This window comes from Malania oleifera, chromosome 6 (assembly GCF_029873635.1).
Source record: "Malania oleifera isolate guangnan ecotype guangnan chromosome 6, ASM2987363v1, whole genome shotgun sequence".
Classification (NCBI taxonomy): domain Eukaryota; kingdom Viridiplantae; phylum Streptophyta; class Magnoliopsida; order Santalales; family Ximeniaceae; genus Malania; species Malania oleifera.
In genome coordinates, this window is record NC_080422.1 from 37,812,123 (window position 1) to 37,884,211 (window position 72,089).

Genomic DNA, 72,089 nt, shown 5'->3' on the forward strand with positions numbered 1-72,089 from the left:
TGCCTTTTTCATTTTCTAGTTCTTTAGCTAAGTGTTTTAATATTTTTGATGATATATGCTTGGCTTTGGATAAATAGGCTTAGAGGACCAAACAGTCACAATAGATATTTCTTTAAGTGAGCTAAGCCAATGTTGCCTCTTTTGATACGAATTTCGATATGTGTGAGAGGCACAAGTTAGAATGATTTTCAATTTAAAAGTACACATGCATAGGTCTACTTGAATTTTATGCATTCGTCTATATTAAGACCTAGGCAATCAAGTTAGTCATTCAACTTATCTTTAAGTATATAAAGCTCTAAAAGACATGACTTAATAATTTGAGAGCTTGTGAAGTGAAAATGAGTAAATACTCCTGACAATCAAATTATCATTTAGTTCATAAGAGTATTTAGAATGAGTGGACATTTTCAAAAATGTTTTCGTGCTTAGTAATCATGTCCATGCTTGGGCAAAGAGCATATAGGATATGTGAATGTTGTGAACAATGCTCTTCGGAGAATGGAAAGTATCCTATAAATATAATTACAATCTAAAGCAAGGATACAAGTAGATAGGTGAAACCTTACCGAATATGATCATGGTTTGGTAAGGATTTATTATAGATGAGATAAACAAAAATTAGAGGATTTTTGTATTTTTGGTTCAAACGGAGTATTTTGATTTTATCAATAAAATGTGAATCTCTAAGTGGTTGCCTCTAATCTTGATTGAGAATGATGACTTTTAATAAGAACACAATAAATATGGAATTTTAATGAACAGTTCTTATACCTAGGGTGATGACTAGAGTTTGGTTGATGAGATTATAGTTAAAGATATATAGAATAGGATGAGACCCTAAAGTTCATTTTTGTGCAATGGACAATAGTTGCTTAACTTAAGATGTTTTGTTTAAAAGTATGAGTTAAGCATTTTGGAAATATTTGCCTAGCAATGATGCCCAGTCCATTTGGAAGTGGATAAAGATTCTTAGTATGACTGGATAGTGTTTAGTGAGTGCGTATACTAAGATTTTCATTTTAAGCAACAACCACTTCCCAAACCTACAGTCGTCACAACCCCCTAAATCTAGAAACTAAGGAGAAATTGACTAGAAGATAAATTCAATTTGAATCCATTTTTCCTTGAGCCCTACGGGGTTTGCTTTGCTAATTATCCATTTCATTTTTTTGTTTATACTTCTAGCATTTCTAAGTCGGATACGCCCTTTCATTTTACAAGATAAGCGAAATTTATATGCATGTGACAAATTATACTTACTTGTTTTATTTTTATTTGACGACGTATGACTGTGAGACTTATAATATGAACCCTTTTTGAAAAATTTATTTCTTTTGGCTCTTAAGGGTTCATTATGATTATTCTTTTTATATTCTACTTTGGGTGCAACTATAGAATAATCATCTATTTCCTTTTCTAAGCAGATAACTTTCAATATCTTCTTAATCTTTCTCTTCTCGAGGATAGCATGATAATCTTTTAATTCTCTTAATTGTATAGCTATCCCCTTATTCTCAATTTTAAAAAATGATTTCTGCTTAGATATCTTAACTAGAAATTTATTCATTTTCAATAAAGTCTTTTCTAGTTTTTCAAATAACAACATGCTTTTATTAATTAATTCAGCACATGATTCAGCAAAAGAATTGACACAATAATTTCCACATGAATCAATGCATGCAATGTTAACAATAAAATCATAACTTTCAATAGATGATTTGATGCATAATATATTCTTGTATTCTACATGAGAATCATCAAGTGCATCAATAGTAGAATTTTCACAATATTCAATAGATGATTCAGTGCAAGCTATATCCCAAAATTCTTCACAAGAATCATTGCATGCATCAACAATAGAACTAGCACTATTTTCAATAAATGATTCAACATAAGAATCATTGCAACATTCAACACAAGAATCATCAATAGATGCAGAGATAGAGTCATATACCTCCTATTCTGTTAATGCATTAATCCCATCATTTACCACTTCCTGAGTGATGGTCTCATTCTCCTGGGACTCTTCATATTTTCTTTCAAGTTCATCCTAGATATCCTTTACAGTCCGATATGCCACAAACTCAACAAAGATATTAGAATCTAATGCAAGATATAACATGTCCATGACATATGAATTTGCATGGATCAAATTAATATCATTTTCTACTAGCATACAAACTCCTTTGATAATCACCTGCCAAGCCCTCCAACTCATAGATTTTAAAAATACACTCATTCTAATTTTCCAGGTGGTGTAATCCACACCACAAAATAATGGAGGACTGGTAGGTGAATGTCCTTCTCTGAATGGGGATACACCAAATTAAGCCATTGCGATCTTTTTGAGGCTCTAATACCAATTGTTAGAATTCGTGTATTCCCAAGAGGGGGGGGGGTGAATTGGAATTTAAAACTTTTTCTCCTTAGTTAATCTATCGAATAACAGTATATACACAACCTAAGGTCTGCCTATGCAATTTCCAAATGCGTAGATAAATATAATGTGGAAATTAAGTCATACGCATTATTCACCCCATAACATACATGTGCGGTAAATATAAAGTGCGAAAATATAAACAAACACATGATATGTTATCGGGGTTCGGTCAACTGTGCCTACGTCCCCGCCTCAAGCTCACAAGCCCGAGGATTCCACTAATCGCTCACTTAAGGGTGGAACAGCACCGATTACAACCAGGTTAATTGCCACAGGGCTGACCTCAACCTTAACCAGGTCAATTAATGGGGCTGACCTCAACCTACACGCCTTACCAAGATGGCATACCTAGCTTTCTTAACCAGGTCTAAGCCAGTCCGAGACTATTTCAAAGGGCTAGTCTCCCTCTTCAGGCCCGTGCCTGGTAATATAACAGTATTTGCAATCAAATAATATCGGTACAGTGATTGTACTTTCTTGTAAAGCAGATATGTACCCAGATGTGCGCAATTACATACACAACAATATGATTTAATATGTAAGCTCAGTGTGGTCCAGTATTTCAACTCTCAGATATATATATATTTATTATCAGTGTAATGAGTGCGTGAGAGTATCAACCACTATGATCTTTGTATCACAATATGTACTCAATCTAATAGCTCACACAAAGATACTAGCCAGACAATATATATGTATATTTCAATCAGCAGATTTTCTCAATTGTATGATGCTCAAGTAATATATATATGTTTTGTTTGCAAAAAAAGTTTAATAAATCAATGAATAATGCAACAAAAATTTTTGTCACACAAACAAATATCTCTTCAAAGATTTATCAAGACGAAGCACACTAGATATTTGAAAGTGATTTGAAAAAGAATTTTTGCAACCAAAATCAAATATAAACTTCTTAAGATATTGCAATGATGATGCAATACTCAGAAGCTCCAACGAAGTCTTCTTAGGAAAGACTTATTGATAAAGTCCCCTAAGAACACTTGAGGATGTGCTCTCAAATAAATTAATTTCACACAAACACGATCTTGAGAAAGCAATCCTTAAAGAACAACAACACTTAAATCACACTTACAAAAGTATTTAAGAAGTAAGATCTAGTAAGAATAAGTATTAAAGGCTCAAAGATGAGTATTATGAATTTTGGGATTTTCAGAGAATTTCTCCCTAATCAAATCAGCTAATCTCTTGCTAATAATCCCAAATGAAGGGATATATATAGACACCCCGTGAAATATAACAGTTGGGGACAAGTCTGGTATTATTAGAAAAGATTAATGACCTTTCAATTATTTTTACCCTGTTTTAAAAAATTAACCACGGTAAAAAAATCAGGGCAACCCAAGAGGTCTGGTCGACCAGAACACTTTCGGTCGACCGAAGTTCATATGGTTCGGTCGACCAGGACACTTTTGAACTGGAGATTTGGTCAACCGAAATGTACATGCTCAAGGCGATTTTTCATTTTATTGAGGTTCGGTCGACTAAGCCATTTTGAACTGAATGGTTTGGTCGATCAGGAAGTTGGGATTTCTTTCGAGGACCCTCGGTCGACCAGGTGGGCAAATTGTTGACCTTAGGAGGTTTTGGTCGACCAAGGGATTTGAATTAATGGTTCAGTTGACCGGGGCATTGGTCAACCATTGACCTGGACTTGGGTTCGATCGACCGGGGCAGAAGGAACGTCCAAGGCCGGTCGATGAAAAGTGCACAAAGTGTGCATTTCGGTCCTATTATGATTCACACAAACCCTATTTAAGTGCCTAACATTCATAGGTGCAATGGTGAGTGTCCAAGGGTCATTTTTGGGTCCTTTTGAAGACACCGAAAAATTCTGGTGTTCCCTAAGGTCTGTTTAAGGTCATGTTCATTTTGAACTTACGTAATAGACCATGCATGTGATGTGTGTGCTTATTACAAACCAAGGACCCTAATTACTATTACAGACCAATTATACAGCTGAATATATATTACAATTATACACATGAATTGGTCTTCAAGTTTCATTTGCTCCATGTGCATTATGATCTTGACAATTGAGGTTCCTGCACATAATCTCACATACCCGTTAGATACAATGAGTATTTTTCATAATCAAAACCAGGTGTGACCTATACGGTCAACACTTATAATAACAGCTATCAGGCTAGCATTGACATAGCACTATACGAGGCACTATATGGAAGAAGATGTCTTTCTCCTCTTTTCTGGAATGAAGTAGGCGAGAGGCGAGTTTTGGGCCCAGAGATTTTACAGTAGGCGTATAATAAGGTCCTACTAATTAAAGAAAGAATCAGTACCGCACAAAGTTGGCAGAAAAGTTATGCAGACACTCACCACCAAGAATTAGAGTTTGATGTGGGAGACCGGGTATTCCTGAAGGTAGCTCCTTTGAGAAGGGTTATGAGGTTTGGGAAGAAGGGAAAATTGAGCCCTAGGTTTATTGGCCCTTTTGAGATACTAGAGAAAGTAGGGTCAGTTGCCTATAGGCTAGCCCTGCCACCAGCTCTGGCTAAGATACACAACATATCTGACGTCTCCATGCTGAGGAAATATGTCCCAGACCCATCCCACATTATCAGTTATGCAGAAATCGAGCTTAAAGATTCATTAGCTTATAAAGAAGCACCAGTATAGATTTTAGACAAGAAGACACAAGTATTGTGCACCAAAGAAATTTAGCTAGTAAAAGTCTTGTGGAAAAACCATGTTATAGAGGAAGCTTCATGCGAACTTGAAAATGAAATTAGACAGAAATACCCGCAGTTATTCCAAAAGATTTAGTGGTAATTAGGTAAAGTATAAGTAGTTAGATAAAGTATCTTTTGCAGGTACATGTATGAATTTAATTAGTAGGTAGTCTTTTAATTTTATATATGTGTAATCTCCTAGGATTTAGAATGTAACCATGATATTCCTCCGCCACAAGTGAGGGTAAGTAATAAAATAAGTAGACCATTTTCCTTAATGGATGGGGTTCAACACAGATAGTAAATTTTGAGGATGAAATTTTATAAGGGAGGGAGAATGTAATAACCCAAGAAATTAAACAGAGCCTTGTTGACGAACCCAGGGGATTCGTCGATGAGGGTGTATGAGGATCTTGTCGACAAGAAGATACCGAGAGGGGGTTTGTGGCAGTCTAAATTCATCGACGAGGGGTGAAAGTTCATCAACGAACTTCTTCAGGGACTCGTTGACGAGATGACGTGTCTCGTTAACGAACCCGGGGCTATAAATAGCAAAAACCCAAATTTTCATATGAAAACTCGCGCAGGAAACTCTTTCTCTCTCTGTCTCTCCTAAACGTCTCTCTCTCCCTTTCTCTTCGATCTCAGCTCTGTTTCTCACCGGATTGACAATTTGAGACCACCATGACGCTCCTGGGAAAGTTCTCTATAAGTCTACCGGAACAGATCGTTGGTGGAACTAGTTTGAATTTCATCCCAATCTCAGGGTAAGACATTTTATTTAGTATTTGCCTTTCCCACAGTTATAAGAAAGGTAGTATACGAAGAAATACTGATGTTTTGTTTTGGGAGATGTAGTTTTCAGGGTGTTGAGTGGAAATTTTTAGAAACGAGGTTAGGGAAATATGCTATACTAGGAGTTTTTCATCATATTATTAGAGATTTTATGTATATACATGTATATCAGCTTATTATCCAGTTTTTACAGAATAAGAGTTTTAATATTGTGTGGCCTGAGTAGATATTTATCTGATATAGAACTTATACAGTTTTCTCCACTATATCATGTTATACAATATATACAGATATAGATTGATATACACAGATGTTTACCAAATCAGTATATTACAGTTTTTATATAGATCAGTATATTATAATATTTACAGAATGTCATGTTTCCTAATACCATAACACTCAGATTATACAGATATACAAATAGATTATACCATTAGATATACAGATATAGCATCAAGATGCTACAGTTATGATATTCAGATATTACAGTTTTTACAGTACAAAATTATAGTATTATGGTTATTTTGGAAACATGATGAAATCAGTAGAAAGATTATAGTATTAAGTATATATGGTATCAGATCCCTATGAAATATTACAGACAAATATAGATTATAGAGCATGGTACCATTGCTAATATAGATAGAGTGCAACCACATATCTCAGATAGTGTGTGGGTACCGTCATACCATGCTCGGAGTGGATGCAACTCCCCAGTTCGCTGGGTGGAGGGGGCCGGTAGGAAGAGGTAGCGGTCCAGTTCTGTGTCTAGGAGTGGATGCAGTTTGGTCGGACTGAGGTAATGTAGAGTATAGTAACTTACTTGGAGGGCCGACCAGCGTTAAGTCCCGCCTACGGGCCACACAACCCTGTCATGAGGGGTCAAATCATGACATAAAGAGTTCTAGGGATAAAAGCATAGTTATGTATATGTATACAGTTTTATAGTATTTGATAAATATAGTATGATATTAGCAGTATGGAAAGTAGAAAATTCAGATGATACAGTTATATTTTAAACTGCGAGAAATGTAAGATATATTTTAGAGATTTATCATTTTATACAGTTCAGATGTTATTGAAATAATATGCAACTTAGTCGCTACACACTTGTAATAACATATTTCCACTTACTGAGCGTCGACTCACCCCATTACTTTAACATTTTTCAGGTGAGCTAGTTAGGCGAGCAGATCAGGCTCACAGATAGCGTGACTATTTTATTACCCTGTTTATAGGGTAAGTTTGTACAGAGTATGGTATTTTGGGTAGATGAAACTGGAGAGAGATGTATTATATAACCATGGTTTGGAAATACTGAATTTTGGTATTATAAAGTATATATGGTTGTATGATTTATGTTTCCGCTGCATAGGTATGTTTATTGCATACATGAATACCTTGGTGGCCTTCTGAGGTATGAGATTTCATAGCAAGGGTATTAAAGTAGTTCATATGTATTTATTTAGAAAATAAAAAATGATTTAATTTTTTTTAGGCCATTACAGTTCCCCCCAACACTATCCAGAGTTCATGACGTGTTTCACGTATCAGTGCTAAGGTAGTATGTGCCAGATCCTTCGCATGTGCTAAGCTATGAACCTTTGGAGATCGGTGATGCATTAGCATACGAGGAGGTACCAGTTTAGATTCTGGATTAGAAGGTACAAAAGCTACGTACTAAGGAGATACCATTAGTGAAAGTATTGTGACGTAACCATGCGGTGGAGGAAGCGTCATGGGAGTTAGAGTCAGAGATACGTCAGAAGTATCCTTAGTTATTCAGAGATGCTAATAGTTAGACAGGAAAGAAAAATGGTAAGTAAGAACTTATGGTTTAGAGTATGTATGGTCTTTGGGGGGGGGGGGTTTGTGGATATTGTAATCTCCCGAGACATTATTGTTGTAACCACGGTATTCCTCCGCCATAATTGAGGGTATGTAATAAACTTGGGCCAGAGCTGTTATGTGGTGGCTGTCGACTCTTCTGTAGAGCCGAGTCGTGAGGTTAGAGTATGCTCAGTAACAGTTAGCATATTTTGAGGACGAAATTCTTATAAGGAGGGGAGATTCTAGGGACCCAACCCCGAAAATTAAATAATAAAGGAAAATTTCTAAATGGAATAGCAAGCTTCGTCGATGAAGCCAATGTTTTCGTTGACGAGGGCCCTTCAATGCTTCGTTGCCGAAATTCAGAGCCTCATCAACGAAGAAATCCAAAACCTCTTAAAAATATCAAGTATAGGGTTCGTCGATGAAACCCTTCATTCGTCGACGAACAACCTTCTGTGGTTCATCGACGAAGGCGCCATTTCGTCGTTGAATTTGACCGGGTCAAGGGGTCTATAAATAGGATATTTTATTTGCTTCTTCATTAAGAAACTTCATTTCTCTCTTTCTCTCTCTAGAACCAGTGCCCATACTCTCTCTCTCTCTCTCTCTCTCTCTTCGATCCTTTTCCATTCGTTGGTCGTTTTAACGATCGAAAGTTATCACGAGGATCAGAGAGCGAATATCTACAAGTCTAGCAAATTAGCTTCTTAATCTTGAGGAAAAGCGTTTGGGTGATTTATTAGGAATTAGGTAAGGGGATTTGTTTACATCAGTTACTTTCAAAATCTAAACCTGTAGAATTGTAGGTTGTTGGCCTTACAAGGCTTAAAACCTTGTTATCTTCTTTTGATGCTAACAAACAAGTGAAATTTAATGTATTTGTGTGAGTAATGATATTTCAGGGCTCATATATGAGAAAGCAAGGGTCAAAGTGCTTAAGAGGATCAAATGAATCTTAAAAGAGTCCAAGCATGGATTTAAAGATGATATATTAAACCTTGAAAAATATGAAGACATGAATGAGTTGTTGAAAGCCAAGGAATATTAAAAGATCCAAAGAAAGGCAAAGTGATAAAGCTCAAAGAATATGAAAGTTTGAAAAAAAATGGAAACTTGAAGAAATAAAACATGAAGACTTAAGAATGAGAAAAGTTTTAGAAGTTTTCATGTAAGTACTTTTAATGTTTAAAATATAGTTTGAAATATTTTGAAGCTCTTAGGTTAACTTAGAACTAAATACTTTTTAAAATACTTGAAAAATATTTTAAGATTAAAAATTATTTTAAAAGGGTTAGAATCATTTTTGGAATAAAAAGCACCAAAAAGGGTTTTTCAATTTGCTGTCAGTTTTTATATAGTCACATTAAGGTGCATTTTCACTATCAAAACCTCATTATTTTGAAAAGTGTTCAACATAAAAATTGTATAATTTTCTCTTATCTTTCATTTGACACAAAAAAACACCTAATTTGGAGTTATACAGAAAAATTTATAGCCAAAACATTGAAGAGGGGTCACTACTAACAGAAGAACAAAGACAGAATAGGCAGAGAGTTACAACAGTAAGTTCAGACGACTAAACTTGCAACTTCAGTCGACTGAACCTGCGACATCAGATGACTGAACCCCGATTTTAGTCAACTGACCCTATATCCAGTTCTATTTTTTTAAGGGGTTAATAAACTTCAGTTGACTGATCTCGACACTTCAGATGACTGAACACTGTTCAACGGGCAAAAATTTTAAAATTCTTGTTTTTAAATTGTAGCCATTTGAGCTCCAAACTTTCTAAAAACTTGGGAAACTCTCTAAGGAAACTTTTGCAACATGAAAACAAGTTTTAAAGCCTATAAATACGTGGTTTTGCAAATCAAAACTCATCCAAGAATTGAAAAATCTGCTTGTAAAGCTAAAAGTATTCTTGTTCTTCCAAAGCTCTCTTGTTCACTCATTGAAAAATTGTTTTGTTGAGAATTATGAAGTGTTGATCCTTCTTTCTCTGAATTCCTACTACTAATCCTCTTCTAAGAAGGATATTGGTGAATTCTACACTTGACCTTCATTGTATTTCATATTGATATTTTACATTCAAAGTGTATAGTGCTAAAATTGTACTAACTTGCTCTTTGAGAGAGTATACTTGTACGCAGATTATATCTTGTTTCTTGTAGTTCTTTGACGATTCCAAGGGTTGTTTGGATCGTTGGCTAAGCAAGGAAATATTGCTTAGAGAGGTGGGCTCTAGCCTATGTAAGGAGTGACCGAATGAGGGAATATCGTTTGGAGAAGGCAGACTCTAGCCTTAACCAAGGAGTGTTGTAATCGGTATTGTTCCACCCGTCAACGGAACTGAACTAGTGAATCCTTTGATGGTTTGCCAAAGGCGAGGACGTAGGCTGGGTATAAGCCGAACCTCGTAAAAATCTCCATCTCATTCTCTCTTTCCCTTACTCTATATTTTCAGCATATTTAAATTGCGTGGATGGTTTATTTGATAATCATATATACTACGTAATATTTGGAAACCAAACAAACTTAAGGTTTAAATTTGGTTTGCGGAAACTGAAAAGGAGTACGTTGGTTACACCATATCTTGCGGAAACCTTACGGGAGTACGTTACTTGGTTAACATCCCAAAGATAAATTTACCAAGAGTTTATTTGAGTTCTAAATATTTGGAAAAAGTGATTTGATTCATCTATACAGGGCTTTACATCAGCAAGCATAAATTCTCATTCACTACAGGGCTTGGTTCAAATTTGAAAAATATAAACAAACAACCATCTTGAGTTGTTATATTATTAAAGTGCTGGATATCTTATATCTTGGTGTGGTTGTTTGTTGTTTAACTTGTACTTGGCAAGTAAATTGATTGTTTGACTTGAAGATATTGTTTAATTAATTGGTTGTTTAATTGTGTTATTGATTGGATAAAAGAACTAAGTTCTTGATTGATTAAAGAATTAAACAAATAAGTCAAGAATTGGTTAAAAGAAATAAAGGAAGTTTAAGGTATCTCCAAAGGAATTAAAAGAAATTTTTAAAAGCCAATTCACCCCCCCTCTTGGGAAGCTATTCCTAATTTCATAGGTTATGATATTATGTACGATATGACTGCTTATTTGAAAATTTTCACCAGGTGGAATTGCCGGTTTTTCAATTTTATGGTTTTGGGAAATCTAGGGTTTTGAGGTATGGTCTTCGTTTTTCCTAAAACTCATTTATTTGTACTAAACTTAAAGTAGGAGATGCTTGAAACCCTTTTTTTTTTTCAATTTAAATTATATTTTACGAACCATATGCTATACTAATGCTTTTTAAACCAAATGAGTGTGGTATGAGATGTTAAATGGAAATGTACCGAACTGAGAAATATGATTATGAGATATGGGAACTGGAGTTCCAAAATGCTTATCAAGAAATGTAGAAAGAGATGCCGGTTAAATACCAAGCTATGTATGTACCAAGGTTAAACCGAGAGCTGTGTGTGCTGGTTTATACTAATGAATGAATGAAATGTGAAAAATATTGGAACGACTTAAAGGATTTATGAATGAAAATAGGTTACTGTGCTTTTCGTTATAAATTGTATATATGATATATGAACCGCTTGAGAAAGCTTGTTACCAGGAAAGCATGGTACCATTGCTAGCATGAAAGGTATAGTGCAACCACACGTTATTCTTGAGTGTGGGTATCGAACTAGTCGACTTGGTAGGAAGGGCCACTAGTTGATCACGGACCAGGGTGGTGTGGGTCAAGTCGGACTGGAGAAAGTAGTGTGACTAGCCTAGTGCCCATAGGTCTACATCAGAGCATGATGAACATACAACCCTTGCCATGGGGGAAGTAAATAGTGTAGTTATGATGTTTCAAAGTTGAGATGAGTTCGTTATGCATATACATGATTTAAAAATAAAATGGGCAAAGTTATAGCTTCGAGTACCGAGCCGAGGAATCGTACAGTGTATGGGCCTATACCCTACCCCAACCTCGAGGACCCTCACTTGTAATGAGTCGAATTATCTTATGTAAGAATTATATATATATCTTCTATATTACAGGTTTGTGAATGATTTAAATGTGTAATTGTTTTCTACTGGAATAAACTCATGTAGTCACACACTGATGTAATATGATCTACCTTACTGAGAAGTGTCTCAGCCCAATATAAAAATCTTATTTCAGTTCCTACAAGAAACCGGTCCTAGCGTTCTAGAGGGATTCTGGAGCGTAGTTGTTTTTGTTAGTTTATGTAAGTTCTTGTATATGTACTGGACTTTGGCTAGGTTGTCTTTTTTGGGGAACTGTAAGAGCAGGTTATGTTTTTAGTACGTATGGATGTATGTGAGGAAAATTGTTAAAAACTCTAGTAAGTTTTATTAGATGATGTATGTTTATGTTTTCCGCTATGTATGATTATGCAGATCAGCATGGAACACCCGATTTCCCTTATTTGGGCGGGATGTATATATGTATGGTATCAGAAATATGCATGTTATGTATGTTTAGTGGCACTTCGGGCCCACCTAGAGGGTCAGGGCATTACATACACCACATGCCCATTTTATACTATGATACTATTGACTCGAGATAGAAACCCCCGCATTTCTGCCTTGAGTATCTAACTTTACTTAAACCACATGTTTGCTGTTGTTTCAGTTTTCTAGCATTTGTTTATCTTCCTTTACTTGAGTATGTTGTCCCATGGCTTTCTCACCAAAAGCTATATCTCTACTGATCACCACCTTGTTTGCCACAAGATCACCCAACTTGAACTCACCTTTCTTATACCTCAGAAAGATGTACTGTCTGGATATAACACCAAGCCTAGATCTTACCTCACTAGAAACGTGTACATGTGGACATCCACTCAAACCCAAGTAGTCTATCACAAAATCTGCCCACAATTCTCCTGAAACTCTCCTATCTAGTGATACCTTTGGTGATCGGTCAAACAATAAACACGCCATATTCACTGACTTCACCAAAAAGTTCCTTGCAAGCCTTGTATGTAACATGCCTTGCTTACAAAATTTCTTGAACTAAACCAATGTACTCAGTCCCAATGTCTAACCTGAGGATGTCTCTCCCGTGGTGGTTCTCCACCTTAACCACAATTTAAACCTAGCAAACACCTTAGACTTGTGCCACATGAGATACACCAAGACTTTTCGTGATAAACTCATGAAATACATATGTCTACCCATATGCCTTAACCGCATATGCCATAGAACATCTGACTCAGATTCTACAAGCTGCAGCTCCACGTACAACTGTGATACCCTGCAAGGCATAAATATTACCCGCTACCTTTTGTCCTTTCATCACCATCAAGTCGCCTTCACATACTTTCATTTCCCCACTTTCAGATTTGTAACTATATCCATTACAATCTAAAGTGCCAAATGAAATTAAATTATTCCTTAGATCCGGTGCATGTCTTACGTCACATAAGGTTCTTACAACACTATCATACATTTTGATTTTGACATTTCCAATACCAATTATTTTGCATGAAATATCATTCCTATCAAAAGAGAACTAGTATTATTTGACCTATAGGTGTAGAACCATTTTCTATTTGTTGTAATGTGATAATAGCATTCGGAATCTAGGACCCAAGAATCCGTGAGGCACTTTGAACCCGATGAAACATATAGCATATCACCATCACTGCTCCCTGAGTCTCCTTCCACTACATTTGCAGACTTTGACGAACCTTTAGACATATATTAGTTTTCCATTTTTCGCCAAACTGATGCCGGAAAATCCTTATCCATGACATGATATAACACGTCATGAGCCAAACAAAGTTAGATTGTTGATACTGCCTTTGCCCCTAATTCATTCCAACTTGCTTCATCCATGCTTTTCGGTTGAATTCCGTATAAGGCCTTCACCACGCTTTGCTGCACTAAGAAATCCTTCACTCTTCTCTGCCATAAACTGAGATTTCCGGTTCCATCAAACTTGACAACGTCAAATTCCACAAACGAAGTTCTAGTGGCTATTACAACAATGCTCTGATACCAATTTGTTGTATAAATTGTATTGCACAGCGAAATATTGGATTAACACAATGCAACAATCAATGATGAATATATAAAACAATCATCAACCACAACAAATATACAAAAGCAATAACAATACAATAACATAAGGAATTACGTGGTTTGGCAATGCCTACATTTACGGGAGCAAACAACAAAATTCTCTATCTTCTTGTCCAAAGGACATGAACAATGTACAATCATCTTTACAAGTACATCACACACAACGTATATATAAAGTTCCTAGAGGTTTTCCCTCCAAAATACAACCATAGTAACGTCCTCTTATTCAAATTTGAAATCTGTGGTGGGTGTCTCAAGCCAAACCATTAATGGTTTTGTGCCAAACCGTCTACGATTTCAGACAGAATGGAAATTATCTGAAATTGGGTGCCAAACCGTCGACGATTATGGTGAATTTGTCGACGGTTTCCCTGCTGCTCCTCAGCACTTTGATTTTTAACTATGTTCTCTCTTTGTACATGTATTCCATTCAGTATATGAGTCACATATCACACCAGTATAGAAACTTCTTACGTAGTTTAACTCAAAAACAAGAAAATGTACCACTCAGATTCCTTGTGCTTTCCAAAACAATGTGAAATATAAATTTCATTATTTTCTATGAGCAATAAGTACTATAAATACAAAAAAAAAATTTAATTATATTAAAATTTCTAATTGATTGGGTTAATATCTAGGACTTTCAAGGTTTAATGATCCTGACCCTCATCACCTTAAATCGAATCGTTAAGTACCAAAAAAATCCTTATATAAGATCATTAGTAGCTTTTTAATTGCCCATAAATTCATTGACAAGTCTTGTTATCTCATTCAGTTGACAATGTCATTATATCAACAAGCTTGTAGGCATACCATTGATTTGATGTACTTATGTTGATGAAGAGGAGTAAACCTAGAATTTTCAATAAATATTAATTAAATTAATTATTATCTTAATTTGTTTGATTGATTGATTGTGAGGATATTTCGGTCTTTTTAGCATGTTTTGCCAACAAAAAGATAAAAATTAATGAAAATGCGATTTTACACAATTTTTAAAAGATACAAAAAGATTAGTGCTAGTAATAAAACCATACGATAATTTTCGAGTTAAACCACATACAAGATTTGAAAATATTTTTCCTTTTCTGTAATTTTATTTAGGGTCCAAATTGATGATATTCACTACTATCTTTATTTTTAAGGGTTGTTTTTGAAAAAAGTTTATAAGTCTTAACTAGTTTTCTTGTAAAACTTTAAAAGGTAATAATACAATTTAAAAGCTACCTAATTAGAAAGGCTATGATAGCATGACTTAAATCGCCATATTTTTGTCATGATCTTCTCACCATTAAAAATACAAATTTTTTTTTTAATGATTTTAGCTTTTTTTTTTTTTACAAGTCAATAAACTAAAAAAAAATTTTAGGGATGCAAATGCACGATGTCAACATAAAATTACAACAAACTTTACTCGATTTAATTTTTATTTTTTTTACTAAAAGATAGAAGCAAATATTTGGGAGTCAATAATACTAGCTCTAAAATTAGACTTAATCATGATAAATATAGCTAGAAAGCAAATTTGTTAACCAAAGTTGGAAGGCTTATCTTGATTCAAGCTAAGACAGCATTAAAGAATAAAAAGGAAAGGAAAGCTTTAGAATGTTTTTTGGTTGTTTGCTTTTGTAAAGGAAAGTGAAAGGAAAAAGAATTTTAATAAAGTAAACTAATAATTCTAGTGAATTATATTAATAAACAATTTTAAAAAAAAATTTTCTCATACTTTTAAGAGAGATTATTTTTTAGAAGTAATTAATTTTGAGAGGAAAGGAAAAGGCTTTTCTTCTCAACTTTCCTTTCTTTCCCAATTTCTCACTACAAAAATGAAAGGGAAATAAAAACTTCTTTTAAATTGTCAAAGAGAAATATATTAATAGAAATAATAATGACAACGACTGTCCCTTAATAATTGCTTAACATAACATATTTACTCATAAATTTAAATAAGCTAAAAAGGTTGAAATTACATTCATGGGATGTCTGTTTTTTAAAAACATAGTGATCATATTTGATAAGTTATATTAAAAAAAAAGTAATATTTTCACAAAGCAAATAATAATATGAAAAAAAATTATAAATTCATGGTGCAAATGGACAAGAAATAACAATGCCTCAAAAATTATCATATATATGTTTATTTATATATTATTTCGTGTTGGAAGTAAAAGACAAGCTTTTAAATGAGCAACTTTTTTCTAAAATTATTTTCTTGATACATAATAATTTTATACTTTTTCATTATGTTTTGATTTTTTAGGAATGGACATTTTATGAATCAAATATGGTCGTACCTTTTTCCTGCCCGTTATTTGAAGTATTCGAACTTGACCCCCATTTGAGAGAAAACTTAGATTCGAATTTAATCATAAGTGAAATATGGAGAACATATGTTAAAACATGTTATTAATATTGTTACTAATGTTGCATAGCCTGTTTGTCACCAAATGATGCTCACCTGAAAAAATGGATAAAAATTCATTAATTTTAATCAAATTTGACTCTTTTAAATTGACTAATAACTGATCCGTACATTAATTGAGTTAAATATGGTATGAACTTTTTTTTTTATCCACCTCTAAATGAGTTGGTTGACAAATTTAGGATTTTATCCGATGGATATCCGCCTATTCGTTAACAACTAATGTTTAAATTCATTGATAATCCCCTATGCCCATGTTTATTGGGCATAAACTCAATTAGCATAAGCTCTATTGGTCAAAACTTAGTCCTACAATCTCAACTCTTGCACTACTTATGCATCTCTATGCCCATATTCAAACTCAAGTTTAAATACTTAATTTCCTTGTGATAAAAATAAAAGTCTCTAAGAAAAATAAAAAAAATTATAATTTTGTTATTAGTTATTAAATGTTTAATACATTACCAAATTATAATATTAAAAATAAGTTCAATTATTGTATTACAAAATAAATTATTCCTGAATAGTAAAAAAAATTATATTAGAAATGAGAATGACGTATTATTTGCCATCAATCACGGATTATCCGATCTTAACCGTCATAAATTCGCAACTTAAATAAGTTGGAGTTGAATTGTAATATCCTCACTCGATAATACGCCTATTCCATCACGGATTATCCGATCCGATTCGCTTTGCCACTCTACTCCTTGCAAGGGCTTAGTGAAAAAGTTTATTCCTTAAGTTGACTCCTTATAAGCTTGTCTGGGTTGAGTTAATTACACAATGCAGTTTTATTGGATGAAGGCACATGGCCGGAAGGTATCTAACTAATTTTCAGGTTTCAATGGAAATTTTAAGTTAAAGTTGCTTTCTACTTTTAGATAAATCATCATTTCTAAATCATTAATAGAGATTAAAATTGAGGGATTATTTAGTTCCGAAAAATAAATTTATTTATTTTAATATTAAAACAATTATAAAAATATCACATAATTTTTATGTTTTCATTTTTTATGTAAGAAATTTGAAAAATAATTTTTTATTGTTTTTGTATTCTTCATTTAAAATTTAGAAAATAAAAAAACAAAGTAAATATGTTCTAAAATATTTTTATAAATATAAACAAAAAAAAAACTATTTTTCATGAGTAAGCATGATTAAAATATAGTTAAGTAGGAGAAACATCTAATGACAAATTAACAAGGCTAATAATAATAGTTTTTTGTCATCTAATAGTCATGCCAACAAATGATCATTTATTTGAAGATACTCTCACCTTCATGGGTGACATTAAAAATTGAATATAGAAAAAATGGAAAGGAATTATTTTCTAATATTTTTATATGATATTTTAAAATAATAATTTATTCTAATATAATTATTTTTATAAAAATAAAAGTGAATGATGCGTGATTTATTAATTTACTACATTTATATATATATATATATATATATGTAAATTTTTTCCACTTTAACAACTGAACACCAAAAAAAAATTTGTGTTATATATGTTTAAAAATAAAAAATAAAAAAAATTTCAACTTCCAAACACGCGTTAGGATTTGAATTAGTATGAGAATTGGAATATTAAAATTGAAATTCAAAAAGTACAATATAATTTAGTGAAGTTTCAAAAATTTGTAATATAATTTTCCCGATATTAACTTGGATGCGTCAGAATCTGAGATGAGATCAACCCGAAATTAGAATAAAAGATTTGGTGGGGTGACTGTAATTTTTGACTCTGTACGGGAGCCACCGTCCTCCACGTGTACGGTACCTGATTCGGGAGTCAAGCGGGTCAACGGGAATTGCAGAAACAACCATAAACATACATATATAGATACAAATTCGCTTCCTTTCCCATAAAGCTGGGGCACGCGATGGGCACGTGTGAGTTCGTTGCAGGCAGCAGGGCCCAGCCGCCCAATGAAAGAAAAAGGTGCAGCTCTTTCATCATCCAAAAAGTAGGGAAAATCATGAGCCAAAGCCAAAAGGACCCAATTTAACATAACAAGTGGCGGGACTCCTGCGTACGAGCGTCTTCCCCCTCCGCCCCAGCGGCGATCCGATACCCCCGCTCTCTCTCTCTCTCTCTCTCTCTCTCTGTGTCACGAGAAAGCGTGGACCAATCTCGTCTGGCCATCCTCGTCATCGTCACCAATGTCCTCATAAGCTTTCCTTCCTTTCTACTCTTTCTTTCTCTGCCTCTCTTTGCATCTGTTTTTATCGGTCTCTCACCAGTGTTGATGATTTTCATCCATGGAGCCAATTCCCATTCCGGTATGTTTCATATGCTATTCGTGCTGTCAAATCCAATCGATTCCGTCCCTTTTTTTTTTTCCTGTAATTTTTTTGGGGGATTTTGATTGGTTGTGTTGAGTTGATGCAGGGGATATGGTGAAAGGTGGGATTTGTGGATCTTCTGCGAGCTGCATTTGTGTTCTGTTGGGCGAACACAGGGATTAGGCCGAGGGGAGGATTGGAGAAGACTTGAAGGAGCGTGGAAGGATGGAGAAGAAGAAGTATCCGATTGGACCGGAGCATTATACGTTGTATGAGGAGGTAGGCCAGGGCGTGAGCGCATCGGTTCATCGTGCCCTGTGTATTCCTTTTAATGAAATTGTTGCGATCAAGATTCTCGACTTCGAGCGTGACAATACCGATCTGGTATTCTTCCACTCCCCCTTTTGCCATTGATTGAAGCCTGGTGATTCGTCTGAATTAGTTTAAATATTATATATATTATATTAATTTTCGGTAATGACTTAAAAACATTATGTCTTGTCCTCGAGGTTGCCGTCAGCATCATTGTGTATCATTTCTTTTGGCAAAATACGAAAACATCGATGACATTGAATTAGAAGTATCCATACGGAAGCATATCTAAAAAATGAAAAAAAAAAAAAAAAAACTGAATAATTGAAAAGCTATCAGGAGGCAATAAATGGATGTGTGTAACTATGTGTGTATGGGTTGCGTGGGCTAATGGGGATATTTCATACCGTTGACAAAATAAAATAAAATGAAAAATAAAATAACATAGAAGAGCTTGTCGGCTTTTAGCTATATGGCCAACAAGTTAAGCTGGCCTATTAACAGAACAATTCTATTGAAACAGTACTGCTTGACCGTCCACTCTATTTCCAAAATGCAGCTCTGGTCTCAGTTTCAAGATTAGCTTGCAATTTTCACAACATTAGGTGGGCATGCACTTCGATTTTTTTGGTGCAAAATTATGAAGGTCATGAAAACAATGGATGATCACATTGAGAGCTTTTGTAATTTTTAACTGCGTTTTGTATCTATGTTAATGCGGTAATGTATGCCTATATATATACATTGACAAATGTATTATCTCGTCATTGCGAAAAAGTTGGGGGATAAATCCTTTATAGATCTTTTGCTGGTGTGTGTCCTTTGCATAAAATTTGGCTTTATGATGGTTTAATGTTTGCTTCTGTCAAAGAAAAAATTAAACCATTAGCATGCACAAATTTTAAGCAAAGCCTAGTTGCCCACCCCTCCACCCCACCTCACTAAAAGAAAAAAAAACAAAAAAAACAAATAAAAGTTTTTCTTGCTGCTGAGTGATGCATTTTTAACTTATGCACTTGTTTGTGCTAGCTTTTTATTAGAGTTAGTAGTTTGGCATAGGTTTGCAACATTCCTCAGATGGTTCTAATTTTGGTAGATAGGACAAGTTGCTTGTTTGTAACATCACTTATGTGCTCCCTGCAGAATAACATTTCTCGTGAAGCACAAACAATGATCTTGATTGATCATCCCAATGTTCTTAAGTCGCACTGCTCCTTTGTTAGCGATCATAATCTGTGGGTTGTCATGCCATTCATGGCTGGGGGTTCTTGTCTTCACATATTGAAGGCTGCATATCCAGATGGTTTTGAGGAGGTTGTTATAGCAACAGTATTACGTGAGGTCTTGAAGGGTTTGGAGTATCTTCATCACCATGGGCACATACATCGAGATGTCAAAGTGAGTCTTGATCCTTCATTATGGCAATTTTCCCCTTTTCCTACAATTTTTTTTATCTTTTCAGAGAGCTGATGATATGTTTGTCGAGTTTCTTTAATTGTTTGGACTTATATTGTTGTAATGCTTGTATTAAAAAATCGCATGCATGAAATTCTTAAGTTTCCTTGTGTGCTTGGTGGAGTGTGGTGAGTGGGTTTTGAGGACATCTGAGAATAGTTAAGGTAAATGAGATTCATAGTTATAATCAATTCAAATGTGCAAGTAATTAATTCTATTGCTATCTTCATGCCTAATTACTCTATGCGAGAACAAGCAAATTTGAGGCATTTTAATTCCTCTTGTTCTTACGATTTATTTAAAAAAATAGGCACAGCATAATCTTCTTATGTAACAAGTAAATTTTGAGGCATTAAGCAGTGCCCTATTTTTGCAAGAATATTTAGGATATGCAATTGACAATCTTAACTTGGTTACATGAATGACAAAAGTGGATACTTTGCTTCAAGTGAAAAAGAATAAAATAAATTTTAAATAATTTTTTTAATGTGATGGGATGCTTGTAGATTGCCTTTATCTCTGGAAAATGAAAATATATCTTCAGGAGCTGTCTTGTACCTCTATGTGGATAGCTTGAATTTCTTTGTAAGCAATACCTGTGGTTATTGTACATCTTGGTCTCCTAAATTTGACTGCTCAATCCGTGTGAATTTGAGGTACCGGGAAATAGATTCTCCCCAATTACCAGGTGTTATTTATCAATTTGTATTTGTCCGTGGATATCCCAAATTTCATTTTTAAGCATGTCTTTGTCCTGTATATTTGATTCCTCTAAAGGGAATTTCTGTTCATGTGAATCAAATGGAAGTTAAATGTAAATAGCTCCTGTGGAGAACAAACTTTTGAGGTATAGAGTGATGCATTTACCCCACTTGTCACCAGCATGCCGTCTTTCCTTGCCTAATAATCTACTTGGTTGTGCATGCCTAGACATAAAAATGGATACTCATATATGCTTTTCTTGTTGGGGAGGACAAAACACTAACATTTGGAAGAAAACACCCATAATTTAGAATAAGAATCAATAATCTATATTTTTCATGATGATACTACTTTTTTGGATATATATATTTTTAGTAGAACCTGTTTATTGTCATTAATTACTTAGACAAGAAATGCATTTCCCAAATTCCTATTATTTCATTTGGTTTGAATGATTCAAAGATCGGTATTGCTACCAAAATATCTCTCCTTCAGGTATTTGCATCTCTTTTGAATATAGTTTATTATTTTATAGTCTATTTATCCTGATTTCCCTATTAAATGTTTTTACCATCTTTTTGCTGCTTGGAGCTTTGTGATTGTGGTGTCCAAAAGGATGTGCAATTCTAAATTGGTAGGGAAACTCTTTATTTTTTTGAGCATTAAATATCTTGCCCTTTTATTCGTATGCTTGGTTCCACCTTTTGGCTTTGTTGCAATAAAAACTTGGAGAAGCAGCAACGTTTTTTTTTAGTACAGGGGAATGAAGTTCTATCTGGATGAGAGAACTTGGTGTTAAGTTGAATTAATTAATTTTTTGTAAATACTTTTAATGAGGATTTGATAATAGAAGCTTGGAGAAGGGGAGCAGAATTTTTATATGTTTAGGACTAGATAGAGCTTTTTACAAGATTTGTGCTGTGGAAATAAATCTGTGAGATGTTCTTATGCAGTTGGAATTCTTTCTGGTAAAAGACATACACGCTGAGTGAACTTTGGGTACAAATTCCCAATCCTATTATGTGTGGTCAGAGATAAAAAATGTTCAGTTATGTGTTTATGGGACCTGAGATGCAGGTCACTAGGGTGGGGGAAAGAATGCTTTCTTATCTTCATTATATGCTTGAAAGAAGGATCAGATTCTTTGGATAGCTATTTTTTTTTCATTTTATTTTTTATTTTTAAATCTGTGAGAGAGAATTATGGGAAACCATTGATCTGTTAGAGAGCATTATGGGAAACCATGAACTGGTAACATGAGGGGGTATTAGTTAGCCTCCATTTTGCAGTTGGTTACACATTGGGTTTACGTTGGATATGCGCGGTTTTTTTGTCAGTTGTATTCAAGATAGACTCTTTGTCAATCATAGGATTAGAAGAGAATATAAAAAAGGGGACAGGGGATGGCCTGCTAAGATTCTATTTGTTTTTTTTGAAAAATGACCTTTGATAAAATATTTTCCACAGTTTCCAGTGTGTGGATCCACAAAATTCACTCCTAGCAATTTCACGTCAAAAAGAAAAATAATTTTTTGTAACTCAAATAATGTACACGAAAGCAAACAAATGTATTTTGTGTACAAAATATAATTTTTAAGTAATTTTTAATTTAGTCAATTTTGTGTAATTCAAATAATGTACACCAAAGCAAACAAATGTATTGTGTACAAAATAGAATTTCTAGGCAATTTTTAATTTAGTCCTTAATTTATCCTTTATCTTTAAATACTTATTCTGTCTTATCTTTAATTAATTAGTTTGTGCAAACTTATTTATGTATTATTTATTTTATGTGTTGTCGAATCACTACAAGAATGAAATAAGTTACTCCCTTATTTTATTTTTGTTTCTATTTCTATCATCGTCACTATCTAATCTATGTTTGTCATAGGCTGGCAATATTCTCATTGATGCACGTGGTGCAATCAAGCTGGGAGATTTTGGTGTTTCTGCCTGTCTTTTTGATTCGGGTGATAGGCAACGCATGAGAAATACATTTGTTGGTACACCTTGCTGGTATGCCTCTTTTACCAATTGCACCCATACACACCACAAGTGCTTAGGATTTTCTTGGTCAAGTACTTATATTTCACTGTTTTGGGGACCATATGTGCTCTTTGGGCCCTTTCCTGACCTTTCCAAAATAATTGCAATTTTTAATAGTATCCACAGCCATCTTTAATGATGGTAGAAAGTTCTACAGGTAATTCAGGTTGATATTAAATTTCATCTGATTCTCTGAACAGCGAGAAGCTCAAAGGTGTGCCGCATTATAGTTATTAGTTGTGAATAATTTTCAATAATTAGAGCTTTGAACTTTTGTTTTGTAGGATGGCGCCTGAGGTAATGGAGCAATTACACGGTTATGACTTCAAGTCTGTCTATTGTTTTCTAACAAGTGATCCTTTATTAAGTGTGATTGGATAATATGATGGTAATTTTTATTTGACAATTGTTTTCCAGGGCTGATATCTGGTCTTTTGGTATAACGGCGTTGGAGCTTGCCCACGGACATGCTCCTTTCTCAAAGTATCCCCCAATGAAGGTGCACTGAACACCTAGAATAACAATATTTTACAAGCTTCTTTTGTAAAATGTCTAGGGGTTTATCTCAATCTAAATAAAAATTTACTAATGGTAGGTACTGCTTATGACCTTGCAAAATGCACCTCCTGGCTTGGATTATGAAAGAGATAGAAAGTTTTCGAAGGTATTCTACCAACACAAGTGGTTATGACTCTTACAGCTTAGTTGTAATGATGTCATGTTACATGATTTTTGGTCTTTTTGTTAGTCTTTTAAGCAGATGATTGCTAGTTGCTTGGTAAAAGATCCTTCAAAACGCCCGACTGCAAAAAAGTTGTTAAAGCATTACTTTTTCAAGCAAGCCAGGTCAAATGATTATATAGCACGCACACTTTTAGAGGGGCTGCCTGCTCTTGGTGATAGAATGAAGGAATTAAAGGTTAATGCACTATTTTTTTAGGGATATGAATTTGCATTTCCATTAGCCTTATGTGCTATTATAACTCGTATTTATGCTTATAGCTGTTCTCATTTCTGATTTAGAGAAAAGAAGAAGATATGCTTGCACAGAAGAAAATGCCAGATGGGCAAAAGGAGGAAATATCACAGGTTTGAATTTTGAATCTTTAGAAACTGAGAGAAGGTGTTGATATTTTGCATAATTGGAGATCATTGCAATCTCCACTTCTATTTCTTCATTTATCTCTAAATTTAGACTTGGGATTCCTCCTTTAGAAAATTGTTAGTTTTGTTGGTGGATTTTCTTTTGTTTGCTACTATAGATGGCTAAAATGGACTTTTGTCATTTTATTTTATTTTTTCATAATCATCACTTTACCATTGATTAAGCGAGCTTTGACCCAACCCTGAGGCTGCTACACTCAAAGCAGAAGGTCACAGGTTCAAGTGTTGCATCACTATCACTTTACCATTGATTAGTATGATTAAGGGCCCTGGCATTGCAATTAGCTGTATTCACTCCCTCTAATCTTGTGAGGCATGCCTAGTCCTTTATTATTATCGTTGGGATGATGATTACCATTATTATTATTATTATTATTAAATTGCTAATCTTTTGTCATGATTGATTAAAGGGAGTAACGGACAAGCTACAACTGAGGAAGTCGTCACCACTGTACAAAGTATTGCGGGGCTGGATGTTCGGGAATGGGATTAATTGTAGGATTTGTGGCAGGGTCCTTGATTAATCTTGGCTCTTTGGGATGATTTAGAGAGAATTGGCTTGGTGGCTCGGATTGGGGTCCGTTAAGGGGAGCCCATCCCTTTAGCCTTTCATAGTGAGCTCAAGTATCACCATCATTACCTTTGACCTATGGCAACCTTCCGTTTTCTGTTTTTTACTGAGGAGTACAACTAGTCAACTCCTTATCTATTCTGCCACACATCCTATTCCTTTTTTTTTTTTACACTTTTCATGGCATTATCCTACTGGATGATGGTTACTACCCTGCCATTATAAATATTTCCTCCCCTCATTTGGGGATCGTTTCTCTCGTTCTAGCAGTACAGTTTCTCTCACTAGATTTTGTTTCTTATAGAAAGAGTACATTAGTTATCCCCACCTCAATCTATCTCACCCCACTTCAATGATCTTATTCTGTTTATGTTACTCATTGTCCCATGTTTCCCTCATTATACCCTTGTACTTGCATTACCCCCTGAAATCATCGACGCATTCCCCTTTAATTGCCCCACATATCTATATCATGGTCTTTTCCTTTACCTGCCACATGATACTTGAGCTCCTATGGACTGCTCAATCCTCCTCTTAGCCCTCTCTACCTCTTCCCATCACTTTATGCAACACTAACCTCACCACTCTCAAGAACCCTCTTCTACAACTATTCTATTATATTTTCGTTCTTCTATGAAGGTTTTCCCTTAAATCTTATTTTTGAGTTGTGCTATTGATAATTCTTTTAGACAATTGGCAGAATACTGTAGCAATGGCACTGTTGGTCCAAAATGAAAAAAAAAAAAAAAAAGATTCTTGAACATTGTGCACACTTGCAAGTAGTGCAGGTGACTATTAGCCTTGCTGTTATGTAACAATGTACATTTGCAGCTTGTAACTTCTCTTTTTGGCTAATACACTTCTTGTTGTTTATGGTTCAAATTTTAATATTGTCCTTGCTAATGGAAGTGTTGTGAACTGGAATGATATATTTGGTGAGAGGTTTGGCATCAGGACAATTTGTATTCTATAAGAAGATCTTCTAGTCTCATTGAATTTGGAAGGGTGGGAAACGATAAAAATCATCATCGTTCCAAATTCTAACTTTTTTATTTTACCATTATTTCTATCCTGCTGGCGTTTACTTTCTGTGTAATATCATTATTTCCTGAACTTCTAGCTTCTGTAGCCACTTTGAACAATCTGCAGATTGAAAAGTTCGGTTGTCTTTCAACTCATTATTAATTTCAGAATTAAGTTATTTTAGATGGATAGAGATGCTTTTTCTTCTGTATTAGTCCACTGATGAATTCTTTGTAAGCAGCAGTAATAATCCACTGGTAATGTGGTTTTTAACAAGTCTAGGGCCTTGCTGCACTCTTGTTTGTTTGTGGTTTTGTAATTGTATTTCTTATATCTGTGTTTCTTTTTGAATGCTTGTTCTATTTTCGATTTACTTGTGGGGTTTACTAATATTTATATTTCGATTTATAGCTTTTCATGAGAATCAATAGAGCTCAAACCTTTTCCCCATCTGTTGTTGGAGAAAATATGTCTGGTCAATATTATATGACTATCATATTATTTGTCTACAGTGTAATATCTTTTGTTCTTGTGATGAAGGTTTATATTTCGATCTCAATAAAAATTTCTAGGCTTGATGTCAATGTGAAGTTCAATTTCATTTTAAAAATTGATGAAAAATAGTAGTGAGGTAGGGAATTTCTTTTTGTAAATGTCAGAAACAGTTAATAGACATAATTATGCAAGATTTAGAGCTAAAAATATTATAAATAAAATACATTAATGACAAGTATGTGATGCATAATGTGCAATATCTATACTACAGTGGTTGTATTTAAAATATTCAATTAATATAAGAGAAATTCATAAATTAGCTAAATACATTAATGACAAGAATGCGATGCATAAGGTGCAATATCTATAGTACAGAGATCGTATTTAACATATTCAATTAATATAAGAGAAATTCATAAATTAGCTAAATATTAGTTGTTATTCATGAGGAGAGAAATTTCAAATTTGGGTGAATTTCAAATTTTAATCTCAAGAAAATTTTGCTCCTTAGTCAAATTTTTGAAAATTTTCAATGAAATTTCTAGATTTTTGATAAATTGTGGATAATTCATGGAAGTTGACTATCATTGATTTCAAGGGTGGTGGAAAGGGGAAATTTCAATGCAAATTTCAACAATTTGATGGAAATTTAAGACCATGCTTGTGTATTTTGTCTAGACACAGCACTTGAGGTTGAAACACATTTGGTTTCAGAACAGAATCTTTATTATTTTAGTTGTCAGGTAGGCTTATCACAAAATGGAAAAATTAAAATGAGAAAAATTACTGGGCAGGGTTATTTATTGGATTTATATATATATATATATATATGTATGTATGTATATATACATATTTAATATTCAGATATTCTGCATCAGATTGTGTTCTGGATCTTGAGATCTTACATTATTATCCCTTATTGGCGTTTGACTGTTTGGTGATGAGAATATTTTTCTCCATTACCTGATGACAATAAAATCACACTTTAAAGGATTTGCTTTCCATTTTGGTCTCTACTTTCCATTTGTTCTTTCTAACCAAATTGCTTTTAGCTTCTTTATAAGGAAAAACATCTTTGTCTCTTGAGCTCAATCTCTTTCTTTTTATCAATTGGATCTTTTTATGTCAATGACATCTCATTTTTGATGCAATTTTATATATTATATGTAGAATGAATATAAACGAGGGATTAGTGGTTGGAATTTCAATCTTGAAGATGTGAAGGCCCAGGCTTCCCTGGTAAAGTGATGGTTTATATCTTGTTTTCCCTCAATGCAATTCCCTGCCGAAAACTGGCTAATAATTTTAGGTTTATACATTATTATATGAATGTTTTCTTGTGTTAGATCCCAGATGTTGATGAAGCTACCTCAGAAAGGGACCAAGGAGGCAGCTCAAGTTCACAGATTGCCGAAACAGTATGTCAATTTATTCATGGAGTTTTCAGTGAGGCGATTATTTTTATTTATTTATTTATTGTGTGCTTCTGTGTTTGCTAACGATTTCTACTTCCCAGGAAGATAATGATCTGATACAGAATCAACTAGCTCCTATTTCATTAGTTGACTCAGCCGTGAATAATAATACCAAGTATATCATCTGACATAATTGCTCTACACCACATTCTCAATTAGAAAATTTTACTTCTGTATTTTCATTTCTATTTTAGTCTGCTTGTGAATTCATTAAAAATATGTATAATGCTGATTGGGCTTAGATGAATTGTTATGCTGTTTCTCTGGAGAATCCTTCATTGAGTTTGTATGTTTACATTCATGTTTCAATTTTCCAGAGCTAAATGTGACAAATCCGATGATGAATCAAGCATCGCTAGTTCAAGCCATGAAAACCATATTTCGCGGACTTCTTCTCCCTGTCATGATGATCATTTTGAAAATACTTTGGGTGAAAAGCCTGATTTAGAGGTCAGCGGAAGATTCTCGGGTGTTGTGTCTATCAATGTTCATCAGAGGAAGGGGAGTTTATCAGGCAATACAAATTTACCCGAAGTTATTACCCCATCTTTTAGAGGGGAGAGGTATGATATTCACATAATCTACTAGAATTTTGGCATTTTCAAAGCAGAAAGCATGTTTTGGCTACTTATTACCATCTCCATGATATAGCAATTTGTGCTAGTTTGTGAAATCCACGTATAATTAATTGCTACAAAGATTGGATTAGACATTAACTTACTATCCTATCAGAGATAATAAAATAATATTAATTTGGACATTAGTCACAAAATGAAAATACTAAAATCAACTTCAGATTCAAGTGACAAAGATACATGTCAGATGACAAGCCTTTCAGAGTCTTAGTTCAGGCAATTGGACAAGTCATTTTTTAGTCCAAGTTAAACATGCTGTTTACAAGAGCCACTCTAATTTGAAATCATGACTCACTATGGGTATTGTATGTTTACCTTCTGCTATTTCCGCAATACCAGGTGTCTAGATTGTAACTCACATTTACTAATCAATTTGAACTTGCAGACTGCATGGGCAGCCAAAGTTCTGATTTACGCTACAACATGGCAAAAGGGATTCTATTGATGAGGAGTCAACTCTAGTGACTATAGTTCTAGAAATAATTTCCAATTTGTTGGTTTACCTTTGAATTTTTGTGAATCAAAGTGAAATTTATCATGGATGTAAAATTTTAGCCCATCCTAATTGCAATTCTAGCTAATGTATTCATGCACACGAATTCTAGCTTGTTTTCATAGTTGTTCTTGGTAGGTTTCTATGGAGCGAGTATGCAAAGGGACTTCTTATGTACTTATTCTGATGTATCAAACTTCTAAATTTATGAAATATGTTGGTGTGGTTGGAAAGACCTTGAATGTTGGAAAAGATCATTATTCCATGATACCTGTTTTATTTGATTTCATTACTTCCATCTTTTTTGCTGTTTTTCTCATCTTTTTGTTTTGTTAGAGCCTCTATTTGAAATGATATGCATGTTTTGATTGGATGCTTAGCATTCATTTACTTTTTGATACTCTTACATTCTCCGGCAGCTTAATCATGATAATAGACTAACTTTCATGTCTTCGCATTCTATGATTACCAAATTTAAAGAAGGACAAGGTGGCCTGATGGTAATGGTGATCTCAACCTGCATTCGAGCAGGGTTCAACTTCAAACCTCACTATTCCTAGCACCAGTTACCTATAAAAAATGACTACCAAATTTCATAATTATTACAAAGTGTTTCTTCACTGAGTTTTGACTAAGATTTGTGGAAATTTCAGTGATAAGATGCAGAATCAGGCAGCAGATGATGCACATTATGACATACTCTCTAGAGCTTCAAAGTCATCAGGCATGTGCTGTAATCTTGTCTGACCTTTTAAATGCAGGATCAATTTTCTGACTCTTGAATTGATTTGGTTGATTTGATATTTTTATCTTGCTGAGTAAAGGAAATTTTTGCTTTCCCATTTAATTAAAATATTACTGCAACAGCAAACAGCGATGAATTTGATGAGAAAGCAAAGGTGCCAGTTGTTCAGCAAAAGGGACGTTTCAAAGTTACATCTGAGAATGTTGACTTAGAAAAGGTAAATTTGACGATTGTGGCCTTGATATCTTTTAATTCTTTTTATTTTATTTTTTTGGACTTTATAAATTGATTCTTATCCTCAGGTGGTCCCATCTCCTATTCTGCAAAAGAGTCACAGCTTGCAGGTTGGTAATTTTGAGGTCAGCTCATAGATGTTAAAGTAGTGTTCACAGTTGTTAGAATCTTATGATCCACAATTTGATTTATACGATTCGTATCAATTCCACCAAGCAATTAAAGTCATACTAGCGAATCTAAAATCAACTGAATCGCTGCCGAATCTATTGATTTACCACATGAATCTAGCGAATCAATCCAAATCTATCGATTCACAAGATTCTAGACCTATCATATCCTAACAAGCTCGACTGGTTTAAAGCTTCATTTTCTCTAATTGATTTTTTTTTTCACATGATTAGCTTCCATTCGTCAGTTTTTTGTGCTAAAAAAGAGGAGAAAATAGAACTTTAGGTCATATGTTGCTTTCACAATACCATTCTTCACTCCTGGAGTATAATGCTCTGCCATTGAGAATAAGGGCCATAACACACATTGGTTAAGGTGTTACTCACAATTTGTTATGTTGTTAAGATTCAAAAAATGTTTTTTTTTTTAATTGTATTTTTCAATTATTATCATTTTTTAAAAATTGTTGATAAACACCAAAAATTCAATTTTTTAAATTATTTTTTCTCGATTCCTTAAACAGCATAATGTTCATTTTTTAATTAAAATTTCTTGTCTCATTCCCTTACTTTTTATTTGTTCATGGAAAGCATACACATGAAATTTGATTTTTTTATTGTCAAAATGTAAATATATTGTACTATTTTGCTTCATGTTTATATATCAATATATGCATGCCATTTAGAATTGATTTTGGAAATTTGTGCTGAATCTTACGATTCAATTTGATTCTCGATTAACAATTCCCAACATTGGAATTTTGATTCACGAATCGAATCTCAATTTGACAACTACGGACTAGTGCTTAGATTACAGTTATGCTTGCTCATATTCTTTTTGGTGAGACAAATTTCATTTTGTGTTCTTACCTGTGCTTTATTTCTGATTGTTGAACAAATAAGTTAGTTTCTGAAGTCACTAGACAATTTCTCTCTCTCTCTCTCTCTCCACAATGCACACTGATTCACTTGCACATAAGTTGCTACCCACACTAATTACACTTGTCAATTAGCCTGCATTAATTTGCTACCTGCTCTTATTATTTAGACATAGTTGGCATGGATTTACTTGCTAATAATTATTTGAAGTGCAGACAATAATTGCTGCAATCAGCTCTTTGTAGTAAATTTAAACCCTGGAACACCACAATCCTATAGAATTTATGTTAAATAAACTTTGCAGTGCCGTTACTTGATTCAGATATTAGATTTGAAACATTCCTCTGTGAACTTATTTAATTTTTAGCTTCTTTAGTTCGTTCTTATATTTGTTAAAACAGTAAAACCTTATCAAGAATCAGTCTAAATGTATATCATGGTTTTGAAACCCAGACGGATTGGCCAGTCCGAGTGGGTTCAAATAGAACCAGCCACCAAGCCGGTCCGGTCAATGTCTCAGAATTGGAAATGAGGGGAGCTGGAGTTGACCCGGCTGAATGAACCGGCATGAACCAGGGTCAATGACTGGTCAACCAAGCTGCTTACTTAAATGCAAAAAAATTATATTTTGTGGCTCCACAGGGATTCAAACTTGTAACGTCTGGTAAGAGGAGGGAGTAGCCTATCACTATGCCAATTGATGTTTTTGACTTTAGTATGGGGTAAATTATATATTATAATGATAAGAAACTTATAGAACATTAATTATCACAGCGAACCCAGCCAACTTCAAAAAGTATGGGCCATATTTAGAGTCTTGGAGTATTTACATACGTGGACTCGTGTATGAAAGAAATTGCTACCCCAAGGATAAAGGAGTCTGAGTTCGGTGAAGGTCTTTATGTACACGCCAAGCCTCATGATTCAGTTGTAGGTCCAAGCATAATAAAAGTTTAAAATATTTAAAAAAAAAAAAAGAAAAACATTTAAAAAATTATTCTATTAGTAATTGTTTTGGGGTTTAATTGGCTACTAGGAGATTTTAATAACATATTTATAATATTTTATAAGGGGATTGGGTTAATATTATTTTTTTATTGTAGATGTATACGTTTACGTATGAATAATATTATATTATTATGTCATGCTTACATTACCAGTTGGCCGACCAGTTCGACCTGTTGGTTCAATTGGTTCAGCCATCTTGGTGGCTTCACCGGGTTGGTCACCAGTGTAGATTTTAAAACCATGATGTATATAGGAATGGACTTCTGTGGACGCCTATATGTTTTAATATCTGCATATGTTTGAAGTCTGCACTTTAAATTCTGAGCATAGGTGGGGCTATATGATTGGACAGGCATCCACTTTTTTTTTACTTTGTAATGTTTTATACATCACTATTGTTGTTTTAAAAATTGATATACTGGATTTTTGTCAAGTAATAATACCGCCATAATATTTTCCCACTAGAATTTTGATTTTTGGGTTGGTCTTATTTTTGTCATTTTAAATATATCCTCTCAGAGAATGGATTTTATAATTTAGTTTAGAGCTTCTCATTTGTGGAGGCCTTAAGAGGGTTGTTCAAGCTCTCAACCTAAATTGGGTACTGCTTGCAATCTTGTCCTTTATGCTATTCAACTGTGTGAGCAGTGGTGACAAGGCCATGCAGATATACAATTGATGTGAATGGAAGAGAATTAAGGCCAGGACATTGAACATTGGATGACCTCCTCCCTGGTCCAAAATAAGTCCTAGAAACAAAGATTCCATCCCATTTTTCTCCCATAAGGGATGGTGAAAGAAAAGTAAAATACTATACAACCGTTTCATTTTTTTAAGTGTGCCGCTTTTAATTCTTTTTTATAACAAAACAAAGGGTAAAAACGTAAGTATATTCTTATTGCACTGAATATCTTATGGGATGTTATGGGTTATGTAGGTGCTTACCCACCTTCATGCAATTTCTCTACCATCACCATCTGATGCTTCATCATTGAATCTTCTCAGCCATTCTCTTTTTCCGATGTTGCATTCTGTTTTGCAGACAAATATACTACAAAGGGTATGGACTAGTGATATATGTTTGTTCTCTGTGTTCTAATAGTATTAAAAATTACTTTAATTCCCATATTGCCTCAACAGGAGAGTATTCTGAGTCTAATGAAGCTAGTGTCTGTTGGTGACTCAACAGGTGCATCAAATCGATTCCCTTCAAATTTGCACTTATGTCATTCATATTGGATATTATGTCTTCAATATATGTTTTTTTATTCACACAGCTTTTCGCTCAGTCGACGGAGCATCTACACCAGTTACTGCAGTTGTGACAGAGAAATCTTTGGTATGCAATTTGGAAGTTTTATGGTTGTGTTGAGTTGTTTTTAAGCAACATATACATATACATACATACATACATATATATATATATATATACATACATACATATATATATACATATACATATATATATATGCATACATACATATATATATATATATATATATAATTCAAATTTGTGACCTTTCTATTTATAGTTTGTCATAAAATAAATGAATAAGTTCACAGCTTACTGATTAGAAATTCACTAATTTAAATAATTATTGGTGTTGCAGTAACTTGCTTCAAATATTTAGTTCATCAGGTTGAAGTGCCTAGATGAAACGAGCAAGAGAAATAACTGATCTTATATACCCAGAGAAAAGGTGAACACTAAAGTAGTTGATGAGTGAATAAATCTGTTAAGATGAGAATAAGTGCACGATAATCTAAGATAAGCATCTGGAGTGTTGGAACTTACAAATAATTTGTTGGTTTTTCCTGTTCTGCAGAAGTCACGAATTGTGATTTAGCGAGGGAGAACTAGGAGGAAAGCAGATTCAGCTTGATGCAAAACTCTAGGGCCCATTTAGTGAAATAAGGAAATAACTGATCTTAAATACCCAGCTAAAAGGTGCAACTGAAATGGATGACAAGTGAAATAATTTTTTAAGATGATGATAATTGCACGCTATATCTATGACAAGAATCTGGAAGGTTGGAAGCTATAAATAAATTGTTGAGTTTTTCTTTTCCGAATTACTGACATATCGTGATTGAAAGCTGGGAGACCTAGGGGGGAAAGTAAATTCAGCTTGGCATAAATGTTAAAACCTGTTTAGTTGTGGAAGACAGTTTTTGTTTTTTATTTCTAATTTTTCAGATAATTCCAAAAACATGACATTTCTATCCAAGTTCTTCGTCTAAATGTCAGAAAACTGGGGAAACAAGGTGGCTATTTTGTAATTCTTTTCAAAATTCAAAATGAAACTGATAATTGTTCTCCATAACTTAGCAAACTCCAATATATGCAGTAATAGGTGGAAGGTCACCCTAATTCTATCCATAACCACAGGAAAGGAAGAAGAGGTTGCCTATGCTTGGTCCTCTTGACCTTCCAACTTTCTCTTTTTTCTAAATGGCAACCATTTCTTCTCTCTTATCTACTGAACCTGTTCCTTTAATTTCATTTTCCAGTCAAAAACTGTCTAAAAATGGATAATTCTTGCTGGAGCAGCATCATCACATTCTTTATGTTTCTTATTGAACTAGTTAATATTGGCGAGGGTTTTGTCAGCACTTTGAACCACTAGTAGTCTGGCATTAAATTGTAAATTTTTAATGCTACTGCCTTGGGCCTTGGGATTTTTCTAATCTGAAACTGGATATTTACATCATGCTTGATTTTCCAAATGGAAGGGGTTAGGAATGGAAATTTGAATGGAGATCAAGTAATACTTTTGATTCCTATCTGTTCTGTCATGGTCTCACATCGGATGTCCACCAGGGAGATCTTAAACTTGTAAGGATGGTTTGGACTCCAACTATGTGAGGTGCCTTTTATAGGACAAACCCGTCAGACCAGTGGGCCAAAGTGGATAATACCTCACTGGAGTTGGGCTCAAGACTGTTTTGGTATCGAGCCACCTTGGGGACACTATCATGTGGGTGGATCCTACACATAGGCGTAAACCACTCTGACGAGGACATCAGAGATTGGACGGGAGAGCCTGTTACGGTCCCACATAGGATGCGTACTAGGGAGATATTGGACTTATAAGGATGGTTTGGACTCCAACCATGTGAGGTGCCTTTTATAGGATAAACCCGCGAGGCCAGTGAGCCAAAACGGACAATACCTCACCAAAGTTAGGCCCAAAACTATTACACGTTCCTATGTACCAAATGTGTAGTTAATATGAGCAAATAAATTATAAGTTGTGATTTTTAATAGCCTTATGTGCATCAAGCGCAAGGAATGTTTTCCTCAGCAGAATCTTGTCTCCAATATTTAGTGCCTACTGTTTCCTTACTACAGTCAGGTTTTGTAGCACAGAACGTAAAAACCATTTGAGTGTAGCCTGACCATTTCAACCAGAATTTGGGTTTAAAAGCTCAGAAAGCTCTTAAAGCGGGAAAGATCCCTTAATTCCATGCTATTGGAAGGATTAAGCTGAATGATGTCATTTATATATCTGTCAGGCTGATAAAGCATTTTAGGGTCTCCACCATGTTCTAAATTTGTTATCATCCTAACTGGAAGAGCTTACTTAATGTTATTTTTGCAGCATATTTTAATCTCTCTCGAATTCTGTGGCCCTGTTTGGAACTTGGAAACCATTAAGGAAAGGAAAACATAAAAGGATCCACTTTTTTGTGTTTGGTTATCAAGAAAAGTGAGAGAAAATAAACCATACAGTGAATAAAATACAATGGAAATGAATTTCTTTCTTATTCCCCATTCGTTTTCTTTCCTTAAACAAAATCCTTAATCAATGGGCTGACAGTAGGTGTGTTTGAGCCTATGAGGGTTAGGTATTTGTGTTATGATGTGCATGTGGCTTTCAGTCAATTAAAAACTCATATATGATATGCCTGAGCCGTCTAGGACTGGGAAGGGGTTTGTTAACTGTGTGGATGTATCGGTCTATTATTAAATTCAGTCCTGACCAACTGTGCTATAACCTCTGCATTGACATGGTTGGGTTTGTTTGCTATACTTTAAAGTAATGATGAAAAGCATGAACATGTAAAATGAGTTCTTGTGTTTCAATTTTACTTATACCACCTTTTGTCTTTTTAATGATGGCTTTTTGACCTTGAGTTCATATGCATAGTTTATATTGTTATTCTTGAAAGTAAGCTGAGCATCTTCAATGCTTGCTTTTGGTTGCAGCTGGAGGCAGCTCATGATAGGGAGAAGGAATTACTCCATGTAGTAACTGAGTTGCAGTGGAGGTACTCTTGTACACATCATGTTATATTTTGCAGTAGTGGTAAAAAGTAGAATTTTTGAAACTTTGATTTTGCTATTTGTAGGCTTTTATGTGCCCAAGAAGAACTCCAGAAATTTAAAACAGATAATGCTCAGGTTAATTATCTATAAGCATGTATGCATATATCCAGATCCCATTTTGTGGGGTTTTGATCATCGGATCCTAACACCACTGCTTTTAGCACATTCGTAGTAATCCTTGAGCTAATCCCTCTTTGATTTCATGTGTAAAGCTCAAGAATACATCATGCTCTAATACGATGGCCATTTCAGGTTTGATTTGTCAACTGATACTGGGATGGATGTAGAATGAATTCCCAAAGCCCAAAGCCATAACACCGATGAAAATTGGAATTAGAACAAAAAAGAAAAGGAAAAAGAATATGATGGCCATGATACATGTCATTATGTTAGAGGTTTTGTTTATATTGTATTAGGTGATGAGAACCTCATTTTGTAGCTAACCAAGTTGTGCAGTTTTACTGAAAAAAATTGTACATACACATCATCTCTCCCCTTGTATGTACTTCCACATACAATACACAGTTAGCATAGATTTAAACTTGACATGTGGAGAAGTAGTGTTTGTGAAAATAATAGCCTTATCTTAGTCAAGAAGATGAAAGGTTATTGTTTTGCTCATGGTCTACTTGCTCTTCTCTCGTGCCATTTGATTTGGTAAGAGCTGTTTTATGCTTGTTCATTTAACTGAACCAAAAAAGTTTGAGCGTAAATTTTAGGCTTGTTTAATAACACAAGCTTCATGCTAAAAGTTCAGCTTGATTGAGCTTCTGTTAAGAGGCAAGCGTACAAGTTTATGAATATGTTCTTTTATGACTTGTTTATAGTTTAGTTTAGTTGTATGTTTGTTTTAGACTTTTTTTTTTTTTTTTTCGATAGAGATATAAGCTCAGTTAGGTTATGTTGCAAGTTTATTTCAGTACAAATTACTTGGTAATTAACTGAAATACATATAATCCTAGCGGAAAACCCATGTTACTACTGCTCAACAAAAACCTAAAACTCAAAATGGTGAATACGTATCAAATCAAACATGCCGCATTCAAAATTTTTAAGACGATTCAATATGTAGAACATTAAGATGATATTTTGTAGAATACTATGAATTTAAAATTTTCTATATGTGCATGTGTGTGTGTGTGTGTAATGCATCTTGTAATATTATTAGCAAATTTAAGAAAAACTCAACTTGTTAATTCAAAACATTGCATTGGAAATGTTCAAACAATCTTAATGTTGTTAATAGTATGATTAAATATTACGTCTAGCGATTAAAGTTATTTAAATATTATATTTAATATTATTGCACTAGTTTATTATTAATTATGTCATGATTGGAAAGTTCCTTCAATAACAATTTAAACCATACATTTTCTACTTAATAACAGCATCAATAACTAACACATGACAATAATTTTATTAAAATAACAAGAAGAAGCATAGATTGGAAGAATTAAACTAAAAAATTCACAAAAAAGTGTTGATAAATCCACTCGGACTCTTTTAAGTAATAAAAATACGAAGTCAAGTGATGGCGAAATTCAAAGCTACCTTATGTGTGTGTGTGTGTTTCATAATGCATGTGAGCGCGGGACTATAAAATTTGGGCTTCGAATATGTTGTGTAAATTTGAGTAGCACTCTACAATTTGTATTTTAAATATCATACACCCATGCACAAAATGAGATGGCAATGACTTAAAAAAAAGTCATGAGAATGGCAGAAAAGGTTTGGTCAAAGTTATTTAGATGTCTAAATCACAATGCAATAGGCTAAATAAAACTAAATACTTTAAATAATATCTAAAATGAAAATAAAAGTATTTCGAAGTAGATAACAACAAAACCCTAGAAATTCTAAGTATATTTTAATGTGTGTGAGTATTTCGAAATTCTAGTTAATCATTAGGAGAAAAGTTTATATATTCATATGTTTCATAATGTGAGTGTTGGAATATGAAATTTGGACTTTTAATATAAAATGTGAACTTGAATAGCACTTCATACAATTTTATATTATAAATATTACACACTTGCACACATATAACTTAAGAGTTGACAAAAGCTTCGGCAAAACTCCATAGATATTAATACTTCAAATATTACACACATGTAATTAAGTGAGAATGAAGTATGAAAAAGGTTTGGCTAAAGTTATTTAGGTCTAAATTGCAATACTTTGATTTACTTATTGACTAAATAAAACTAAATACTTTAAATAACATTTAAAATAAAAGTAAAAATATTTCAAAATAAAGGGCAACAAAACGCCAAGTAAAGGTTAATTAATTTTTTTTTGAAAAGTTTAAATATTATATATCCCCACACATAAGTGAGACCGGCCTGAGGAAAAGACTTGGCTAAAGCTATAACAAAACTCCACATATATTAATGTGATTTTTGGTGTAATCCCAATAAGGAGTGAATTGAATCTATTAAAAATTTAGGTCAATTAATATCTTATTTTCAAAATCACAATCAGAGTATTACACAACCTAGGGTCTTTCTAAGTAATTAATATTTGTCAATTAATCTCAAGTCCATAAATATTTAAATGCTAACAATAGTAAGGCAAGCACAATAATCACAATAACATAAATCAAAGCATACAGGTGCGGAAATTTAAGGAGTAAATGGAAAGAGAGCAAACACAAGATTTTTAACAAGATTCGGCTAGCCCAGCCTAAGTCTTCGCATTGGGCAAACTACCCAAGAATTCCACTATCCACTCCTTAAAAAATCGTGCGGAGCTTTTCGTTACAATCCGCTTCTTCGTAGGGCAAAACTTCCTTTTACAATCCACTTCTTCCACACAAGGAGAAGCTGCCTCTCCACGGTTCACAATCCGAATTATATATACAAGTGATAAAAAGTATTTGTGTACAAGGAAAATGCTTTTTGAAAGCATAGTCGTACAATTTGAAATCGATGCACTCTTATATGATGAAATTTATGCTCAATAGAGTTTTTAGGATTTCCTCTCTCAAAATGAGAGGATATAATAAAGCGTGATCTTTGATTCAAAAATGAAACATGCAATAAGTGCTTTTCAAAGATCTAGAACCCCTAAGAATTTTCTCCAAAAATGATATTCAAAAATATAGTGTAGGAGAGGTTAGGGTTTAGCTCAAAAATGATTTTCGCAGTAAAGACAATGTGAGCTTTTGAATCTTGTAATGGAGATGCTTAAAGATTCACAAGTTATAAATGGTTCTCCAAAAATATTTATCAAGAAAAATAAGTGGGAGAAACTTAAGATTTGCTCCCAAGAAATGATTTTTAAAATGAAAGTTTGAATGAGAGTAAATGCCTCTTAGATGAGAAAGTAAATGCTCAAAAGAATGATTCTTCAACAACCCTCAAGAGCAATAATGATTTGCAAATGAAGGGAGTGAAAGAATTATCAATGCTCTTTTTCAAAATAGATTTTTCAAAGGAATAAGAGAAAGATAGTAGTTGCTTGCTTGTATGTGTAAGGATGAGAGAAATAAAACACAAAATATTTTAGAGGATAGTCAAGATAATCAAAAGTGTTAAATGAGTTTTTGGGCAAGCTATTTATAGAGCTCTTAAAAAAAGTGACCTTAAGGGACTGATTGGGCATTATTAATTTGTTTAATTTAAAATTAATGACCATTTTCAACTTAAACATTTCTCAACCCAAGAGGTCCGGTCGACTAGCAGTGGTTTCGGTCAACTGAGCTAAGGCGATATTTGAATCACCGAGGTTCGGTCGACTGGGGCTCAAGATTTGGTCTGCCAGATCATTAAGCCGGTCGATTGGGCTTTTCCAATTCATTTAAGGCCGGTCGGCTGGGGCTTTTCAACACTCGCCAACTGAATGGGCCGGTCAACTAGGGCTTATAAAGCATGAAATGGTCGGTCGACTGGGGCCTTAACATAAATGAAATTTTGGCCTTAAGGGCAAGGTTGTTCGACTACGGCTTGTAAAGCATGAAATGGCCGGCCGACTGGGTTTAGTAAAAATCTTAGTTTTAGCCCTGTTTTGACCTCAAAACTTTTCAAACTTTTTGTGTATAAGAATGATATTTTATGAAAAGTTCTTCTAGAAAATTTTTGGTTCCCTAAGGTCAGTCTATGGTCATTGTTTGAGCATCCAATCACATCATGCAAGATATACATAATACAAATTAAAACCAAATGCAATTACACTTGAAAATATTAAGTCTTCATTCTTTTTGCTCTTCAGGTTGCCATCATGTGACATGAGCTTTGAGTTCCTCATGGCTTCTATTGTGTCCTTACCATTTATACGTGCTAGATTATAGACCTGTTTAGGTACTCAATGCATAGGTAAGATACTTTGGATTTGTCATTATTAAAACGGAATTGGACTCATAAAGTTAATAATCTTCCCTTTTTTGATGATGATAAATACAAGAACAAAAGTGGGTTCAGCTTGAAAAGGCTCCCCCTAAGAATATGCATAAATTAAAAATTCTCAGTATAGTTCAAGCATATCTGGGAAAGAAGACATTTCAAAAACAATATGCGTTTAAGTTTGACAGTTAAGCTAAGATATTTCTCTCCTAAGTTTTCTCACTTAATTCCCAATTTTGCTTATTTCTCCCTCTTTTGTCATCAGCAAAAGGGTTAAGTTAAAAAAAATATAAGCATTTAAATGAACCTTAGCTAGAGAAGCAGTTCATAATGATTGTTTTGAAAGATATGACAATGTTGTATAGTATGGCAATCAACACGCAATACCTAGTCATCTATCAACATGCATACACAAATTCTGCAACAGCCTTACTGATGGCGTTCCATGCAAGTATGCAATTTAGTATTTCCAATCAATATAGTCAATGAGAGTTCAAAATACCAGACAATAATCATCCATATGATGTAATTAAGCAATAAGAATAGTATGGAAAGGAAATGCATTTTTGAGTCGTAGTATTTGCTAACACAAGATGCTCCCCCTCAGTTATGCACTCCATTCATTATTAAGGGACAGGCCTAATTTGTAAAATGATCACTTAAGTATATCTAGGCAACTTCCCTAGTGTGTGGTAAGCCTAATTCACGTCGAATCTGTATAAATTTGTCCTCTTGAAGAGGTTTCGTGAATATACGACCCATTGTTCATCAGTGCACACAAACTCAAGTCTACGTTCCTCTTTTGCACATGGACACGAATGAAATGATGTCTAATTTCTATATGCTTGGTTCGTGAGTGTGAGATGGGGTTCTTTGAGATATTTTTTGCACTTGTATAATCACATTTTATGGGAATGGTGTCATAGTGCAATCCATAGTCCATGAGTTATTGCTTTATATAAAACTTTTGAGCACAATAACTCCCAACCGCTATATATTCAGTCTCAGCTGTGGACAGTGCAATTGAGTTCTGTTTCTTGGAAAACCAAGAAACTAGAAAATATTTTAGAAAATGACAAGTGCCGCTCGTGCTCTTCCAATCAATTTTGCTGTTGGAAAAGTCTGCATCATAATAGCTGACAATCTCAAATGAGGAATACTTAGTGTACCATAATCCTAATTCAATGGTCCTGACAAGGTATCTAAGTATCCTCTTGACTACTAATAAATGAGACTCTTTTGGTGCAGCTTGAAATCTCGCACACATGCACACGCTAAACATGATATCAGGCCTACTTGCAATTAGGTACTATAGGCTACCAATCATACCTCGGTAAAGCTTAACGTCTACCGGTATGCCTTGCTCATCTTTATCTAATTTGGTGGAAGTGCTTATAGGTGTTCCAAGAATTTTGAATCCTTCCATACTAAATTTCTTGAACAAGTCTAACATATTTTGATTGGCATGTTGACTTTTTGAGTCCGATCTCTATTTTGATGCTGACAAAGTACAAGTATCTTATGTGTGTATTTAGCATGTGAATAGGTTCATATTTCAGATCACACATAAAGAAAATGAAATGGAAGCCTGAAGGTGTTAAAAGAACACATCAACCTGGCGTATTCGATCAAAAGAGCAAAGAAGAAGATATTTTCTATTTGATATTGTAAATGCATTTAGTTTTTGGTCTGTAATAATTGCTTATATTGCATGATATGAATGCTAAGCTCAAATAACCATAGCCTGACCATAGGGGACCTAAACTTTAATAAAAAATCCTTTTCATAAAAGCTAGAATCAAACAAGGGTTTTTTAATTTGAAATATCTTTAGAGTCAAAATTAGGGCAAAAACATAGGTTTTAAATGACCTCGATCGACCGACCCTCACTAGTTAAAACTAGCTCAATCGACTGATCATGCCTTAGGCCAAAAATCAAAGAAATAAAAAGCTCGGCCGACTAACCAAATTAACACACAAAATCCTCAATCGACCGACAAGTGCATTTTGGCCTGGTCTTGAACCCTCAGCCGATCAATCATTTTAGTTCAAATATGCCTTAGCCGACTAGCACTATTAACTCAGTCGACCGGTCATTTGGCTAGCCGACCGAACCTATGAAGAAATGGGGAATTGCCAAGGTCAGTCGACCAGACTCTTCCTTAGTCGACCAAACCTCGCAGAAATTCAAATTTTGGTTTGCAGTCAGCCGACTGGCACCTTTGCCAGTCAATCGACCCTCTTGGGTTGCTTAAAATATTAGCGCTAAAACATCATTAATTTTTCATTAAACAAATTGGAAAATGCTTAAAAGGTCCCAAACGGTCATATTTTTCAAGATGTCTATAAATACCCCTTCATAACTCATTTTTTAATTAATGCTTAGATTGAAAATATTCTAAAAATATTTTTGAGTTTTATTCTTTCATACTCTCCTATACTTATCATATTGAAAAATCTTTTAAGAGAAAATTCATTTGGGCATATATTTTTCATATCAAAAATCATTTACTCCTAATCATTCTTTTCTTTTCAAAATCATTTTCTTTGAGAGTAAGCTTTGAGTGTTTCCCATATTATTCCTTTGACAAACATTTTTTGGGAAAACTCTACTTGCTTGTGAATCTTTGAGCATTTTCATTGCAAGATTCAAAAGCTTACATTTTATTGCATAAACATTTTTGTAAGCAAATCTCCAACATCTTCTACATTACATTTTGAAAAATATTGTAGGAGATATTATTTGAGTTATAGATCTTTGAAAATCACTTATTGAATATTTTTTTTTGTCAAAGATCATATACATTTATTTGGGAAAAAAATTTTTTGAAAGCAAAACCCTAGGTTCTCCTGTTATTTTTTGAAAAATATTTTTGTAGAAATATTTATTAGCGTTCAAATCTTTGAAGCACTTTCTTATATACATCATTTTCAAAGATTACAAAATTATTGTGAGAAAATAGACATACTTGAGCTTAAATTTTTATCTTGTGTGAGTGCATTCAAAGCTTCAATTTGTACATCTTTGCTTATTTTAGAAGCAATTTATTTGTACAAAAATTAATTTCTTTGTATTCTAGGCGTGGCCTGAAGAGGGAGACTCGCCCTGTAAGGAGTCCCGATTTGGCTCGAACTTGGTTAGGTAAGCTAGGAGGTGCACCATCCTTTAAAGTGTGTACGACTTGGTTCTGTCTGGAAAGTGAATCAAAGTGTCCCCGCCTCGTAAGGAGAATTGGTTGTGGCTTAGTCCCATAATTGAGTTGGGGAGATTCCGCCTCGTAAGGAGTACTAGTTGTGGCTCAGCCCTGTAATTGAGTTGGGGAGTCTTCGTTCCATAAGGAGAGTGTAAGTGGCGCCGCTTCGCCCGATTGAAGTGGGCATTTAGTGAATCCTTGAGCTGCTAGCTTAAGGTGGGGATGTAGGCAGGATTGGCCAAACCCCGATAACAAATATTGTGTCTGCTATTTATTTTCTCGCTTTTTTTTTTTTTTAAAATTTCTGTACATATATGTTTAAATTATTTATTGTCTTGATTATTTTTCATATATGCTTTGAATATCCGTGGAATTGGTAATTGTTTAGAAAGACCATAGGTTGCAAAATACTGATTGTAATTTGAATTTAACCAAGGAAGTTTTTAAATACCCAATTCACTCCTCATCTTAGGAATACACCATTCCTCTCATGGCATACAAAAGTCTCATGTTTAGCCTGTTTAATCTGAAGTCCTAGGAAGAATGTAAGCTCACTCATCATGCTTATTTCGAATTCATTTTGCATGCATTTGGAAAACTCATTACACAACTCTTCGTTTGTTGCTCTGAATATGATGTCATCTACATATATTTACACTAGGAGCATGTTATCATTTTTAGACTTTATGAAGAGTGTTGTGTCTATCTTCCCTCTAGTAAACCCATTATCTAGTAGAAAACCACTTACCCTTTCATACCAAGCTCTAGGAGTTTGCTTCAATCCATACAAGGCTTTAGACATTCTATACACATGATTTGGGAATTTTTGGTTTTCGAATCCTAGAGGTTGTTCCACATATACTTCCTCATTGATGTACCCATTTAGAAATGTGCTTTTAACATCCATTTGATATAATTTGAATTTTTTAAAAGTAGCATATGCTAATAACATTCAGATGGCCTCCATCCTAGCTACAAGAACATAGGTCTCCTCTAAGTCTATCCCCTCTTCTTGGTTGTAACCCTGGGCAACTAATTTGGCTTTTTTCTAATTACAATCCCATTTTCATCTTTCTTGTTCCTATAGACCCATTTTGTTCCAATTACATTATGATCATTAGGTCTAGGAACCAAGGACCAGACTTTATTTTTTTTCAAATTGATTAAGCTTTTCCTGCATAGACATCACCCATGATTCATCCTCAATTGCCTTATTCACATTCTTACGCTCCTCTTGAGACAAGAATGCAAAGTGGCTACACAAGTTTCAAAGGGATGATCGGGTAGCTACACCTCGTGATGGTTCACCTATGATTTGATCTTTGGGGCGACTCTTCACAAATTTCCACTCTCTAGGTAGTTCATGTATCTCACTTTTTACTTGATTATCCTCAGTAGATGCTTCTTTAACTTCTATGCTCTTATCTTCATTATTTTCAATGGATACTTTTTCTAATCCCTTTCTTATTTCAAGATTATTCTCATCAGTCTTTCTAGAGAAGATATTGGACTCATCAAACACTATATGGATTGATTATATGACAGTTAAGGTTCTCTTATTGAACACCCTGTAGGCCTTAATAACCATGGCATAACCCAAGAATATACCCTCGTCAGATTTTGCGTCAAATTTACCAAGGTTATCTTTATTTCTAAGCACAAAGAATTTACACCCAAAGACGTGGAAGTATGAAATATTAGGCTTATGTCCATTCCACAATTCATAAGGGATTTTGTTGAGAGTGGGCCTAATTAAAACTCTATTCATTTCATAGCAAGAAGTACTAACCACCTCAACAATGATAAAGGCATATGATTTCCCTCTTAAACTATGAACTTGATTAGGGCCAAATAAATCTAAGTGCAACATTTGAAGTGGTCTAGTGGTGGACGTTGATTTAGGTGTAATCCCAAGAGGGGGGGGGGGGAGGGTGAATTGGGTATTTTAAATTCTTTGAAACTTGTTTACCACTTAATCCCTGTTTGTAAATTTAACAAATTAATTGCAGGGATTTAAGACTGAACTAAATTTATTTTATCAATGAGTTCTTTTTACCCAATTAAGTGCACGTAGAGTTATTCAACATACACATGCAGTACGAGTACTAATGAAATGCAGTGCTGAAAGTAAAGAGATAAGGGAAGATAGAATGCAAACGCGATTTTACGAGGTTTAGCCAACCCGGCCTATGTCCTCGCCTTGAGCAACCCACTAAAGGATTCCACTATAATCTCTGCTCCTTAAATTGGGATAGAGCTTCCCTTACAATCCGCTGCTTACAAGAGGTACAACTTCCTCCTAATCTGCTGCTTACAAGAGATACAACTCTCTCCTCAAACCCGGTTCACAACCTGAATCGTGATTACAATGAAATCTATAAAACACTCAAAGTTACTTCTAACAAAACTAGTGAGTACAATTGAAATTCCTAATACATAATCATATGATGAAACTTAAAGCTCAGAATGAATGTAACGATATAATCGTTATATGCAAAAATATGATTCACTAACTATCTCGTTTATCAAATCTCCCAAAAATAATTATATAAATCAATGTTTTGGAGAACTTAGGCTAAATCTTTGAATACACAAACAACTTTGAAGATTGCAAAGATTTGAAACACACTTTGTCACAACAATATTTCTCTCAAGTTTTCAACCACAATATGATCTTCGTAATATGTGACTTTTTATATATATATATATATATATATATATATATGTTGTGACTTTATATATATATATACGATATGCATTCCAAAGATCAAAACACTGAATATAAAGTTTCCAAAAAAAATATATCCCTCAATACAATATATATATATATATATATAGTTAAGATCTTCTAAGGATATTTAATCAAATGGTTTTAAAGTATCCAAAATATCAAGTCTTTAACAAAAGACACACTTGAATGATAACTATTTAATCAATGCCCAAAGAAAAACTTTCTCTAGTATTGAACTTGTCAAAAACACTCTCTATATGTATATGAAAAACTCAAGATCAATTTATCTAATAATAGTATTCAATAACAGATGATGATATGAAAAACTATTGAAAATAATAAATGGATTGACTAAACCTCAATACCAAGATGAACTCAAGATGTGTAACTGAATTCCCTTTGATTTTCTGAGTTGATTTGCCCAAGCTTAATGAGTATAAGTTGGAGTGCAGGCAATCGTATAGCTATATAGCTATATGCTCAAGTTTATCAATTCTCATTCAAAAAGATGTTCTCTTCTCTTCTCGTTGATCTTAGCTAACATACTAGGGTTTAGATGTTCAATATATATGTATCTTGCCCTTAGAATAGATCTCAACCATTGGATCAAAAAATATCTTGCTAGTTCTCTTATTAAAAATTAGATTTTTAAGTTTTCCCACAAGTTCAGGCGACAGAGGTCAAAGGCCCAAACAACTGAAGTTCCTTAGAGCTTCAAAAAATTAACCTAGATACAGGGTTAGACGACTGAAGTTTGGGGTTTAGTCGACTGAAGTCTCAGTTCAGTCTTCTGAGGTGCTTCTATCAACTTCTGTGTTTCACCATAAATTTTTCAGGCAACTAAACTTAATCTTCGGTCTTCTGAAGAAATTTTTCAGACGACTAAGGTTAACTTCGGTCTTCTTAAGTGGCAACTTCAGGCAACTGACTGCTGAGTTCGGTCGTTTGAAGTTCCTATTTCTTGAACTTTTTCTTTATACTTTGAAAAACTGCTTTCCTCTCTTTCTTGGCTCTTTTATAAAAATATTTTTTGGGATTTTTAAAAATATTTCTAAGTCTATGAATGTCCCCTAGTGATGTACATGAAATGTATGAGTTCTAAGGTCATTCTAGATTATGATTTGAGCCTCAAATTAAATCATGTGAAAATGTAAATACATGAGTTCTAAGTACCCATTCCCATGATGCTCTTAAACTTGTCACTTGTATCTTCATTCTTGTACTCTTTGAGTTCCATGGATTTTGCCCATATATGTATGCTCTATTCTTTATGGCTTCCATGACTTCGTCCATGACTTGTTATCCTTCCATGCATACTTAATATAGTTCCTATTCACAATCTCAATGTACAGATCAAATACAAAGGAATTTGTCATTATCAAAACCGGATTGGACTCGTAGAGTCAACAATCTCTCATTTTTTGACGATGACAAATTCACGAGTAAAAATATATAATAACATGGGTTACGCCTAACAAGGCTCTCCCTCAAATAAAGCATCAAATATTCAGTAAATGAAAATATGCTCATGTTCATACACACGTTGGTTAGCCTGATTCCAAATGAAATATGCTCATGATTCCTCTCCTATAGCCTGATTGTTCTCCCCCATTACACAACTAGTGTTGGTAACAATTTTTGTTATTCTTGCTATTCTTCTCACCCTTTGCACAAATTTTCTATTTTTGCCCTGATTCTTCTCCCCCTTTTGACATCAACAAAAAGGTGTATAACAATAAGACATGAGTGGATATAACCTTATGTTCTTCTCCCATTTGAAATCTTAAAGTTTTAAACTTGTTCTATCATCAGATTTAAAAAAAACTTACTTCTCCCCCTTTTGACAACAATCATCCTCCTTGCTAATGCATAAATCTGTGTTGTGGAATGTAAATTGCATTGTGAACATACACAGTGTGCCAAATTTAAAATATTATGTGAGGATATAAAATATTAATTAATGTGATACCAAATGTTTACATCTCAAAAATGTGATACTGAATGAGAATAAATGAGCTGACTATGAGATTTTTTAACAAATTGTGAATGTTAAGGGACATTGCTCCCCTTGAGTTATGTTATCTAATGTAATTCTAGGCAACCTCTCGACTATGCATCAAGCCTAATTTGGATAAACCTATCATCCGCAAGTGGTTTCATGAATATGTCTACCTATTGTTCATCCGTGCATACAAACTCAAGTGTCACATCTCCGTTTTGCACATTATCACGTAAAAAATGATGTCGTATTTCTATATGTTTAGTTCGTGAACGTAATATGAGATTCTTTGCGATGTTTATTGCACTCATATTGTTGCATCTTAGAGGAATTGTTTCATAACTTAATCCAAAATCCATTAGTTGTTGCTTCATGTATAGCGTTTGAGCACAACAACTACCTACCGCTATGTATTTTGCCTCAGTTGTGGAAAGAGCAACTGAATTCTGCTTCTTGGAAAACCAAGAAACTAACAAATGTTCTAAGAAATGACATGTACCACTTGTGCTCTTCCTATCCACTTTGCTACTCGCAAAATCAGCATCTGAATAGCTGATAATCTCAAAAGTTGTATACTTAGGATACTATAATCCAATATCCATGGTTTCTATCAGGTATCTAGGTATTGGTTTAACAATTAGCAAATGTGACTCTTTTGGTGCAGACTAAAATCTTGCGCACAAACATACGCTAAACATTATGTCAGGTCTGCTGGTAGTCAGATAATGTAAGCTACCAATCATTCCATGATAAAGCTTAACATCTACTAGTATACCTTGTTCATCTTTGTCTAATTTCAATGACATGCTCATAAGTGTACCTAGTATTTTTCCATCTTCCATATTAAACTTTTGAGCAGATCTCTAATGTACTTTGATTGATTTATAAATATTCCATGTTTTTCTTGTTTGATCTGAAGTCCTAAGAAGAAATTTAGTTCACCCATCATGCTCATCTCAAATTCATTTTGGATAGTATTAGCAAATTCATTACACAATTCTTTATTTGTAGCTCTAAATATGACATCATCTACATATACTTGGACTAGGAGAATGACATCTTTCTTAGACTTTATGAATAGCGTTGTATCTGTCCTTCCTCTGATAAATCCATTTTTTAGGAGAAAACCACTGAGCCTTTCATACCAAACTCTAGGGGCTTGCTTTAAACCATACAAGGCTTTTGTCAGTTTATACACGTGATCTAGATTCTTATGGTTTTCAAAACCCGGGGGTTGTTCTAGATACACTTTTTCACTTATGCAGCATTTAAAAATGCGCTCTTGACATCCATTTGATATAACCTGAAATCCTTAAAAGCTTCATAGGCTAAAAGCATTCGAATGACTTCCATTCTAGCTATAGGTGCAAAGGTTTCTTCAAAATCTATACCTTCTTCCTGGTTATATCCTTAAGCTACTAGTCTTGCCTTATTTCTCACAACTATCCCATGTTCATCTTTCTTATTCTTTTATATCCATTTTGTTCCAATGATTGTCTTATCCTCAGGTCTAGGAACTAATGTCCATACTTTGTTTCTCTCAAAATGGTTTAACTCTTCTTGTATGGACAACACCCATGATTTATCCTTAATTGCTTCACTCACATTCCTAGGTTCTTCTTGTGATAGAAAGGCAAAATGACTCATCATATTCCTAAGTGGGGATCGAGTGGCTACTCTACGTAATGGTTCACCTATTATTTGATCAATGGGATGATTCTTTATGTACTTCCATTCTCTAGGTGGTTCATTAACCTCATTTTCAATTTGATTAGTTTCAGTGAATGGTTCCTTAATTTCATTTTTCTTTTCTGAGTCATCTTTAATGGATATTTTCTCAAATTCCTTGTTTATCTCAATTTCATCTTCATCAGTTCTTTTGGAGAAGGGATTTGACTCATCGAACACTACATGAATAGATTCAATAATTGTTAATGTTCGTTTGTTATATACTCTATAGGCTTTACTATCTAAGGTATACCCTAAGAAGATACCTTCATATGATTTCACATCAAATTTTCCTAGATGTTCATTGTCTCTAAGCACAAAACGTTTACATCCAAAGACATGAAAATATGATATGTTTGGTCTACGGCCATTCCATAATTCGTATGGAGTCTTGTTGAGAGATAGTCTAATCAAAACTTTATTTAGAATATAGCAGACGGTATTCACTGCCTTAACTCAGAAATACTTAAGTAATTTATGTTCGTTAAGCATAGTTCTGGCCATTTCTTGTATAGACCTATTCTTCTTTTCAACTACACCATTCTGTTGTGGTGTTCTAGGGGCCGAAAAATTATAAGTTATTCCTAATGAATTGCAGTAGTCTTCCATGCTTTGATTTCTAAATTCTCTACCCCTATCACTTTGAATTTTAGTGATAGTATATTCCTATTCATTTTGGATTTTCTTGCATAAGTTTATAAATTGTTCACACGCTTCATCTTTGTGACCTAAGAATAATACCCATGTATATCTTGAAAAATCATCAACTATGACAAATGCGTATGATTTTCCTCCTAAGCTCTGAATTGGGTATGAACCAAATAAATTTAAGTGTAGCATTTGAAGTGGCCTAGTAGTGGAGATTTCTTTCTTCTTCTTAAAGCTTGTTCTTGCTTGTTTTCCTAGTTGACAGCCCTCACAAATTTTATTTTTGATGAATTTTGTCTTAGGCAATCCCTTAACTAAGTCTCCCTTAACTAATTTAGATATTAAGTCCATGTTTGTGTGTCCTAGTCTCCTATGCCAAATCTAACTAATTTCATTCATAGCAGAGAAGCATGTCACACTCTGTGAGGTTAAGTTATCAAAACTGGTGGTATATACGTTTTCATGACGCTCAACTGTGAATAGTATCTTATTATCAGTTTTGTGTTCAACTATGCACTTGTCATGTTCAAAAGACACTTTGTAACCTTTATGACACAGTTGACTTATACTCAATAAGTTGTGCTTTAAACCATCAACTAGTAAAACATCATCTATAATAAGTGATGAATCATTACCAACTTTACCTACACTTGTGATCCTTCCCTTAGCATTATCTCCAAAAGTGACAAATCTTTCATCTTTGGGTGTGATGGATATGAACTTTGCTTTATCCTCGGTCATGTGACGTAAACATACGCTATCCATATACCATCTGTCTTTTGAGGATGATGATCTTAAGCGTATCTGCAAGACACAATTAGACAACTAGCTTTGGTACCTAGTTTTTCTTGGGTCCAGGGGGGTTAGTGCTAGATTCTCCTTTTACCTTCCCTACTTTCTTAATTTTGACATCTTTATTTTTGAAAGGACAGTCAAATTTTATGTGACCCAACCTTTTACATTTAAAACATGTAGTATTTCTATGATAGTCTTTAGTTGAAACATATAATTTTGACTCTTTTCCAAAATATCCCATGTGAAGATGTCTTTCTTTTAGATTTTCTTTCCTATTAAAACCAAGACCTTCCTTTTCTAGAGAATTTCTTTGAGCTCTTAAGGGTTTTTCAAAATTATTTTGTCCTTTAGTAAATTTACAAATAAATTCAGATTTATCTTTCAAATCCTTTTCTAACTCCTCAATTTTCAATTCTTTGTCTTTCATGAGAGATGCATGAAATTCATTTTGGCATTCAACTAAACTTGAAAGTTGTTTGACTTTACTTTTCAAATCAGAAATTTTCTTTGTCTTCTTCTCAAGAATTTTAATAGAGTACAAGTATTCTTGTTTTAGTTCATCATATGAAATCATGTCATTCTCATTTTCAAAATCACTAGAATAATAAGAAGATGATGAGAATGATGATTGTACCTCAAGGTCATCATGTGCCATTAGACACAGATTGGCAATCTCATCATCGCTGAATTCAGATTTCGAACAGCTTGTGCTATGCGTATCCCAACCGACTTTCAGTGCCTTCTTCTTTTTCTTCTAGGCTTTCACTAGTTTGGGACACTTAGGCTTGATGTGTCCAACCTCTCTGCAGTTGTAGCATGTTGGTGGATCTTCCTTCCTTTTCTTCATGCTTGACTCTCCTCTTTTGGATTTTGAGTTTCAGAATTTTTTGTTGAACTTCTTATTCTTCTTCAAGAACTTTCTGAACTTCTTTGTTAGCAAGGCCATGTCGTCATTTGATACTGAATCACTTTCCTCACTGGAGCCGTGAGATGATGCCTTAAGCACTGTGGCTTTCTTTGCTTTACTTTTCTAATTCTTCCTCTCATTTATTGCTAGCTCATAGGTGATGAGTGATCCAATGAGTTTGTCAACTGACCTCTCCTTGAGATTTCTTCCTTCTACTATTGCTGTAGCTTTCGCTTCCCACACTGGAGGTAATCCCCTGAGTATTTTCCTGATCAACTCATACGTAGGGCAAGCTTTTCCAAGAGCATTTAAGGAATTTGTGATGTATGTGAATCTAGTATACATGAATTGAATAGATTCATCAGCTGTCATATTAAATGCTTCATATTCACTGGTGAGCATGTCTATCTTACTATCTTTTACTTCCTTAGTGCCTTTATATGTAACTTCTAATTTTTCCCAAATTTCTTTAGTAGAGTTACATACCATTACCCTATTAAATTCATTTACATCTAATGCACAGAAAAGCAAGTTCATTGCAGTAGCATTGATTTGTACTGATTTCCAGTCCTCTTCAGTATACTCATCTTCATATTTAGGTACATTTACCTTATCAATTACTTTCATGGGAACATGGTTTCCCTTAGTCACTATTTTCCATACCTTTCAATCTATGTTTAATAGGTATATGCTCATCCTACGTTTCCAATAGGTGTAATTTACACCACAGAAAATTGGTGGTCTAGTGGATGAGTGTCCCTCACCGAATGGAGTTATATCGATATGTGCCATGTGATCTTTTTACAAATGAACTATTAAGTCTATGTAAACTCTCTCTGATACCAAATGTTGATTTAGGTGTAATCCCAAGAGGAGGTGAATTGGGTATTTTAAATTCTTTGAAACTTATTTACCACTTAATCCTTATTTGTATATTTAACAAATCAATTGCAGGGATTTAAAACTGAATTAAATTTATTTTATCAATGAGTTATTTTTACCCAATTAAGTGCGTGTAGAGTTATTCAACATACACATGCAATACAAGTAATGAAATGTAATACTGAAAGTAAAGAGATAAGGGAAGAGAGAATGCAAACGCGATTTTAGGAGGTTCAGCTAACTCGGCCTACGTCCTCGCCTTGAGCAACCCACTTAAGGATTCCACTATAATCCCTATTTCTTAAATTGGGACAGAGCTTCCTTTACAATCTGTTGCTTACAAGAGGTACAATTTCCTCCTAATCCATTGCTTACAAGAGATACAACCCTCTCCTCAAACCCGGTTCACAACCCAAACCGTGATTATAATGAAATCTGTAAAACACTCAAAGTTGCTTCTAACAAAGCTAGTGAGTACAATTGAAATTCCTAATACATAGTCATATGATGAAACTTGAAGTTCAGAATGAATGTAATGATATAATCGTTATATGCAAAAATATGATTCACTAACTATCCCGTTTATCAAATCTCCCAAAAATAGTTATATAAATCAATGCTTTGGAGAACTTAAGTTAAATATTTGAATATACAAACAACTTTGAAGATTGCAAAGATTTGAAACACACTTTGTCACAACAATATTTCTCTTAAGTTTTCAACCACAATATGATCTTTGTAATACGGGACTTAATATATATATGTACACATGATACGTATTCCAAAGATCAAAACACTGAATATAAAGTTTTCCAAAAAAAAAAAAATCCCTGAATACAATATATATATATATATATATATATATATATATATATATATATATATAGTTAGGAGCTTCTAAGGATATTTAATCAAATGGTTTTAAAGTATCCAAAATATCAAGTCTTTAACTAAGGATACACTTGAATAATAACTATTTAATCAATGCCCAAAGAAAAACTTTCTCTAGTATTGAACTTGTCAAAAACACTCTCTATATGTATATGAAAAACTCAAGATCGATTTCTCTAATAATAGTATTCAATAACAAATGATGAGATGAAAAACTTTTGAAAATAATAAATGGATTGACTAAACCTCAATACCAAGATGAACTCAAGATGTGTAACTGAATTACCTTTGATTTTCTGAATTGATTTGCCCAAGCTTGATGAGTATAAGTTGGAGTGCAGGCAATCGTATAGTTATATGCTCAAGTTTCTCAATTCTCTTTCAAAAATATGTTCTCTTCTCTTCTCGTTGATCTTAGCTAACGTACTAGGGTTTAGATGTTCAATATATAGGTATCTTGCACTTAGAATAGATCTCAACCGTTGGATCAAAAAATATCTTGCAAGTTCTCTTATTAAAAATTAGATTTTTAAGTTTTCCCACAAGTTCAGGCGACTGAGGTCAAAGGCCCAAACGATTGAAGTTCCTTAGAGTTTCAAAAATTTAACCTAGATAGAGGGTCAGACGACTGAAGTTTGGGGTTCAGAGGACTAAAGTGTCGGGTTCAGACGACTGAATTCTGAGTTCAGTCTTCTGAGGTGCTTCTGCTAGGTTACAAGTTTCACTATAAATTCTTCAGGCAATTGAACTTAATCTTCGGTCTTCGGAAGAAATTTTTTAGACGACTGAGGTTAACTTCGGTCTTCTAAAGTGGCAACTTCAGGCGACTGACCGCTGAGTTCGATCGTTTGAAGTTCCTATTTCCTGAATTTTTTCTTTACACTTTGAACTGCTTTCCTCTCTTTCTTGGCTCTTTTATAAAAATATTTTCTGGGGTTTTTAAAAATATTTCTAAGCCCATGAATGTCTCCTAATGATGTACATGAAATGCATGAGTTCTGAGGTCATTCTAGATTATGATTTGAGCCTCAAATTAAATCATATGAAAATGTAAATACATGAGTTCTAAGTACCCATTCCCATGATGCTCTTAAACTTGTAACTTGCATTTTCATTCTTATACTATTTGAGTTCCATGGATCTTGCCCAGATATGTATGCTTTATTCTTTATGGCTTCTGTCGCGACGTCCCGGGAGCGCGTGTGCCCCGGGCAGCGAAATAAAAATCAATTTTAATTTTCAAGGAAAAATCATGGAATGTCGGAGTCGCCACTAACCTTTTAGTGTGGTTAGAACACATGATTACTACCCCGTTAGGGGTAGAATGGGTCTATGTTACCAGAGTTAGGCTCGGGAGTTCGGTTACATGAGGGGAAGGTACAAGCACCCCCTATGCGTCCGTTCTTACGAACGGTACCTAATTAATTTGAAATTATCCCTAAGTTAATCTAATAAGTTTTTAAATTACTCCTTTTTATGAATTTATAAATATAAATAAATAAATAAATATAATATAATATATATACATATATTCCCTCAGAGCTTAAAGTACGTGATGTCTGAAGGCTCATACCCCCACAATAAAATCATAGGGATTAAAAATCAATAAAATATCTAAGGAAATACGCTCCCAAATTTTGAAATTGTATATAAAATTTTTATAGGAAAATACTAGTATGGGAGGTTTTACTATATATTGATAAGATAATAAGTTAAAATATTAAATTATCACAATGCATATAAAAATAGTAATGATAATAAGCATATCTGTTAAAATATTACAACTTTCAAAATAGGCAATAAAATACCATATGTATATATATATTTAAACACTCAAGATACTATACAAGGTAATACCATCTATATAAAAAAAAAAATACCTTAATAAGTGAAGCTAAATAATAATTATACCATAATATTATATACAATATCATACTAAATATAATAGCAAAATATATACCAAAACACTAAACTTACCATAATGATTGATACCTTTATATGTAAACATGATAAAATATTAGAATACGAATACTAAATATCAGAAAATATTAATATGAGTATAAATAACACATACAATGAAGAAAACCCTAAGTAATTAAAACTGAACATACATCAACGATGAAGACCCTAAATAGCCCTAAACATATGGATTAAGTAAATAATTACAATAACTATTCTAGCTACGTATTAAACATGTAATAATAATATTAACAATCCAACGAATAAAATGAAATTAAACTTTAAATATCTAGACAAATTCCAACTATAAAAATTCCGCAACAAAGACAATTAACTTATATAAATAATACAACCAAAATTTACCATGAATACTAAATATTAAACTAACTATAAAAATAAAAACCTACATACCTGCATATACAAGGAAAAAAACCAGATATTAGATGTTAGAATAAATAAAAAAAAAATCAACAAAGAAATAGAAGAAAAAAAAAAAAAAGACACGTGAATGTGTGTGTGTGCGTGCGTGCGTGTGTTTCTGTGTTTGGGTGTTGTTGTGCTGTGTGTGTGTGTTTTTGTGTGTGCTGTGTGTGTGTATTTTGTGTGTGCTATGTGTGTGTGTTTTTGTGTGAGCTCTGTGTGTGTATTTTGTGTGCGCTGTGTGTGTGTGTTTTTGTGTGTGTTGTGTGTGTGTATTTTGTGTGTGCTGTGTGTGTATTTTGTGTGTGTAGTGTGTGCTGTGTGTGTGTATTTTGTGTGTGCAGTGTGTGCTGTGTGTGTGTGTTTTTGTGTGTGCTGTGTGTGTGTATTTTGTGTGTGCAGTGGGTGCTGTGTGTGCTGTGTGTGTGTGTGTGTTTTTGTGTGTGCTGTGTGTGTGTATTTTGTGCGTGTGCAGTGTGTGTGTGTGTATATACAGCAGAGGGGCAGGGAGCTTACCAGGACAGTGACGAGGGCGGCGGCTGGAGTTGGACTGATGAAGGCTGGTGGTGCTGCTAGAGTGGTCGCCGGAGAGAGTTGCAAAGGCTGCGGGGTGGTGCTCGGGTCTGGACACTATTCTGTGAGGGAGTGACGATGGCGGTGGCTGGCTGGGTTGCTGTCTGTCGGGTGTGCTGCTCTGTTGGGGCTGTACCGACGGGAGGCCGGAAGAGACGGGCGGCGACGGCGAGTGGGGGTCAATGGCGACGGCGTCAACGAAGGGGACTGAATCTAGATGGCCGGAGCAAGGAGGAGTGTTTGGCAATGGTGCTGCGGTGTAGGTGGCTAGGAAATGGAGAGATGATGGAAGAACTAGAAACAGGGAGGCTATGCGTGATGTTGTGTCTTTGGGAAGAAGAAGAAGAAGAAGGAGAACAGAAAAAATCTTTTTTTTTTTTTTGGTTTCCCTGTGCGCTGCTCGTGTGCGCGCCCCCCTCTTGGCTGCGTGCCTCATTGCCCTTATATAAAAAAAAATTGAAAACCCTAAAACAAAACTTCCTTTTTTTGAATTTATTATTATTATTATTATTTTTTATGCTTTTATTCTTATGGTAATAATGAAAATGGAAATAGTAATAATAATAATTATTATAGTAATAATATAAGGATAATAATAATAATAATAATAATAATAATACTACTAATAGTAAATAATAATAAATAATTATAGTAAAAAATAAAAATGAAGATACTATCGATAAAATAATAATAATAATAATATTAATAAAAATAAAGTAATAATACTAATATTAAAAGTAATAAATAATAATAATAATAATGATAACATCACCAAAAATAATAAAAATAATAATAGCCAAAATAAGATACTAATGCTAATAATAATAATAATAATAATAATAATAATAATAATAATAATAATAATAATAATAATAATATATCAAAAACAATAAAATAAATGAAAAATAAAAATAATTATAGTAAAGTAAAAATAAAATAAAAATAATAAAAGTACTAGTAATAATAATAAAAATGAATAACAATAATAATAATAATGATAATAAAAATACTAGAAAAATAATAGTAAAGTACTAATAATATAGGAAAATAATAATAATAATAATAATAATAATAATAATAATAATAATAATAATAAGGTAATAATAATAATAATGAAAATAATAAGAGGAGAACCCGTGTTCTATTTGGCTAGGGAAAAAATAGGGTGTCCACAGCTTCCATGACTAGTTATCCTTCCATGCATGTTTAATATAGTTCTTGTTCATAATCTCAATGTACAGATCAAATACTAAGTGATTTGTTATTATCAAAACCGGATTGGACTCATAGAGTTGACAGTGGAGATGACTTTTTTTTTTTTTAAATTGGATTTTGTTTGTTTACCTAGTTGACATACATCATATATTTTATCTTTCACAAATTTTTTCTTTGGTAAACCTTTAACTAATTCACTTTTAACCATTTTTGACAATGAATCCATGCTTGCATGTCCTAATCTCCTATGCCAAAGCCAACTAGCCTTATTCATAGCGAAAAAACATTTCACATGTTCAGAGGCTAAGTTATCAAAACTAGTAGTATAAACATTTGCATTACATTCAATAGTAAACAAACAGATAGGTTTTCTACTATGCATTTATCGTGCTTAAATGACACTCTATATCCTTAATCACATAACTGACTTATGCTCAACAAATTATATTTTAAGCCATCTACAAGTAAAACATTATCTATGATAAGGGAGGGTTCCTTACCGACCTTACCTACTTCGATGATCTTACCTTTTGCATTGTCCTTGAATGTGACGAATCCTCCATCCTTAGGCGAGATGGACTCAAAATTTGCTTTATCTCCTATCATGTGTTGTGAGCAACCATTATCCATGCACCACTTGTCCTTAGTGGAGTACGATCTCAAACACACCTCATGGTCGCACTCTGATGATCTTACCTTTTACGTTGTCCTTGAATGTGACGAATCCTCCATCCTTAGGCGAGATGGACGCAAAATTTGCTTTATCTCCTATCATGTGTTGTGAGCAACCATTATCCATGCACCACTTGTCCTTAGTGGAGTACGATCTCAAACACACCTCATGATCGCTGTGTGCCATTAGGCACAAATTCACGACTTCATTGTCGTTGGAGTCGGTGTTTAAACTGTTGGTGCTATGTCTATCCTAAGATGTGCTGACTTTCATTGCCCTTTTCTTCTTTTTCAAATCTTTCTTTAGCTGTAGGTAGTCTGACTTGATGTGCCCAACTTCTCTGCAATTGTAGCACGTCGGAGGATTAGATTTCTGTTTTTTTTTCTTTTTGCTTGACTCTTTTTTTTCCTGATATTGAGTTTTGAAACTTTCTATCGGGTCTCCAGTTCTTTTTGAAGAATTTTCTGAACTTCTTGGTTAGCATGACCATGTCCTTTTCTGATTTCGGATCACTATCTTCACTGGAGCTGATAGTAGATGCTTTTAGAGTTGTTACTTTCTTTGCTTTGATATGCTTCCTCATTCTCTCATTTATTGCCATTTCGTACGTGATGAGCGATCCAATAGGTTCATCCAGCGTCATTGCCTTTAAGTTCCTTCCTTTAGTTATGACAATAGCTTTGGGTTCCTAGATGGGAGGAAGACCCTTGAGAATTTTCCTGATCATTTCATAAGTGGGGTAAGTCTTACCAAGAGCATGCAAAGAATTAGTGATGTGCGTGAACCTAGTGTACATGGCTTGTATTGATTCACTAGAAGTCATCCTAAATGTTTCATATTCACTAGTCAGCATATCAATCCTACTATCTTTTACATCTCTAGTATCTTCAAAAGTTATTTCTAATTTATCCCATATCTCCTTAACAGATGAACATGCCATGACCCTATTGAATTCATTAACATCTAATGGATATTATAAAGCATTCATGGCAGTGGCATTTACTTAAACCTTTTTCATATCATCATCAGTAAGTTCCTCTTCAGCTATAGGAACACTTTTTCCTTCTATACTTTTTATAGGGATATAATGTCCTTTGGAGACAACCCTCCACACCTTCCAATAAATATTTTGAAGAAAAATGCGCATTTTGTTTTTTTGTTTCTAGAAGGTATAGTTAATACCATAGAAATTTGGAGGACGTGTGGACGATTGTCCCTCACCAAATGGGGTTACATCAACATGATCCATTGCGGTCTTTTACAAAAATGGCTAAGTCTAATGCAATGAGGCTCTGATACCAAGTGTGATTTTTGGTGTAATCCTAAGAAGAGGGGGGTGAAGTGGATCTTTTAAAAATCTAGGTCATTTAATATCCTATTTTCAAAATCACAATAAGTATTACACAACCTAGGGGTTTTCTAAGTAGTTAGTATTTCTTAATAAATCTCAAGTCACTAAATATTTAAATGCTAACAATATTAAGGCAAGCACAATAATCACAATAACATAAATTAAAGCATACAAGTGTTGAAATTTAAGGAGTAAATGGAAAGAGAGCAAACACAAGATTTTTAACGAGGTTCGACTAGCCTAGCCTAGCCTACGTCCTCATATTGGGCAAACCACCCAAGGATTCCACTATCCGCTCCTTAAAAAACCGTGCGGAGCTTCCCATTACAATCCACTTCTTCACAGGGCAAAACTTCTTTTAACGAGGTTCGACCAAGTTAGCCTACGTCCTCACCTTGGGCAAACTACCCAAGGATTCCACTATCCACTCTTTAAAAAATCGGGTGAAGCTTCCTATTACAATCCGCTTCTTCACAGGGCAAAGCTTCCCTTTACAATCCACTTCTTCCACACAAGGTGAAGCTACCTCTCCACCGTTCACAATCCGAACCGTATATAAAGGTGATACAAAGTATTTGTGTATAAGGAGAATGCTTCTTGAAAGCTTAGTTGTACAATTTGAAATCAATGCACTTTTATATGATGGAATTTATGCTCAATAAAGTTTTTAGGATTTCCTCCCTCAAAATGAGAGGATATTATAAAGTGTTATCTTTGATTCAAAAATGAAATACGCAATAAGTGCTTTTCAAAGATCTAGAACCCCTAAGAATTTTCTCCAAAAATGATATTCAAAAATATAGTGCAGGAGAGGCTAGGGTTTAGCTCAAAAATGATTTTTTCAATAAAGATAATGTGAGCTTTTGAATCTTGTAATAGAGATGCTAACAGATTCACAAGTTATAAATGGTTTCTCCAAAAATATTTATCAAGAAAAATAAATGGGAGAAACTTAAGATTTACTCTCAAGAAATGATTTTCAAAATGAAAGTTTGAATGAGAGTAAATGCCTCTTAGATGAGAAAGTAAATGCTCAAAAGAATGATTCTTCAAGAACCCTCAAGAGCAATAATGATTTACAAATGAAGGGAGTTAAAGAATAATCAATATTGTCTTTCAAAATAGATTTTTCAAATGAATAAGAAAAAGAGAGTAATTGCTTGCTTGTATGTGTAAGGATGAGAGAAATAAAGCACAAAATATTTTAGAGGATGTTCAAGATAATCAAAAGTGTTAAATGAGCTTTTGGGAAGCTATTTATAGAGCTTTAAAAAAAAAGACCATTAAAGGACTGATTGGGCATTATTAATTTTTTTAATTTAAAATTATATAACCATTTTTGGCTTAAAAATTGCCTAACTTTAGAGGTCCGGTTGACTGGCGGTGGCTCCAGTCGACTGGGCCAAGGCGATATTCAAATCACTGAGGTTCTATCGAATGGGGTTCAAGATCCAGTTTGCCGGATCATTAGGCCGGTCGACTAGGCTTTTCCAGTTCATTTAGGGTCGGTCGGCTGGGGCTATTCAATACTGGCCAACTGAACGCCCCATTTGACTGGCGCTTATAAAGTTTGAAATGGCCAGTTGACTGGGGTCTAACATAAATGAAATTTTGGCCTTAAGGGCAAGGTCGGTCAACTGGGGCTTGTAAAGCATGGAATGGCCGGTCAATTGGGCTTAGTAAAAATCTTAATTTTAGCCTTATTTTGACTTCAAAACTTTTCAAACTTTTTGTGTATAAGAATGATATTTTATGAAAAGTTTTTTCCAAAATTTTTTTGGTTTCCTAAGGTCAGTCTATGGTCCTTGTTTGAGCATCCAATCACATCATGCAAGATATACATATTACAAATTAAAACCAAATGCAATTACACTTGAAAATATTAAGTCTTCATTCTTTTTACTCTTCAGGTTGCCATCATGTGACGTGAGCTTTGAGTTCCTCATGACTTCCATTGTGTCCTTACCATTCATGCGTGCTAAATTATAGACCTGTTTAGGTACTCAATGCATAGGTAAGATACTTTGGATTTTTCATAATCAAAACAGGATTGAACTCATAAAGTCAACAATTAATATTTTGTAAATACGCGCGCGCGCGCACACACACACACACAATTAAATGAGAATGACGCTTAGTCAAAGTTTTTAAGACATCTAATGGAATTTTGATTTGCCGATTCACTAAATAAAACTTATAGGAACTTTAAATAACATCTTGAATAAAAACAAAATATTTCAAATAACAGACAATAGAACCCTAAGTAAAGGTTAACCATTAGGAGAAAAGTTTCAACATTAATATATATTCTTAAAAGTGGTGCAATTAATAGCTAAATATTAAGCCCCATATATCTAAATAAATAAATGTGGCACAAATTTTCAAACTTAAAACCTCTCTGCATGTTGCCCTTTCAAGCAAATGAGGGATGATTTGCAAGCCACTTCTGATCATGGTTTTACGATCTGCACTGGGCCATTGGGTTTGGTCAACCTCTTAAAGTCAAAAATTATGCAAATTAATGTTGACATAGTCGGAAAGTAAAGCAGGAGTTTACGATTGGAAAATATGAAATCTTATGTTTATTTATGAAGTAAATTATGTAATACACACAAATACTAAGACAACAAGCATACAAGATAAATTTGAAAGAATATTTTATAAATGAGAGAAGTAGTTCAAATTTTATTTAGATGGTTGTTAGTGATTGTTTGAGTGCGTGACTAGTAGTATCTAACCTCGTGCACAAGACATATTCTTTTGCTTAACTAGCCTTAGTAGTCTTGTGTGCGTGAGGGAACCTTTGATCCCTTTGAACAACAGTATCATCATCAACCATTTATGATCGATCGTTAAGAATTTGATGATCAATCCTTCACAACTATCTATTTTAAGAGGGGATATGTGATGAAGGCCATTGAATAATTGAGAATGGACATAAGCACCTAAAATTTGAATTCTTGTTGGGATGAGAGAACAAATCCACATCACTTCGTTTTAAGTTCAGTGTACCAAAGCAATGACTAATGCCTATCTTAAAATTCATTTAGCAACAACTAATCGCTATCTTAAAAAATTAATTTATTTGCCAACTCCTGGCTAAAATGACCTACACTTGGTATATGAGCCTCCTATTAGGATCTATTTGCTTGTGGTAGTGGCTAGCTTGATAACCAATTTGACAAGCAATTTTGCTTAAAAGAGCTTAAAATGAGAGTTGGCAATTTGCCTAGGGTTACCAAGATGTCGGGTGAAGCTATGAAGAAGTTTATTTTTAGATTTAGAGAGTTAAGGAGCAAGTGATAAACTTACGTCTTAGAGAAGGATTGTGTAATTTCGCCACTATTGTCCTTTATTCATTTATTTTTTTAAATGCGTACTTCACTAACCTCTTTCATCTAACTTCTTGCTCGGTTAGTTATGAGTGAATTCTTAAGGAGATGGAAAAAAGCAAGACATCCTCAAGAAGGATTTACTATAAGGACATTGCGAGTCTCCAATGTTGAGCTTGATGTTAGGGATTCTAACAATGAAATATGTGTAATCAAAGTGTCAATTATCGACCTACAAACTTGCTTAAGAGGTTGTGAAAAAAGAAAGGAAGAACAGAGTTGCCACTACTGGCAATGACCAATAGTGTTGTTTTGATAAATATGACGAAGGCTGATGATATATATGACAAGAAAATATTAAGTACATTGGGTGTATACAATGGAACCAACATGATTCCACCATGTGTATGTATCTTAACTAAATTAGGCAATTATTATTATTTTTATACACATGGTGAAATCATATTGGTTCCGGGCACCTAGTGTACCTAATAACTGTTGACTACCCACTATTAAAAAGCAACCAAATTATGTTGTAAAATATTCATAAAGTTTTGTATATGACACAATTCTCAAAATCATGTGCCATCCAATTGCATAGAAATTAAATTTGTACGAAAAGCCTAGGATGAGAGTCTAATCAAGCTTTTGAAAAAGAGTGAAGCACTGATTCTATTTAAATAGTCGATAATGATCCTTTCTCTAAGATGGGTGTTTATATGGCAAAGTTAAACTCACAACCATAAGAAAGGAAATTTGGTCTAGGAGCTATTGTATAGGTAAGGATACTTGATGTGTAAAAAGTAAAGGTTCAATAACAACATCAGCAAAACTGAAAAACAATTGGATAAGAGCTTAAGCTCTCAAAGAAAGGGTGAAACTATCATCTAGAAAATAGATTCAAAGATCTACATGTCCATGAAGATTATGACTCCACAACCTAACAGGGCATTTGGGTCATCCCATTCAAAGAATATATCCCATTTCCTTGAGCACAACACAAATATAAACAAATTAGAACACATTTGAATGTACATGCACAACAAGAAGTACATGGAAAAAGTTGGTCTAGGAGCTATTGTATAAGAAAAGATACTTGATATGCGAAAAGTAAAGGTTCAATAGCAACATTGGCAATAATGAAAAATAATAGGACAAAATCTTAAATTCTCAATGAAAGAGTGAAACTATCATCCTGAAAATAGATTCAAAGGTCTACATGTTCATAAAGATTACAACTCCATAGCCTAACAACACATTTGGGTAATCCCATTCAAAGAATTTATCCCTTATTTTGATTTATTTCCTTGAGCACAACATAAATTTAAACAAATTAGAACATATTTGAATATACATGCACAATAAGAAGTACACGGAAAAATTTGACACCGTCCATTCAAAATCATAAACTAGTGGGCATACATATATTCATTGAAAGCAATATATTGACTACGCATCATAAAATGGCATATGTGTCTAATGATTAATGACTAGCTTTAGATTAATTTTTGGACAAACATGAGTAGTTTGTTTTAGACAACTTGGAGATTGAGGTAAAAATTATAAGTTTGATTAGAATTCACTAAAATATATTGATTCAAAACTAAACCATTTGAAATAGCATGGAAGCAAAGAGTATTTAAGGTATTAAAATGTGTCTTAAACAAATTCTTGGGTTCCTACAAATAAGGATAGAAGGAAGACTAAAATTTTTATTAATAAAAAAATTACTTGTTTGGACAAGGCTATTTATGCCCTTAAAACCCTAAAAATTAAGCATAAATAAAATACAATAAAAACCAAAATATCCACTAAAATAGGCTAAAGTTAATCCTAACATCTATATCTAGTAACCTACCAAGATTTAAAGAAATATCACATTTTGATTGATTAATAGAATTTTGATTAATCAATAAGCTGGGCCAATATCTCTTAGTTAATCTAATTGATCTAGACCAATTAACTTAAAAAAATACTTTTCATATAAGAAATAGAAAAGCATACACGCATATAAATTATAATTAAGAAAAAACACGTATAAATCATAATTAATTAACTCATCTTTCTAGCTAATTTATTTTATTTTATATTTTTTGCTATTCATTCCGATTATTCAAATTTTCTTGCCCATATTTAATTTTAATACGTGTTAGGAAATTTAATAAAATAAAATAATAAAATACTAAAATTAAACACAAATAAAAATACAAATATAACTACGATTCACAAATAGGCTGAGGCCTAGATATCTCGCTCTCTTTAAAGAGATTCAAGCCCTTTGCGGTTTATTGACTTAACCCACGAACTGGTGCAGCAAAACTCCTTAAGACTTGTCTCACTCAGGATACAACTGCCCGATTTGAATCGTATGACTCTCTCCAATTCTACACAAATGAAGGAGTCCAATGCTCCACAAAAAAACACCTTTCTTTACTTGTCAAACTTTCTAGACTCAAAAAAAAGATGGTATGATGAGAATGAAGATAAGAGATTGATGTGATTGATGTTTGCTAATGCCTCAAGGGTCTATTTATAGGCACAAAATGACCCTTAATTCTCCACGTACTTAATAAATAAGTTATGTATATATTAAGTAGATACAACCCTAGATTCAAGATACATTCATATAATTAATCTTATGCATTTATGAGATACATGAATGAATGACCATAACCCAATCCAAAGTACATCTTCTTTTCCAAGATAACAATAAAATAATAATATTATAATACACAAAAAATATAATAATATTAAAAAACACCAATAATTCCCCCCTCATTTTAATATTATGTGTGTACCATGCATGTAGAGACTTTAACAATCAAAGATAAACAATTATGCATAATGAAGGTGTGCTTTGCATTGAACTTTCACTTAGCGAACAATAATGTTTACTCTAGAGTTAATAGTGGTCTTAGTTTTAAACTTTGATTGCTTAAGGGAAATAAAGTACTACTGCTAACACATAATCATTCAAGTGTTGACATGAGCTTTAATAACCAGCACGTTTCGGCCTTGTGCTAATCCCAATTTCATGAGCATATTTGAGAATAAGCCCAACTCTCATAGAGAGAGGCCCCACTCCCATGCTCACATAGGTGATATCTGTTAAGGGTGCTCCTGTAACTCTGACACTCCACTCATAAGAGATATAGATTATCATTAAGAGTTTTAAAAAACTCAACCTCCTCCGTTACAGGATAAATGTACTTACACCATAGGGATGAATTTAAAAATAATAGTGCATTTCTTACGACCACCATAAGATTCGTTCTTCTCGTTGAACCCAATTACAAGATCTTTGGTTCTTGGGTTGAGTATCCTCATACGTGGTTCATGATTTTACTGCCTTTAATTACATCCCCCTCAATGTATTCCATATCCTTTCTCTTGCTAAGGCCTTAGTTAATTGATTCGCTAGATTTTCAGAAGATTTTATATAACTCACGTTTATGATGCCACTATTATTATTATTATTATTATTATTATTTGCTTTTAGATTTTCAGCAAATAACACCACCACCTAAAGTAAAAATATAACCAATGGTAGAGAGTGAATCACTTGACAAAGTATGTCAATCAAGATCACAAAAACCTTCAAGTACAACATGATACTTAGTAAAAAATAAGCCATAATTTTTGGTACCAACTAAATATTTCATTACACATTCAAGAGCAATCCAATGTTCTCTACCCAGCTTGCTCGACAATCTACTAAGTATTCCTACTGCATATGTAATGTCAAGTCTAGTTAAATCAGTTGCACATCTCAGGCTACTAATAATGCTATTATATTCCTTTTGATTAACCACTCAATTTTCATTCTTAATAGGAATTAAGTGATTACTAGAATCAAAATGAGTAGTAACAAACTTGCAATTATTATAGCTATATTTATTCAAAAATTTTTCAATGTAATGTTAGTGATCAAGAAATATACCATCACATGTTCTTATAATTTTCATGCCTAAAATAACATTAGTCTCACTTAAATCTTTCATCTCAAAAAGTTTTCTAAGCATAGTTTTTGTTCTATTTATGACATAAAAAATGAGCAAGTTGTTCACATAGAGTGTTACGCCTCGAACTCGCAAATGAGCCCTAGGTGTGAATTTAGTAACCTAACTTGTCTCTGTATTAATTAAAACATACATGATACTACACTAAATAAGGGTCCAACCCCGGGGGGGGTACACGTAAACCCTATACAAAATCACATACACATACATCCACATCAAATACACAGTGGAAATGTTATTTCTAATACATACAACGTACCATACCAGAGTCTATACATGACTAAAGTCTACGCTCCAAAATACCATACATACCCCAGGTGTCTACAAAATCCAACAATGACAACCCGGTTACAAAAATTAGTACTTACTCAAGTACTATACGTAGCTAACTGACACCAATGCTCCCGAATGCTAGGATGCTAGTGACGGATACTCGAAGGACCTGAAAAATATTTGTATATTCGGGGTGAGACACTTCTCAATAAGGAAGAAAATAGGTTATATCAGTGTGTGACATACAAGTGTTATTTCGACATAAAACATAACACGAATACAGTTCTAGTATTTTCACAATCCAGTTTCAGTACATACGATACCAAACATATGTTCAGTGTCATCACATTCAAGCACCCAATACCTTGAAATAACCAAAGCCTCACAGCAATATCGTTGCCAGTACGGTGTCCACTCACACCCATCGGTGACCAGCCAGAACAAACAGGCGATATTTCACACCCTCGAATATGGCGTTTGCCCACGGTAATTAGCTGAGACGTGGCAAATTTCACAAAACCTGGAACAATTTTGGAACTCATGTTCCTATACCCATTAGCGTACGGTAATTAGCCGTCATTAACTGTTTTACAAAACCTGGAAAATTTTACATACAACAGTTCATTCCACACTTATTTGAATATACAACAATCATATCGTTTTCAATTCGAGAAATACAGTTTAATACAAATACAGGTACGACCATCTCATTATTACATTTTTATACAACATATGATTTTCCAACAGAAATAGAGATGATATCCGAAACCCCCAATTCCCCCCAAAACTGTAACTTGAAAATCCCGCATTTTCACCTGATAGATTTTTCTAAATAAGTAGCTAAAACATACATACAATCATAAACTACATGTCTACCAATTCCGATTTCAAAAATAACTGATATAAATAGAATTCCCTCACCTTTTCCAAAATACCACAAACTCAAACTTTACGGCTCCAAAACTACGAACCGAGTTCCCAAAACCTAAACATTCAAGAATTATACTTCACTATAATTCTTACTACAACATATATACCGAAATGAAACTGAAATTGGACCCTTACCTCGGTTTCGGGTCAAAACCCAAAAATCCTCGAAACGAATTTTCGATCTGCTAAAAACGTAGAGATTCCTCCCCTAATCCACGCAGTAACATCAGATTGTTTAATCAAGCGACGAACAATGAAGAATCAAAGAGAGAAGGAGAGATTTTGCTGGTTCTAGGGAGAGAGAGAGAGAGAGAGAGGAGAGGAGAGGAGAATTTAGCTTTCTCAGCAACTAAGCAATGAAGGAGGATATTTATGACCCCTTTGACCCGGCCAACCTCGTCGACGAAGCGACACCTTCGTTAACGAATCATCTACACATTTCGTCGATGAATCGGTTCCTTCGACGACGAACCCTATTCTGATATTTTACAACTCGTTCGGTATCTCTTCGTCAACGAGGTTCTGAATTTCAGCAACGAAGAGTATGAGGGCCTTCGTCAATGAGAACAATGGCTTCGTCGATGAAGCCTGCTAAATTTACCTTTTCACCCTTTTGTTATTTATTAAATATGAAATTCTCAGGCCGAGTTACAAAAATTTCATCCTCAAAATTTGTAATCTCTCGTTTACCAGCTTAACAACATACCTGAATGCATACCCGACTCTAGGAAGAGCCGGTGGCCACCCACATAGTAGCCCCGTCCCAAATACACATATACCCTCACTTATGGTGGAGGAATACCATGGCTACATACATACACTGTTTCGGGAGCTCACATTATTACAAAACTCTCCTAGAGACTAACCACACAACTTTACTACAATAGCAGAATATTACATACATTCATACATACCCATTCCGATCCTGCTATCAAAACTACTACTCTAAAAAACTGTGGATATTTCTAGCATATTTTCGTCTCTAACTCCCAAGAAGTTTCCTCAGTTGCGTAATTCCACCACAGTACCTTCACTAACGGTATCTCCTTGGTACATAACTTCTAAACCTTACGGTCCAGAATCTGAATGGGTATCTCCTCATACACCAAAGCATCCTCAATCTCTAAAGATTCATAACTAATCACATGCGACGAATCTGGCATGTACCTCCTTAATATGGATATGTGGAACACATCATGGATCCTCGAGAGCGCTGGGGGTAGTGCAATCCTATAGGCCACTAGACCCACTTATTCTAGTACCTCGAATGGTCTGATATACCTTGAGCTCAGCTTGCCCTTCCGTTCAAATCTCACCACCCCTTTCATCGGAGCGATTCTCAAAAATATCTTACCCCCAACCTCGAATTCCAACTCGCGACAGTGAACCTCAGCGTAACTTTCCTGTCGACTCTGAGCTGATTTAATCCTATCCCTGATCAATATGACCTTCTCAGAGCCTGCTGTATGAGTTTGAGTCTCAATATATGCCGTTCACCAACCTCATCCTAATACAGAGGTGACCGACACCTCCAACTATACAATGCCTTGAAAGGTGCCATCCCCATACTTGCCTAAAAGCTGTTGTTAGAGGCAAATTCCAGTAATGGTAGAAGCTAAATCCAACTACCATCGAAGTCTAATACACAAGCCTGTAACATATCCTCGAAAATCTGTATCGTCCTCTCTGACTATCCATCAGTTTGGGGGTGGAATGCTGCACTGAAAGTAAGCTTCATCCCTAGTGCTTCCTGTAAACTCTTCCAGAATCAAGAAGTGAGTCTCGGGTCTTAATCTGAAACAATGGATATCAGCACCTCGTGCATTATAACTATCTCCTGCACATACAAATCTACTAGCCTACTTAAAGAGTAGTTAACCTTCATCGGTATAAAGTGAGCGGATTTAGTTAGCCTGTCAACGATCACCCAAATTGCATTCTATCCGTGTAGTGCTGGTTGTAACTCGGTGACAAAGTCCATGGAAATATGCTCCCATTTCCACTTCGAAATACTCATTGGTTGCAACGGCCCTGCTGGCCTTTGATGTTCAACTTTCACCTGCTGACACGTTAGACATTGCTCCAAAAATTAAGCAATCTCCTTTTTCATGCCACTCCACCAGAAAGATTTGTGCAAATCTTGATACATCTTCGTACTACCCGGATGTATCATATACAAAGAACGATGCGCCTCCTCTAGGATTTTCCTTTTTGTCCCCTCATCATTTGGAACACACAAACTGGTCCCAAACCTCAGCACACCTCCCTCAGAGATGTTAAAATCTGCAGCCAACCCTTGCTACACTTTCTCTACAACCTCGTCCAACTCCGCATCATTAGCTTGCGTGACTTTAATCCTCTTAAATAACGTCGGCTGGATCACCAAGCTAGAAATGAAAGCTTGGTGATTACTATCCACCAACTCCAAGCCAAGACTCTCCAGATCTTGTCTAGTATGATGCTAACCTACTACTACAGATATTGACGCGTGCTCTGACTTTTGAATCAATGCATCAGCTACCACGTTAGCTTTCCCTGGGTGATAGCTAATAGTGCAATCGTAGCCCTTGATAAGTTCCAACCACCTTCTTTGCCTTATGTTCAACTCTTTCTATGTGAAAAAGTATTTGAGGCTCTTATAGTCCATGAAGATCTCACACTGTTCACCGTACAAGTAGTGTCTCCAAATCTTTAGCGCATACACCACTGCCGCCAACTCCAGATCGTGCGTGGGGTAATTCTTCTCGTACTCCTTGAGTTGCCGAGAAGTATAAGCAATTACTTTCCCCCATTACATCAGCACACATCCCAAACCCTTCAGTGATGCGTTGCTGTATATCAAAAATCCACCGTCCCCATATGGGATGGTTAAAACCAGAGCAGTAA

At 34.2% G+C, this 72,089-nt stretch overlaps 1 protein-coding gene across 2 annotated transcripts; it reads left to right on the forward strand.

Annotated features, from left to right (window-relative positions):
* The first annotated feature begins 18,312 nt into the window (after window positions 1–18,312).
* LOC131157058 (serine/threonine-protein kinase BLUS1) lies at window positions 18,313–37,094 on the forward strand. Of its 2 annotated transcripts, XM_058110918.1 has the most exons (22): window positions 18,391–18,603; window positions 18,713–18,990; window positions 20,062–20,316; window positions 22,967–23,091; window positions 23,406–23,450; window positions 23,539–23,620; window positions 23,717–23,785; window positions 23,870–24,040; window positions 24,145–24,210; window positions 27,545–27,613; window positions 27,721–27,792; window positions 27,891–27,964; window positions 28,167–28,412; window positions 29,631–29,701; window positions 29,845–29,939; window positions 30,025–30,081; window positions 32,951–33,073; window positions 33,154–33,202; window positions 33,291–33,352; window positions 36,224–36,285; window positions 36,367–36,418; window positions 36,596–37,094. In XM_058110918.1, exons 2-22 carry the CDS (start codon window positions 18,832–18,834, stop codon window positions 36,599–36,601), a joined length of 2,010 nt encoding a protein of 669 aa, XP_057966901.1. In that variant the 5' UTR covers window positions 18,391–18,603; window positions 18,713–18,831; the 3' UTR covers window positions 36,602–37,094. The 2 variants fall into 2 exon arrangements, with proteins under 2 accessions (XP_057966902.1, XP_057966901.1); XM_058110919.1 differs by having other exon boundaries at window positions 18,313–18,603; window positions 30,025–30,066; window positions 36,367–36,611.
* Window positions 37,095–72,089: the final 34,995 nt, after the last annotated feature.

Bases quoted from the DNA above. Each gene is read 5' to 3' on its own strand.
- LOC131157058 (XM_058110918.1), top strand. From the start codon at position 18,832: ATGGAGAAGAAGAAGTATCCGATTGGACCGGAGCATTATACGTTGTAT. The intron at 20,317-22,966 runs GTGAGTCTTGAT...TGTTTGTCATAG, and splicing joins ACATACATCGAGATGTCAAA to GCTGGCAATATTCTCATTGA. The intron at 23,451-23,538 runs GTCTGTCTATTG...ATTGTTTTCCAG, and splicing joins TTACACGGTTATGACTTCAA to GGCTGATATCTGGTCTTTTG.